The sequence below is a fragment of the Dipodomys spectabilis genome, unplaced genomic scaffold, assembly GCF_019054845.1.
Source record: "Dipodomys spectabilis isolate Male_0828 unplaced genomic scaffold, ASM1905484v1 ptg000019l, whole genome shotgun sequence".
NCBI classification, from domain to species: domain Eukaryota; kingdom Metazoa; phylum Chordata; class Mammalia; order Rodentia; family Heteromyidae; genus Dipodomys; species Dipodomys spectabilis.
In genome coordinates, this window is record NW_024870696.1 from 19,339,811 (window position 1) to 19,409,778 (window position 69,968).

At 48.8% G+C, this 69,968-nt stretch overlaps 4 protein-coding genes across 5 annotated transcripts in view; 1 reads left to right on the forward strand and 3 right to left on the reverse strand.

Annotated features, from left to right (window-relative positions):
• Positions 1-2,268: 2,268 nt before the first annotated feature.
• Positions 2,269-7,714, reverse strand: LOC122103786 (L-amino-acid oxidase-like). Its single transcript, XM_042674441.1, has 6 exons — positions 7,436-7,714; positions 7,064-7,176; positions 6,130-6,331; positions 5,072-5,140; positions 4,758-4,891; positions 2,269-3,311 (listed from the first exon to the last, which is right to left on the reverse strand). The coding sequence occupies exons 1-6, from the start codon at positions 7,661-7,663 to the stop codon at positions 2,465-2,467; spliced, it is 1,593 nt and encodes a 530-aa protein (XP_042530375.1). The 5' UTR covers positions 7,664-7,714; the 3' UTR covers positions 2,269-2,464.
• A 12,318-nt stretch (positions 7,715-20,032) lies between these two features.
• LOC122103787 (L-amino-acid oxidase-like) lies at positions 20,033-25,468 on the reverse strand. Its single transcript, XM_042674442.1, has 6 exons — positions 25,197-25,468; positions 24,825-24,937; positions 23,892-24,093; positions 22,833-22,901; positions 22,519-22,652; positions 20,033-21,075 (listed from the first exon to the last, which is right to left on the reverse strand). Exons 1-6 carry the CDS (start codon positions 25,422-25,424, stop codon positions 20,229-20,231), a joined length of 1,593 nt encoding a protein of 530 aa, XP_042530376.1. The 5' UTR covers positions 25,425-25,468; the 3' UTR covers positions 20,033-20,228.
• Positions 25,469-38,296: 12,828 nt separating this feature from the next.
• LOC122103789 (L-amino-acid oxidase-like) lies at positions 38,297-43,990 on the reverse strand. The gene is made up of 6 exons (XM_042674443.1): positions 43,723-43,990; positions 43,370-43,482; positions 42,416-42,617; positions 41,319-41,387; positions 40,773-40,909; positions 38,297-39,324 (listed from the first exon to the last, which is right to left on the reverse strand). Exons 1-6 carry the CDS (start codon positions 43,948-43,950, stop codon positions 38,493-38,495), a joined length of 1,581 nt encoding a protein of 526 aa, XP_042530377.1. The 5' UTR covers positions 43,951-43,990; the 3' UTR covers positions 38,297-38,492.
• Positions 43,991-65,476: 21,486 nt separating this feature from the next.
• The window catches only part of Pgbd2 (piggyBac transposable element derived 2), a 5,755-nt gene continuing 1,263 nt past the window's right edge, over positions 65,477-69,968 (forward strand). Inside the window, exons 1-3 of one of the 2 annotated variants that reach the window (XM_042674363.1) lie at positions 65,477-65,580; positions 67,543-67,604; positions 69,425-69,968. The exon at positions 69,425-69,968 is cut by the window's right edge and continues 1,263 nt beyond it. In XM_042674363.1, the coding sequence (XP_042530297.1) occupies positions 67,588-67,604; positions 69,425-69,968 (561 nt within the window). In that variant the 5' untranslated portion in view covers positions 65,477-65,580; positions 67,543-67,587. Of the gene's footprint in view, positions 65,581-67,046; positions 67,605-69,424 lie in introns of those variants that run through there. The other variant, XM_042674364.1, reaches the window with a different exon arrangement.

The window sequence follows — 69,968 nt, forward strand, 5'->3', positions numbered from 1 at the left end:
AGGTGTGAGCCACCAGTGCCCGGCATTGGCCTCTTTTTTTTTTTTTTTTACTAGTGATGAAATCATACCTTCACGAGGTCAAAATTAGGGCCAAAATTCAGGCTAGGTCACGGCCAAAGGCTGGGCTTGTCCAGAGCTTATCCATCTCTGTGCCCAGTCATCCTAGGATCTCCCTGCTAGAAAGTATCAACTCCATCTGTCTACCTCTAGCCTTCTCAAGTCTGCCAAGAAAGAAGATGCATGGGGGATAGGAAATGGTATGAAAGGCAGAATACAACCTTATGTTATTCAAATACTTCACATTCATGGATGAGCATCTCCAAAGTGAATCATTAATTGTTCTAAGAACACACAAAAGAGAAGGAGACAGAAAAGCTGATCCTAGAAGAAGCAAGAGTATTTGGAATTATATTTGGGGTTATGTTGAAGTTTGAGCCACTTTGGATTTGTATTTCTGAGCTCAGGAAAGCCCATCACTCTTTTTGGCAGTTTTCCTCATGTGTAATATAGAATAAACTTGGAATATGTCCATCGGGGATTGCTGCAATGACATGGAATAAACACCCCAACATGGAGCGAATTGCTGGCAACATGGTGTGCCCTTCTCAACTTCTCTTAAGATTGAGTCGTTGCTCAACTAAAAATGGATCCAAGACCTCGATGTCAGGTCTGAAACCTTGAAACGATGTTAGGAAGGGGGAGGAGAAGCAACAGAACTTACTGGCATAGGCAGAACCTTTCTGAGTAGAGTTGCAGGGCTCAGGAAGTTGAAGGGATTCAACAATGGATTGCATTGAACTAAAAAGTTTCTGCACAGCAAAGGACGTAGTTACTAAGCTAAAAAGTCAGCCAACAGCTACACATCTAACAGGGGCCTAATATCCAGAATGTGCAAGAAGCACAAGAACTTGTCTCTCAAATAAATAAACCAATTAACAAATGGGTAAAGCAGCTAAACTGGGATTTCTCAGAAGAAGGAAGTATGATCAATAAACACTTGAGAAAATGCGCAATGTCCCTGGCCATAAAGGTAATGCAGATCAAAACAACTCTGAGATTCCACCTCACCCCAGTAAGGTTGGCTAACATCAAGAATTTGAACAACAAGAAGTGTTGACAGGGCTGCTGGGGAAAAGGACCCCTATTGCACAGTTGGTAACCGTGTAAACTTGTGTAACTACTTTAGAAAGTGGTTTGGAGGTTCCTCAAAAAAATGAAACATAGATCACCCTTTGATGCTGCCAAACCACTTTTGGGCATCTACCCAGATCATCACAAGCCAGGATATGGTCAAGACACTTGTGCATCCATGTTCATTGCTGCACTATTCACAATAGCCAAGTTAGTGGATCAAGAAATGTGGTACTTTTTTAGAATGGAATTTTCCTCATCTATTAGAAATAATAATATGATGTGATTTGTGGAAAAAATGGATGGACTAAGAGTGAATCATGTTAAATGAAGTAAGCCATTCTCAGAGAGACAAATGTCACTTGTTTTCCCTCATATGTGGAAGTTAGATCTAAAATACAACTAAATAGGGGCTGGGAAGGTGGCTCAGTGGTAGAGCGCTTGCCTTGCATGCCTGAGGCCCTGGGTTCGATTCCTCAGCACCACATAAGCAAAAAGAAAAAAGCCGGAAGTGGTGCTGTGGCTCAAGTGGTAGAGTGCTAGCCTTGAGCTGAAGCACTGAGGGACAGCGCCCAAGCCCAGAGTTCAGGCCCCACAACCGGACCAAAACAAAAACAACTAAATAGAACTTATACAACGCTCTATACATTTAGACACCAAGGGACTGACTGGAGAATGATATGCTTCTGGGGGGTGGGGAGTCCATGGGTGTAACTTCCCTGGACAACTAATGTACTGTTTGACAAAATGAATATCAGGACGTGGAAACTTGATTTTGGGGGGGATGGTAAAGAGGGGACGCAGGAATGAAGGAAGGGAGGGGGAGCAAATGCAGCCATTATATTCAATGTGCATTCTGTAAAAACTGAACTATGTAACTGAGGGGTAGGGCTGGGAGGGGAAGAGCTGGAAAAATGATGGAAGATGTGGCATTGATCAAGATTGCATTGTGCTCAGAACCTGACCCATGCAATAAAATCCTCTTCTACAGCTACTTAAGAATAACAACAACAACAAAAAAAATCATGGCAGATGAGGAGAGGAGATAGAGAAAGGCATTTCTCTAACCCTCAGTCCTCAACCCTAAATTCATTTGAATGATGCCCAGAACATAGACGGAACATCAGGCGATAGTCATACATTCAACCAATGCTTTATTGTTTCTGTCAAGAACACATCAGATATTTGAGGGATTCCATTTTGGGGCTGTAAGCTCACCAGCTTGTCTGACATTTTTGGACTAAGCTGAAGGTGAATGAGATTATGAGCTGGAATTTTCCCTAGAGGATGGGGGTGATTAAAAGCTTCCCCATCCCTGGGTGCCATAGGCTGGCTACAGCTCGGTTTTAGGGTAGGGCTCTTTCCGGTCCCCATAGTCTTGTGTGGAAGCCAAGTCCACGGCCTCTTGGATGCTCTTTGCTGCCTTGAGCCCTGATTTGATGGCAGTGTCAATCCAGCCATGGGGCAGGGCTGTGTGCTCACCAGCAAAGTAGACCCGCCCTTCAGGACGGCTCAGCTCCTGGGCATGGTCCCCATATTGGTAGGGGGTAAAGGTGGCAAAGCCCCCCAAGGCATAGGGGTCCCGGCTCCATTTCTTCACCACGGAGTAGGGACACAGGGCCCGGAGCTCCTCGCTGGAGCAGTTGTGGATGGAGGGGCAGTGGATGGCGGCCAGGTCATCAAAGACCACATCTACCACCCGGCTATGGTCCATGGCAGCGAAGAACAGGGAGTCATCGTCGAGGGTGTAGGAGGCTAGGAGGACTCCTCCTTGGATGGAGAAGTTCTGGTTGTGGTAGTAGATGAAGCGGGAAGGCCGGTCAGTGGTGGACTTGCCTCGGAAGATGCCCTCCCTCTCCCAGAAGCGCTGTGTGCAGGCCAGGCCCACTTTGGTGGCGCTGCTGTAGTGGACAGAGCGCAGCGCATCCTCCTTGCTGAGGGACAGGGGAGGCCGGAACCGGAGGAGCCGGGCAGCCTTGGCCGTGGTGGCCACAACCAGATAATCCGCAGTCAGCTGCACCGTGGGCTGCAGAGGGTCTCGTGTCCTGTAGGTGACTTGGACGTGGTCTGGGAACATCTCCACTGTCTCTGCCGGTGAGTGAAGCCGCACGGTCCCGGGCCCTAGGGACTGATGCAGGGCCTGGGGCAGCTGGTCAAAGCCCCCGATGATTTCATCAAACCTGAGAGCAAACACACCAAGGAGGGAAAGGGAAGCAGGTTGATGGACAGGCAGGCAGGGGATGGGATGCTCAGATTGGACCAAGAGGCTGACTCAGGTTCTGGTCAGGTGTTAGGGAGATCGACAGTTGGCAGTGCCTGTCATTCCAGGGGACTAGAGAAAAGGTGCTGCTGTGGATGGACCAGTCAGGAAAAGGCATCTTCTCTGCTGATACAGCTCCCTGACTCTCAGAGATATTCCTCCTTCCCCCTCAGGGGTCCCCCTGGTTTAAAGTCCCCCTGGGTTTGAGGTGGACAAACATGCAGGAACCTTATGGACACATTCAGCCGTTTCCATCATACCTTCAGAAGATGCCCAGCACAGAGTAACCCCCAAAGAATGCAGCCTAAACCCCACTGCGATCCTTCACCTGCTCTGCCTCTACACTTCTTCACCTTCCACTCGCCCGCACGACACTGCTAGGCTGAATAAAAAGGAGGAGCTATGGGAGCATGCAAGTTGGGAAAGGAAGAGGACTGAGTGCCCCAATGGATAAATCCACCAGGACTCACAGCCTCCCTCTTGTTAGTGTCTATTTCCTGAATTGAATATGAGACTCTAAGAGTGCATTTCAGTTCATTTTCTCCTTGAAGCTACTCTGGGTGCCCAGAGTCTGGGTTTTGCATCTCTAATACATCTTTCTATGCTGAAGAATAACCAGTAAACAAGCATCTGTTTGAGACATCTGTAACCCTAGCTACTCAGGAGGCTGAGATGTAGGAACACAGTTTAAAGCGAGTACAGGCAGGAAAGTCCATGAGACATTTCATGCCAATGAACTGCCAAAAATCTGACATGGAGCTGTGGCTCAAGTAGCAGAGCAGTAGCCTTGAGAAAAGCTAAGGAACACAGGCCTGAAGTTCAAGTCATGCTGTGGAAACTATATAAATAAATAAATGGAAAAATAAAATTAAACTAGCCAGTGTCCCCTGGCGCAGAGTGAAGGCCACAGGCCAGACACACTGCAGGTGTAAGGAGTCTTTGTTGTTGCGTTGAAAGACTGAGACTTGAACTCAGTACCTGACGCTGCGCTCATTGGCTGGTTGAGCCACGCCTCCAACATCAGTTTAAGGACTCTTGATAGTTGTTAGCCAGAGGATCTCACAGTGAGAGTGCAAGTCAGGCAGCAGGGGCATTGCTGGGAGCCCATTAGAGGCCCACAGCTCAGGTCCCAGGCCGGGTCACTAACTCTGAAGGGCGATGCCAGCCTTCTGTGCTTCATCTATCAAGTGGCCCCCTCCCCCAGTCATTCTGAGCCACCCTGAGGTTGGGAACTCCTGCCTCTTCCTCTCTCCTCCCATTTCTAGGGGATTTTTTCAACATGGCCCACCCAGAGCTCCCTTTTACCATTGTCTTCTTTAAGGAGCTGGTGAACCCAACACCCATTCTCTCCACCCCCATTTCCCACCGAGACTCCTTGAAGATGATGATGTCACGCAGGGTTTCTGTGAAGGCCTCATAGTAGCCAGAGTCTGCGTTGAGCAGAACGCCGATCATCTGCACCGCCCCGCGGCTCAGGTTCCCCACCTGGATCAAGAACTCCTGTGAATGCATGCAGGGAGAGAAGACGCACGGGTCAGGAGGTGCAGGGGCCGATAGGAGGCCCTTGCTCTCCTCTGGGGGTAGCAAGGACAGGGTAGAATGGCAGGTGGCACCGGATGGGCCCCACCACTGGACTGTGGGGCGCTGTGACCCTTGGTGGACAGGAGTCTCAGGACCGACCTTGGTGGAGAAGGAGTCGTACTTCTCTAGCACCTGGCTGCAGCTGCTGGTCTTCAGTTCTTCCACAACCTGTGCAGGGGAGAAGGAGGAAGTGAGGACTCTCAGCCCCAGGTAGCCTCAACCCTGCCCCGCTCAGCTCCCAGGATCCACGCTTCCACATGGTGTTTGCCTGAGGCTCACTTTGTGGGAATCCTGGATTCCAGGACTCTCACACACAGAAGTGTGCTGATGGTGGACTTTCACCTGTACGGTTGGACACACAACTGACGTGTGAAGGTAAGAGCTCCAGAACCCCTACTGGCCTTGGAGTTATGGGGAGTGGAGGTCTTCCTCCTCATTCTGGGTAAGAGGACATTTTTCTGCAGGCCACTAGGGGCAGTGTGGTGGCAGAAGGCCTGGCCCCTCTGAGCTGTGAGCAAGGCTGGATGAGAGTCTGAAAGCTGGACATGTTTATTGGGCCTGCGTCAGCACACCACTCCTGAAAGGAGAGGACACTTGGCAGAGCCTCCCCTGAGGGCTGCCTGTCCCACAGAGCCCAGCTGCCCCGCTGAGGTTGCCCTGAGCAATGGGTCCGAGAAGAGAGAGGCGCGGTCCACACTGAGGACATGTCTGCAGAGGTGGGCAAGCATTCCAGGCCATCATCATTCTCACTTCGGACCGCACAACTATCATGATAATAATTGTCATTTGAGCACTGGCACTGTTCTTATCACATTACACAGGTCTTCTCCCTTCTTCTTCACAAGTTACCTGGGAGAGGGGCTCACAGAAGCTGGAGAAGAGCACAATCTCTTACCCTGGATTGCACGGTGGGTATTCAATAGCAGCGCCTCAGGCATGGGCTTACCAAGATGCTTTCACCGGCAGCTATGTTTGCTTATATTCAACATTTAAGGTCTGACAATGCACAGTGGCTGTTGTGCATGTGGCTCAGGTGAGAGATGAAGGCCAGGCATCAGCCTGAAGTCTCAGGGAGGACTTCCCCTCCACTTAGGGGATCAGAGAAAACTTGGGGAAGTTGGAACCAAATGGCTCTGAAGAAAGTGCCTGTGTCTTACCTTCCTCAGTGATTCATCAAAGAGCTGCTCCGCAGTCTTCCCCACCTCATCTTCCCGCACCTGGTAGCCTAGAAGGCCAGGATCACTTTGCACAGCCCCTGTACGCTCACGTACTCTGTTAACCAGTACCCAGGTCTGATTGTTATTGGGGAAGAACTCTTGGAGTCTCAACCCAAACATGCGGACAAACTCGAGGGAGAGTCTGTAAAGTGAATTACAGATTGTTCAGGAGTGGACATGGGGGCTACCAACCCCTCTCTGCTCCCAGCACTGGCTCTCTGTCTCCCCTGGGTTCTCTGGGGCTACTCCTGTCCTCCTTTCATTGAAGGGAATCTGGGTCCCCTGTCACTATGCCAGGCTAACGCCATGCGGCCGGGAGGGCTGGCTGAGCTGGCCACAGGCTAGGTTACTATGCTGGCCAAGCTTGTTCTCACTTTGTTTGAGACCTGTGGACTTCAGACCTTCAGATGTGGCCACTCTAAGCCCTGGAAAGCCTGTGAAATTTACACAGGGAGTGTGCACTGCGTTCATCTTCTCTGGAGGCCTTGGGCACCATTCCCATGCTCTCAAGGCTCAATGCTCCAATCACCCGTGCTAACACTTCCAGGATGGTCTGCCCCATCCAGGAGCTGCCATGAGATACCATGGTCTCCCAGAACCACGCTCATAATCTCAGCATTGGCTGCATTTGATTTTCCAAGGCATTGGCCCTTTGAATAATCTTTCCTCAGTTAGGGAAGGTGTAGTTCTATTCATTAGTAGATTAAAACATTTAGAATGATTTCTGGGTAACCTTGAAGTTGCATAATTAGGACAGAGTACAAATTCTTAGCTTTCAGGAAAGGACTCAAGACACTGATGGGCCTCTTGTCATTGGCATTCTTGGAGATCACCTCTTGGCCTTTCTCATCTGCCTCTACTCCAGGAATCATACCTGTGGTTCGCAGGGACCCTCATGGCTCCCAGCTCTATGTACCACTGAGCTCCAGGAACTCTGTGGGTCTCGATTCTGCCTCCTACACGTCCCGAAGCTTCCAGGACAGTCACCTAGATGAAAGAAAGCCATTGACTGGACTCAATAAGGTCGAGTTCCCTCTACATAGCACTCTCCTTCCCTCCTGGCAGGCCCAGGTTTACCGCCCCTCCAACTCGGAGCTCTCCCCCTGCTATAGAATCAGAACACTCACTTTCTGCTCCACTGGTCCAAGTCTGCACCTACACCTGTTCTTTGGTCCTAGCTCTGCTGGGATGCTCCCTTCTCCCCCTGTCCTTGCTCCCAGCCTGCACTCCTCAGGCCCTCACATACCTGGTGGCCAGCATCCTGCAGAATCTTGGCAGCGGTGAGCCCAGCTATGCCTGCCCCAATCACCACTATCTGTTTCTTTTCATTGGTCTTCCCCAGTCCACTTTGAGCCAGCTGCAGCAGCTCTTCATACTGGGGATCTTCAAAGCATTTGAAGAGTTGGCTGTTGAAGGCCTGGGTATCCAGGCTCAGCACAGACAGGAGAGCGAGAGCCAGCCAGCCCGGGAACATAGCTGTGGAGATGGCAGGGAGGCAAGTGGCTGGGGAACCCAAGAAGTGCTGTCTTCCCCTTCATCTGGGGAAAACTCTGTCACTGCATGTGACGAAACATCCTGGCACTCTTGTTTCCTTTCTTCTTGACCACAACATGCCTTAGTCATGGGCTTCCACGCCTCCATGGCTCCACCGGACAGCATGTATCTCCTCAGGTATCAGTGCTCCCTGCTCCCAGAGTGGTGCTTGTGTCCCAATCAGCCAGACCAGCAGGCAGAAGCGGGAGGTGGACCCTCCATCGCTCTGGGTTTTTCCCAGCACAGAATGAGGATGGAGAGCCTGAGACACTGTTGAAGAAACCGATGGTCTCTGGAATACCCATGGCAGGCCAAAGCTTCCCTAGCCTGAGGGAGATACTGTGGGATCGCATCTGAGAGATAGGCTCACTTTTGTAAGGGACTTTATCAGTCACAGCATTTGAATTCCACACCTGTCTTTGGAGATGCTTTCTTCCATTCCATCCTGGCTCAGTTCTGGGAGAAATGTGCTCCACATTTCCTCTAGGAGGTGATTAAAAAAAACAAACATAGGTATGCATTTTGTGCTAGGTGACAGTGGGTAATGCCTATATTCCTTGCTACTCAGGTGGTTGAGATCCAGAGGACCATGGCGGCTTAGGAAGATGTTCACCATTCTCCATCTCCTAAACTACTAGGGGAAAAAAGCAAGGCTTGGAGGCATGGCTCAAGTGGTAGAGTGCATAAGGCCCTGATTCAAACCCCATTACTTCCCAGAAGGAAACAAAAGAAAGAAAAAGCAGGCGTGTGTGTTTTGTGATTGTTGTGTTCTGGTTTTTAAGGCTATTGCCTCTGCCTTGGGTTGAATTATGTCAAAGCTTTAATCCCCAGTAAAGTGACTCTGCCTACAGATGGCCCCTTCTGAAAAATGGACTGGGCTCTGGTAGGCCACCAGCGCTGAGCTTCCCCCAAATGAACTGTTTCTTGTAAGAAGAGGACATATGGATACAAAGAGAGACCCCTGGGGATGTACGCACACAGAGGAGTATGCACAGCGGGGAATACCATGTGAGGGTACAGTGAGACGGCGGCTGTCTGTAAGCCAAAGAGAGCAAAAGAGTGAAACAAGGACAAAGGGTAACCAGTGCAACAGACAGCCACAAGACACCAGGATGGAAATGAACTGTGCAGCTTGTGGGAGGAGGTCAACGAGAGGGATAGTGGGAGAAAAACAAGGGAGGGGGTAACAATGTTCGACAAGAACTGGACTCATTACCTTACTTATGTAACTGTAACCCCTGTGTACATCACCTGTACAACAAAACAAAACTTTAACAAAAGTCTAATCTACCACCTGTAAGAAACAAAGGTCTTGCTTGTGCCACCTGGTCTGTGGTGTTTTGTTGGGGTGTCCTGAGCCCACGAAGGCTGTCCGCTTCATTATTCCTGTCCTAATAGAGAAGACAGGGGGTTGTGTCTCATCCAAATCTCTAGCTCTAAACTCATTACCACAGATCTTTGAAATAAAGCTTGTGTAAATCTATGTAGGGGATGTGGCAATCTACCCTGGGCTCCAAGCCCAGCACTTTTGTTTAGTTTAGATTACCTTTCCCACATAGCTTACTGAAGAGGCATTTGAACATCATGACAGACAACAAAATAATAGTCTCCCGCCACTCCATCCCATCCATCACCACGAACCTGCTTCCATGCTCCCATCCACTCCCACAGCAAGTATGTTAGACAATTATTCAATCTCCTTTCGGCCCCATCTTGAATCAGAAATAACCCTTTGTGCACAGAGCTTGACTTCCAGTGAGAAGTCACCAAATTATTTGTCGCACGCAGGGTAGAGGAAGACAGATGGGAAGACTAAACTAGAGGGAAATATGGATGGAGAAATGAATGAGTGGATGAGTAGAGAGAGGAAGGCTGTGGAGGATGAGAGGCAGATGCTTGCCAGCTTCAGGGATGTCCCCTCCAGCGTCTGCATTTATTACCAGCTCTAGGCCTGGAGGCTGGGCCCGGCCTGGACCTGTCTTCTCTGCTCGCTCAGTGCACCCTTCCCTTGTCTCTGGCTGTTTTCTAGAAGGCTTCTCCAGTATCTCTTTGCAAGCGAGCCAACCTCGATGTTTGGTTTGTTTGGCTTATGTAATTATCTAATTGCTCTTTATTACATACACATACACACACACAGAGCTTTTCTCCACTTTGAATTCATCCACCTCTTATTTCTTCAAGAGAAAGAAGTGAGACTTATTCCTTCTCTCCTTTCTTTCTTTCTTTTTTTTTTTTTTGACAAGGTGGAATCATTTTCTGTTCTCGCCTCATGTGACTTTATCTACTTTGTATTTTTATTATTTTATACTAGCATATATTAATTGTATGTATTGATACTATATTCAGTGTGGTATTTTAACGCATGCACACAGTGTGCATTTCTGAATTGCTAGACAATTGAGCTTGAAATTGTCAGCAAGTTCCATCACCCCCAATGCCACAAGATGCAAGGTGGCCTTCTGGGAAACACAGAAGCTCTGAGTTGTTCTCCTGAGTGGAGATTCGTGTGTGTGTGTGTGTGTGTGTGTGTGTGTGTGTGTGTGTAGCTACCAGCACTTTCCTCCCAGTTGCTCTGTCCTGGAGAGCAGCCATTGGGGCCAAGGGCTGCTCCCTCCTGGTAAAGGAAAGTAGAGGAAAGCATCTTTGAGCTTCAGGGTTTGTCACAGAACCCAGAGTACCCTATGGCTCTGCTGCACAAAAGAAGTCAGATCAGGAAGCTCATGGCAGCTTTGTGCTCCTCCACTCACTCTGTATCCCTTGGGCTAACCAACCACTTGTGTCCTAAACAGGGACACTGGCTCATACCTATAATCCTGAGGACTCGGGAGATGGAGATGAGAGGACTTAAATTCCTGGTGGCTGAGATCCACTCCTCCCTCTAAACAAACAAACAAGTAAAAACCTATCGAGATTCCATCTCTACCAAACAGTGTATGCCATGTAGTTATGCAGGAGGTATAGGTGAGATAATTGCGGTCTGAGGCTAGACCTGAGACCAAAGCAAGGTCCCAACTGATAAATAACCTGACTCAAAAAGGTCTCAAGTGGTAGATCCCTTAAGGTCTCAAGTGGTAGATCCCTTGCGTAGTAAGTTCAAGGCCCTGATCTCAAACCTCAGAGAGCTGGCCTGTCCTTTCTCGAAGACAGAGGGACCACTGAGCAGTTCAGATCCTTGCTCTGAGTGTTGGTTTCCCTGAAGACTCTATGTCTGGTATGGTATTGATACATTCTTCACCTGTGGGTGTGGAAAGGGTATAGAAACCACCCACCTTAAATCTCAGACTTCAAAAGAGTCTCACTTATATGTGGAAACTCAAAAAGTTAAACCTAAAAACGTGATCTGAAGCCGGGTGCCCATGACTCACACCTGTAATCTGAGATGCTCAGGAGGCTGAGATCTGAGGACTGTGGTTCAAAGCCAGCCCAGGCAGGAAACTGTGAGACTCTGACCTCCAATAAACCACTAGAAAACCAGAAGTGGTGTTGTGGCTCAAGTGGTAGAGCTCTAGCCTTGAGTTGAAGAGCTGAAGAGTTCAAGCCCCAAGACTGACCAAAAAAAAAAAAAAAAAAAAGTGACCTCAAAAAGGAGTGTAGAGCCAGGCGCCCAGGGGCTCACGCCTGTAGTCCTAGCTACTCACGAGGCTGAGATGGGAGGATTGTGGTTCACAGCCAGCTCTGTCAGGAAAATCTAAGAGACTCTTATTTTCTAAGCTGTGCCTCAAGTGAAAGAGTGCTAGACTTGGGGGAAAAAAAAAACAAACCCGAAGGGAAAGTACTCAGTAAATTCTACCATTCAGTAGAGTAACTAGGGTTAATCTATTAAATACTTTATGAAGACCCACCAGGGAGGAGTTTGAAGGATGAATATACTATATAAAAATAAACATATGTGTGGATAATGAAGATTATACATTGTATATGTATATTTTCACACTGTATCCTACAAATATGTATAATTACATGTTAACCCCGGAGCAAAAAGTAAATTCTGTCCCTTTGTCTCCTCCAAAATGTATTTCTTGTCACATGGGAAGATATACTGATGGGCTTGGGAAGTGGGTGGGGCAGGGTGAGGCAGGGGAGGGCTGGACAGGGCAGGGGGTGGGCTGGGAAGGGTGGGAAGAGGGGCCTGTCCAGAGTCTAGGCCTCTGGGTTTTCACAGAAGCTCAGTGTGGTCTCGTACCCTCAGGGAAGATGTGGCTCAGGCCCCCACGGGACTCCAGGTCTGTCTCTGACAGGAGTACAGTCAGGAAACATCTTTCTCTCTCCTGCCTCTGGGCAGCCCCTATCATTTAAAATATACCCCTGCTGAGTGAGGCCCAGGTGGCTCACACTGTAATCTAGCTACTCAGAGGGAGAAAGGTTCAAAGCAGACAAGAAAGAGAAACTCATCTTCAATTCACCAGCAAAAATCTGGAAGTGGAGGCGTGGCTCAAGTAGTAGATTGCTGGCCCACCATCAAAGCTGAGTGAGAATGCAAAGCTGCAGTTCTAGCCTCAGGGTTCTCCCCTCCCCTAGTACACCTATGCCTGGCAGGAAGGTTCTGGAAAAAGATGCCAGGGTCCTGTTGCCAAGGGCACAATCTGCTGCTCTTCTTTCTCATATCTGCCCACCTTGCCACCTACTACTTGAGTGTGTAGACTCCCTGGCTAGGAAATCTAAAGTTCCACTGAGCAGCCTTCTGCTGTGTCTTTGTCCAGGATCCCTGGCCTCTTTGCTGGTCTCCTCCAGGCGTCTGTATGCTAGCAATCATACAGCATCACGCTTAGACTAATAAGTTTCACTCAATTCATTTAAACACTGTAAATACAATCCACAGCAGTAACGAACTCTTAAGCGAGCCCCACTCCAAGGAGGGCTCACGTGGCATGTCACTTGGAGGGGTGGTCCAAGGGAGTCCGTTGAGGTGTCCTCCAGGCTGCTCCGCGTGGCTGGAGGGAGAAGCAGCCGGCTGCTGGCGGCCTCAGTGGAAGGTCCGTTCCACGTGGCGTCACCCCACTCAGGGAGGCCGGCTCTGCTGTCCCGGGGTTTTAGATGGTTTCCGCTGGGCCTTTCATTTCTGGCTAGGTCTGATTAGCAGGGTTGCCTTGGTGACAGCTTGGCCCGTGGCCGCCTCTGGTTATCAATGAGGGCCGAGTCTTCTTGCTTCTGGCTGAGTCTGGGTATCTGGGGGCTGGTTGTCTTGATGGTGGTTCTGGAGCCTCCCTGGGTGTCACCTTATCTCTATATTCCACAGTTGGAACTCCTGATGTTACAGCTTAATAGTCCATACTATCTCACAGCACACATACACTCAGTGCATTCCTATCAATAGCCTACCATGTCAGCATTCAATCACACACCACGTCAGCATTCAATCACACACCCTGTCAGCATTCAATCACACACCCTGTCAGCATTCAATCACACACCATGTCAGCATTCAATCACACACCACGTCAGCATTCATTCACACACCACGTCAGCATTCAATCACACACCCTGTCAGCATTCAATCACACACCATGTCCGCATTCAATCACACACCATGTCAGCATTCAATCACACAGCACGTCAGCATTCAATCACACACCACGTCAGCATTCAATCACACACCACGTCAGCATTCAATCACACACCACGTCAGCATTCAATCACACACCACGTCAGCATTCAATCACACACCACGTCAGCATTCAATCACACACCACGTCAGCATTCAATCACACACCACGTCAGCATTCAATCACACACCACGTCAGCATTCAATCACACACCCTGTCAGCATTCAATCACACACCCTGTCAGCATTCAATCACACACCACGTCAGCATTCAATCATACACCCTGTCAGCATTCAATCACACACCCTGTCAGCATTCAATCACACACCATGTCAGCATTCAATCACACACCACGTCAGCATTCAATCACACACCACGTCAGCATTCAATCACACACCCTGTCAGCATTCAATCACACACCACGTCAGCATTCAATCACACACCCTGTCAGCATTCAATCACACACCACGTCAGCATTCAATCACACAGCATGTCAGCATTCGATCACACACCACGTCAGCATTCAATCACACACCATGTCAGCATTCGATCACACACCACGTCAGCATTCAATCACACACCACGTCAGCATTCAATCACACACCATGTCAGCATTCAATCACACACCATGTCAGCATTCAATCACACACCACGTCAGCATTCAATCACACACCATGTCAGCATTCAATCACATTCACCACAGCCTCTCACCGCAGTGCTGACCACTGCTTCACTCAGTGTCCTTCCTAAGCCTCTTGGAGCGCTTCCTCCCACCCCTGGTACTGGCAGGAGGTCCCCCTGTTCCTCAGCCCACCTTTTCTTGGCGACTGATAGAGTGAGGGCTCAAATGCAAGTTCCTTCTCTTACTCTGTCTCTCTCTGTGTCTCTCTGTTTCTGTCTCTCTCTGTCTCTCTTTCTCTGTCTCTCTCTTTCTCTCTGTCTCTCCACTCTGACTCAAACTCACTCCTGGAACTGCTTTCTTCCTTGGTGGTCACACAAATGATTTGCCAATTCAGATTTCTGTGCTGTACTGTTCTTCACAAACAGGAACTGCAGACCCGCCTGCTCCACCATCTTGTTTCTCCCTGCTTGGGTTGAGAGTGGGAGGCAAAGTGGGCACTTTTCTTGTCTAGAAAACCTAAAGTAGCTTTGGGCTCTCTATTCCAGCCTGGAATCTATCTATCTATCTATCTATCTATCTATCTATCTATCTATCTATCTATCTGTGTTTGTTATTCCCCTGTGAACATTCAAAAACAAATTCTAAACCGTGAACGTATACTCTTGTGCTAACGCTAAAATTGCTCTTTTACAAGGTCCAATAAAGGAGAAAAATACAACGGTGGAAGAGAGAAAAAAATATAACTTTACAGTATGTCAGATGGTGAAAAGCACTCAAAATATAAAGTGGACACAGGGAATACAGAGGTCTAGATGGGGGTGGGTCAGAGAAAAGCTAGGAGCTTGGGACGGGGAGATAGGTGATAGAGATCTGGGCCGTTGTTTGTCCAAGGCTGTCTTGGACTATGACTTGCCTGCGTTGTGTCTAGCCCTCAGCACTAACACATGGAATTCTACAGGGAATATTGCCAAGGGCCACCCCCCCCCCACCGCCCAACCAAAAAAAAAAAGGCAAAAATCCCCCCAAAAACCACAGCTAACCAGTTATATAATTCCATAAGCCAGGCAACAGTGGCTCAAGCCTATAATTCTAGTTCAGGAGGCTGAGATCTGAGGATTACATTTCAAAGTAGAACAGTCCTCGTGAGACCTTTATTTCCAATTAATTACTAGAAAACTGGAAGTGGCTCTGTGGCTCGAAGTATTAGAGCACTAGTCTTGAGCAAAAAGAGCTCAGGGGACAGAGCCCAGGCCCCAAGTTCAAGCCCCACAACTGTCAATTTACAAAAAAATAATAGCTGGGCACCAGTGGCTCATGCCTGTAATCCTAGCTACTCAGGAGGCTGAGATCTGAGGATCGAGGTTCAAAACCAGCCTGGGCAGAAAAGTCCATGAAACTCTTATCTCCAATAAACCACCAGAAAACTGGAAGTGGCTCTGTAGCTTAAGAGGTACAGTGCTAACCTTGAGCTGAGGAGCTGAGGGACAGTGCCCAGGCCCAGAGTTCAAGCCCCATTACCTACCAAAAAAAAAAAAAAGAGAGAGAGAAGAAAGAAAAAAAGAAGAATATTTCCAATCTCCAATGAATGGGAATCTGAGAATCCAACTGAATTCTGTTTTGAAACTTGAGGGGAGGAGGTGATGGGGATACAGGAGGAGAGGACAGAAAGGGCGGCTGTGACTAAGATGCATTGTACTTACAAACTGAAATGCCTAGTACAACTACTTAAAGATAATTTTTAAAAACTTTAAAAAGTCTATTTTGTTGATATTAAAAATCTAATAAAAGCAACTATGACTTCTAGAGGGAACTCTTATGCTTTTTAAAACATGCCTTTGTGCACACATTCAAGATGTCTACATCAACCCATGAGAGAGCATCAGTGCTTACCCATGCTCATTGAAGCTTTGTGCATAATAACCAGCTCAGAAGCCCGACTCCTGATAAGCGGAGAAAATATAGAGTATTTGCACCATGAGACATTATTCAGTCTTAAAAAGGGCTGAAAGTATGTAATTTTCTGGAAAGTGGGTGGAACTGGAGATCATCATGTTGAGCCAGAAAAGCAAAGCTTGCAGAGTCAAACACTGCATGTTGTCATTTATTTGCAGAGTCTAGATTTTAAAGACACACACACACACACACACACACACACACACACACACACACACACACACAGAGTTTTATCTGTAGAGAAGTTGATCGTAACCATGGGGCTGTGGAAGGGCATGAAGGGGAGGAGAAGGAGGGCCTAACATTTAGGTGTGTGGATGTGGGTTTGGCCTCATTCTGGCTATCCCAGCCCTCATAATTTAATTTATTCTCTACCCACATTCCTGTAGGCAGCTCTCCCTATTACTGCTGCTTCTCCATGAGGAAAGGAAGGTTCACAGGAACCAGGAACTTGCTAAGATGGCCTAAATCACATCACATGTACACATTGACCTGAGGGAGAATAAACTATTCACGGCTTTTGTGCCAAGCCATATTCCCTGAGGGCCAAAAGATCAGAAGAATAGAAGCCTAATATCTGGCTCCACCTCTAGTGCTGAGTTATTAGCACAGGTGTGCTGGTGGACGTGATGTTCAAGCACACACCTAAGGTCCTGCCCTCCAGGGAGGCCTGTCCAGCTGCCTCAGGAACTGCAGGCCTGCAAAGTGGGCATCCTGGAAGAAGGTGAGGCCTGAGCTGCTCCAGGAGATGATTGCTAAGTGAGGGACATGGCCTCTGTAGGCGGGGCCGCAGCCCTCCCGGACATGTGGAGGTGGTGAGTTCTGCTGAGGGCTGGGCCAGTGGGGCCGGCTTCCACCCTACTCAGAGTTGTGGTTGGTGGGGTCCTTCAGTTGCTCTGGATATTGGGAGATTGGTCAAGGTAGGGCCCTGAACGACCAATGGGAGTTGACTGGGAGCCCTTTTGGGAGGGCTTGTCCTGGGGCCTCTCTGGGGACACATCTATCTTTGAGGTCCATCCTGGGAGGCCTGTCCTAGGGCATCTGGGCCATCTGTTCTGGGGCAGCTGTCTTGTGGAGATATTGTCCTAAGGTTGCCCGTCCTGGTGAGTGTGCTGAACTGGGATAGCTTACCCCACTAGTTTTCTTTGGGGTGAAGGCAGACCCCAGGGATGGAGGAGGACCCCATGGGACCTTCACCAGCCTTTGGCTTTTGGTTCCTCCTTGTTCTCTCCTCCACTTCTGCTCTCTAGGGCACAGAGGAGTCAGAAATTCATGCCAAGTGGTATGCTGGCTCCCTCTCTTTGGAATGGCTTTGGTGTCAAATAGAGTCAAGGGGACACCGTCAGCAGCCATGCGGTCCAGCCACCGGTGGGGTCCAGCCACATGGGGCCACCTCTTCCTCTCAGGCTGAGGACTCCAGCTGTCTACTGCAAGTGCAGCACAGCAAGTGGTTCCTATGCTCCCTCCCTCCCCAATCCACCTGCCTCTCTCTCCAACTCCTCCTCCTCTCTCTCCTCCTCTCCTCTCTCTCCTTTCTCTCCAATTCCTCCTCTCTCTCCTCCTCTCACTCAAATCCTTTTTCTCCAGCCCCTCTGGCCCCCCTCACTCAGCTTCTCTTCCAACCCCTTCCACCCTCTCTGGGGTGTTTCCTCCTGGAGGGCACAGAATATTCATGCTTCTGCTTGAGCCTTGGGTAGTAGCTTCTTTTTCTCTGATCCATCAGTGTTGTGCTTTATGCCAACATCTAGGAAACTTCCAAGGCTCATGTGTTAGATTGCTTTTGGGACAAAATCCAAAAGTCAGCTAAAAGGACAGTGCTGGGTAGTGTGTTGTCCCAACTCAGCCTTGAGCTCTATGGAGAACGGGGATATCTCAGCTGGTTCTGATAATTTTGTCCTTGGTGTTGAACTGTCCTCACACATCATAGTCCCCTGACCTCTTTTTACGGGTGATTAACTCATAACTCCACGAGGTCAAAATTAGGGCCAAAATTCAGGCTAGGTCACGGCCAAAGGCTGGGCTTGTCCAGAGCTTATCCATCTCTGTGCCCAGTCATCCTAGGATCTCCCTGCTAGAAAGTATCAACTCCATCTGTCTACCTCTAGCCTTCTCAAGTCTGCCGAGAAAGAAGATGCATGGGGAATAGGAAATGGTATGAAAGGCAGAATACAACCTTATGTTATTCAAATACTTCACATTCATGGATGAGCATCTCCAAAGTGAATCATTAATTGTTCTAAGAACACACAAAAGAGAAGGAGACAGAAGAGTTGATCGTAGAAGAAGCAAGAGTATTTGGAATTATATTTGGGGTTATGTTGAAGTTTGAGCCACTTTGGATTCGTATTTCTGAGCTCAGGAAAGCCCATCACTCTCTTTAGCAGTTTTCCTCATCTGTAATATAGAATAAACTTGGAATATGTCCATCGGGGATTGCTGCAATGACCTTAAAAAAACTCCAACATTGAGTGAATTGCTGGTAACATGGTGTGCCCTTCTCAACTTCTCTTAAGATTGAGTCGTTGCTCAACTAAAAATGGATCCAAGACCTCGATGTCAGGTCTGAAACCTTGAAACGATGTTAGGAAGGGGGAGGAGAAGCAATAGAACTTACTGGTACAGGCAGAACCTTTCTGAGTAGAGTTGCAGGGCTCAGGAAGTTGAAGGGATTCAACAATGGATTGCATTGAACTAAAAAGTTTCTGTACAGCAATGGACATAGATACTAAGCTAAAAAGACAGCCAACGGCTACATGGCTACACATCTAACAGGGGCCTAATATCCAGAATGTGCAAGAAGCTCAAGAACTTGTCTCTCAAATAAATAAACCAATTAACAAATGGGTAAAGCAGCTAAACTGGGATTTCTCAGAAGAAGGAAGTATGATCAATAAACACTTGAGAAAATGTGCAATGTCCCTGGCCATAAAGGAAATGCAGATCAAAAGAACTCTGAGATTCCACCTCACCCCAGTAAGATTGGCTAACATATGTTGAAAAATGAACTTTACACCTTTGGCCAGGGGGAAAGGGGGTGGGGAGTGAGGGGTTGTGGAAGGGGAATGGTGGATTGGGGGGGGTGGGGAGAAGGGCAGGGAAAACAAAGGAGGAGGCAAAAATGCTTGATAAGAAATGTATTCATTACTTTGCCCAGGTAATTATAACCCCTCTGTATGTTATTTTCACAATAAACAACAACAACAACCAACTGAGCAACAAGAAATGTTGACAGTGCTGCTGGGGAAAAGGAACCCTATTGCACAGTTGGTAACCGTGTAAACTTGTGTAACTACTTTAGAAGGTGGTTTGGAGGTTCCTCAAAAAACGAAACATAGACCACTCTTTGATGCAACCAAACCACTTTTGGGCATCTACCCAGATCATCACAAGCCAGGATATGGTCAAGACACTTGTGCATCCATGTTCATTGCTGCACTATTCACAATAGCCAAGTTATGGAAACATCCCAAATGACCTACAGTAGATTAGTGGATCAAGAAATGTGGTACTTATTTAGAGTGGAATTTCCCTCATCCAGTAGAAAGAATAATATGATGTCATTTGTGGAAAAATGGATGGACTAAGAGTGAATCATGTTAAATGAAGTAAGCCATTTTCAGAGAGACAAATGTCACTGGTTTTCCCTCATATGTGGAAGCTAGATCTAAAATACAACTAAATAGAACTTATACAACGCTCTATACATTTAGACACAAAGGGACTGACTGGAGAATGGTATGCTTCTGGGAGGTGGGGAGTCCACGGGTGTAACTTCCCTGAACAACTAATGTACTGTTTGACAAAATGAATATCAGGACGTGGAAACTTGATTTTGGGGGGATGGTAAAGAGGGGACGCAGGAGTGGAGGGAGGGAGGGGGAGCAAATGCAGCCATTATATTCAATGTGCATTCTGTAAAAACTGAACTATGTAACTGAGGGGTAGGGCTGGGAGGGGAAGAGCGGGAAAAATGATGGAAGATGTGGCATTGATCAAGATTGCATTGTGCTCAGAACCTGACCCATGCGATAAAATCCTCTTTTACAGCTACTTAAGAATAACAACAACAACAAAAAAATCATGGCAGATGAGGAGAGGAGATAGAGAAAGGCATTTCTCTAACCCTCAGTCCTCAACCCTAAATTCATTTGAATGATGCCCAGAACATAGACGGAACATCAGGCTATAGTCATACATTCAACAAATGCTTTATTGTTTCTGTCAAGAACACATCAGATATTTGAGGGATTCCATTTTGGGGCTGTAAGCTCACCAGCTTGTCTGACATTTTTGGACTAAGCTGAAGGTGAATGAGATTATGAGCTGGAATTTTCCCTAGAGGATGGGGGTGATTAAAAGCTTCCCCATCCCTGGGTGCCATAGGCTGGCTACAGCTCGGTTTTAGGGTAGGGCTCTTTCCGGTCCCCATAGTCTTGTGTGGAAGCCAAGTCCACGGCCTCTTGGATGCTCTTTGCTGCCTTGAGCCCTGATTTGATGGCAGTGTCAATCCAGCCATGGGGCAGGGCTGTGTGCTCACCAGCAAAGTAGACCCGCCCTTCAGGACGGCTCAGCTCCTGGGCATGGTCCCCATATTGGTAGGGGGTAAAGGTGGCAAAGCCCCCCAAGGCATAGGGGTCCCGGCTCCATTTCTTCACCACGGAGTAGGGACACAGGGCCCGGAGCTCCTCGCTGGAGCAGTTGTGGATGGAGGGGCAGTGGATGGCGGCCAGGTCATCAAAGACCACATCTACCACCCGGCTATGGTCCATGGCAGCGAAGAACAGGGAGTCATCGTCGAGGGTGTAGGAGGCTAGGAGGACTCCTCCTTGGATGGAGAAGTTCTGGTTGTGGTAGTAGATGAAGCGGGAAGGCCGGTCAGTGGTGGACTTGCCTCGGAAGATGCCCTCCCTCTCCCAGAAGCGCTGTGTGCAGGCCAGGCCCACTTTGGTGGCGCTGCTGTAGTGGACAGAGCGCAGCGCATCCTCCTTGCTGAGGGACAGGGGAGGCCGGAACCGGAGGAGCCGGGCAGCCTTGGCCGTGGTGGCAACAACCAGATAATCCGCAGTCAGCTGCACCGTGGGCTGCAGAGGGTCTCGTGTCCTGTAGGTGACTTGGACGTGGTCTGGGAACATCTCCACTGTCTCTGCCGGTGAGTGAAGCCGCACGGTCCCGGGCCCTAGGGACTGATGCAGGGCCTGGGGCAGCTGGTCAAAGCCCCCGATGATTTCATCAAACCTGAGAGCAAACACACCAAGGAGGGAAAGGGAAGCAGGTTGATGGACAGGCAGGCAGGGGATGGGATGCTCAGATTGGACCAAGAGGCTGACTCAGGTTCTGGTCAGGTGTTAGGGAGATCGACAGTTGGCAGTGCCTGTCATTCCAGGGGACTAGAGAAAAGGTGCTGCTGTGGATGGACCAATCAGAAAAAGGCATCTTCTCTGCTGATACAGCTCCCTGACTCTCAGAGATATTCCTCCTTCCCCCTCAGGGGTCCCCCTGGTTTAAAGTACTGGGTTTGAGGTGGACAAACATGCAGGAACCTTATGGACACATTCAGCCGTTTCCATCATACCTTCAGAAGATGCCCAGCACAGAGTAACCCCCAAAGAATGCAGCCTAAACCCCACTGCGATCCTTCACTTGCTCTGCCTCTACACTTCTTCACCTTCCACTCGCCCGCACGACACTGCTAGGCTGAATAAAAAGGAGGAGCTATGGGAGCATGCAAGTTGGGAAAGGAAGAGGACTGAGTGCCCCAATGGATAAATCCACCAGGACTCACAGCCTCCCTCTTGTTAGTGTCTATTTCCTGAATTGAATATGAGACTCTAAGAGTGCATTTCAGTTCATTTTCTCCTTGAAGCTACTCTGGGTGCCCAGAGTCTGGGTTTTGCATCTCTAATACATCTTTCTATGCTGAAGAATAACCAGTAAACAAGCATCTGTTTGAGACATCTGTAACCCTAGCTACTCAGGAGGCTGAGATGTAGGAACACAGTTTAAAGCGAGTACAGGCAGGAAAGTCCATGAGACATTTCATGCCAATGAACTGCCAAAAATCTGACATGGAGCTGTGGCTCAAGTAGCAGAGCAGTAGCCTTGAGAAAAGCTAAGGAACACAGGCCTGAAGTTCAAGTCATGCTGTGGAAACTATATAAATAAATAAATGGAAAAATAAAATTAAACTAGCCAGTGTCCCGTGGCGCAGAGTGAAGGCCACAGGCCAGACACACTGCAGGTGTAAGGAGTCTTTGTTGTTGCGTTGAAAGACTGAGACTTGAACTCAGTACCTGACGCTGCGCTCATTGGCTGGTTGAGCCACGCCTCCAACATCAGTTTAAGGACTCTTGATAGTTGTTAGCCAGAGGATCTCACAGTGAGAGTGCAAGTCAGGCAGCAGGGGCATTGCTGGGAGCCCGTTAGAGGCCCACAGCTCAGGTCCCAGGCCGGGTCACTAACTCTGAAGGGCGATGCCAGCCTTCTGTGCTTCATCTATCAAGTGACCCCCTCCCCCAGTCATTCTGAGTCACCCTGAGGTTAGGAACTCCTGCCTCTTCCTCTCTCCTCCCATTTCTAGGGGATTTTTTCAACATGGTCCACCCAGTGCTCCCTTTTACCATTGTTTTCCTTAAGGAGCTGGTGAACCCAACACCCATTCTCTCCACCCCCATTTCCCACCGAGACTCCTTGAAGATGATGATGTCACGCAGGGTTTCTGTGAAGGCCTCATAGTAGCCAGAGTCTGCGTTGAGCAGAACGCCGATCATCTGCACCGCCCCGCGGCTCAGGTTCCCCACCTGGATCAAGAACTCCTGTGAATGCATGCAGGGAGAGAAGACGCACGGGTCAGGAGGTGCAGGGGCCGATAGGAGGCCCTTGCTCTCCTCTGGGGGTAGCAAGGACAGGGTAGAATGGCAGGTGGCACCGGATGGGCCCCACCACTGGACTGTGGGGCGCTGTGACCATTGGTGGACAGGAGTCTCAGGACCGACCTTGGTGGAGAAGGAGTCGTACTTCTCTAGCACCTGGCTGCAGCTACTGGTCTTCAGTTCTTCCACAACCTGTGCAGGGGAGAAGGAGGAAGTGAGGACTCTCAGCCCCAGGTAGCCTTAACCCTGCCCCGCTCAGCTCCCAGAATCCACGCTTCCACATGGTGTTTGCCTGAGGCACACTTTGTGGGAATCCTGGATTCCAGCACTCTCACACACAGAAGTGTGCTGATGGTGGACTTTCACCTGTACCGTTGGACACACAACTGACGTGTGAAGGTAAGAGCTCCAGACCCCTATTGGCCTTGGAGTTATGGGGAGTGGAGGTCTTCCTCCTCATTCTGGGTAAGAGGACATTTTTCTGCAGGCCACTAGGGGCAGTCTGGTGGCAGAAGGCCTGGCCCCTCTGAGCTGTGAGCAAGGCTGGATGAGAGTCTGAAAGTTGACATGTTTATGGGGGCCTGCGTCAGCACACCACTCCTGAAAGGAGAGGACACTTGGCAGAGCCTCCCCTGAGGGCCGCCTGTCCCACAGAGCCCAGCTGCCCCGCTGAGGTCACCCTGAGCAATGGGTCCGAGAAGAGAGAGGCGCGGTCCACACTGAGGACATGTCTGCAGACAGGTGGGCAAGCATTCCAGGCCATCATCATTCTCACTTAGGACCGCACAGCTATCATGATAATAATTGTCATTTGAACACTGCCACTGTTCTTATCACATTACACAGGTCTTCTCCCTTCTTCTTCACAAGTTACCTGGGAGAGGGGCTCACAGAAGCTGGAGAAGAGCACAATCTCTTACCCTGGATTGCAAGGTGGGTATTCAATAGCAGCGCCTCAGGCATGGGCTTACCAAGATGCTTTCACCGGCAGCTATGTTTGCTTATATTCAACATTTAAGGTCTGACAATGCACAGTGGCTGTTGTGCATGTGGCTCAGGTGAGAGATGAAGGCCAGGCATCAGCCTGAAGTCTCAGGGAGGACTTCCCCTCCACTTAGGGGATCAGAGAAAACTTGGGGAAGTTGGAACCAAATGGCTCTGAAGAAAGTGCCTGTGTCTTACCTTCCTCAGTGATTCATCAAAGAGCTGCTCCGCAGTCTTCCCCACCTCATCTTCCCGCACCTGGTAGCCTAGAAGGCCAGGATCATTTTGCACAGCCCCTGTACGCTCACGTACTCTGTTAACCAGTACCCAGGTCTGATTGTTATTGGGGAAGAACTCTTGGAGTCTCAACCCAAACATGCGGACAAACTCGAGGGAGAGTCTGTAAAGTGAATTACAGATTGTTCAGGAGTGGACATGGGGGCTACCAACCCCTCCCTGCTCCCAGCACTGGCTCTTTGCCTCCCCTGGGTTCTCTGGGGCTACTCCTGTCCTCCTTTCATTGAAGGGAATCTGGGTCCCCTGTCACTATGCCAGGCTAACGCCATGCAGCCGGGAGGGCTGGCTGAGCTGGCCACAGGCTAGGTTACTATGCTGGCCAAGCTTGTTCTCACTTTGTTTGAGACCTGTGGACTTCAGACCTTCAGATGTGGCCACTGCAAGCCCTGGAAAGCCTGTGAAATTTACACAGGGAGTGTGCACTGCGTTCATTTTCTCTGGAGGTCTTGGGCACCATTCCCATGCTCTCAAGGCTCATTGCTCCAATCATCCATGCTAACCCTTCCAGGATGGCCTGCCCCATCCAGGAGCTGCCATGAGACACCATGGTCTCCCAGAACCACGCTCATAATCACAGCATTTGCTGCATTTGATTTTCCAAGGCATTGACCCTTTGAATGATCCTTCCTCAGTTAGGGAAGTGTAGTTCTATTCATTAGTAGATTAAAACATTTAGAATGATTTCTGGGTAACCTTGAAGTTGCATAATTAGGACAGAGTACAATTTCTTAGCTTCCAGGAAAGGACTCCAGGCACTGATGGGCCTCTTGTCATTGGCATTCTTGGAGATCACCTCTTGGCCTTTCTCATCTGCCTCTACTCCAGGAATCATACCTGTGGTTCGCAGGGATCCTCATGGCACCCAGCTCTATGTACCACTGAGCTCCAGGAACTCTGTGGGTCTCGATTCTGCCTCCTACACGTCCCGAAGCTTCCAGGACAGTCACCTAGATGAAAGAAAGCCATTGATTGGACTCAATAAGGTCGAGTTCCTTCTACATAGCACTCTCCTTCCCTCCTGGCAGGCCCAGGTTTACCGCCCCTCCAACTCGGAGCTCTCCCCCTGCTATAGAAGCAGAACACTCACTTTCTGCTCCACTGGTCCAAGTCTGCACCTACACCTGTTCTTTGGTCCTAGCTCTGCTGGGATGCTCCCTTCTCCCCCTGTCCTTGCTCCCAGCCTGCACTCCTCAGGCCCTCACATACCTGGTGGCCAGCATCCTGCAGAATCTTGGCAGCGGTGAGCCCAGCCACGCCTGCCCCAATCACCACTATCTGTTTCTTTTCATTGGTCTTCCCCAGTCCACTTTGAGCCAGCTGCAGCAGCTCTTCATACTGGGGATCTTCAAAGCATTTGAAGAGTTGGCTGTTGAAGGCCTGGGTATCCAGGCTCAGCACTGACAGGAGAGCGAGAGCCAGCCAGCTCGGGAACATAGCTGTGGAGATGGCAGGGAGGCAAGTGGCTGGGAACCCAAGAAGTGCTGTCTTCCCCTTCATCTGGGGAAAACTCTGTCACTGCATGTGACGAAACATCCTGGCACTCTTGTTTCCTTTCTTCTTGACCACAACATGCCTTAGTCATGGGCTTCCACGCCTCCATGGCTCCACCGGACAGCATGTATCTCCTCAGGTATCAGTGCTCCCTGCTCCCAGAGTGGTGCTTGTGTCCCAATCAGCCAGACCAGCAGGCAGAAGCGGGAGGTGGACCCTCCATCGCTCTGGGTTTTTCCCAGCACAGAATGAGGATGGAGAGCCTGAGACACTGTTGAAGAAACCGATGGTCTCTGGAATACCCATGGCAGGCCAAAGCTTCCCTAGCCTGAGGGAGATACTGTGTGATCGCATCTGAGAGATAGGCTCACTTTTGTAAGGGACTTTATCAGTCACAGCATTTGAATTCCACACCTGTCTTTGGAGATGCTTTCTTCCATTCCATCCTGGCTCAGTTCTGGGAGAAATGTGCTCTACATTTCCTCTAGGAGGTGATTTAAAAAAAACAAACATAGGTGTGCATTTTGTGCTAGGTGACAGTGGGTAATGCCTATATTCCTTGCTACTAAGGTGGTTGAGATCCAGAGGACCATGGCAGCTTAGGAAGATGTTCACCATTCTCCATCTCCTAAACTACTAGGGGAAAAAAGCAAGGCTTGGAGGCATGGCTCAAGTGGTAGAGTGCATAAGGCCCTGATTCAAACCCCATTACTTCCCAGAAGGAAACAAAAGAAAGAAAAAGCAGGCGTGTGTGTTTTCTGATTGTTGTGTTCTGGTTTTCAAGGCTATTGCTTCTGCCTTGGGTTGAATTATGTCAAAGCTTTAGTCCCCAGTAAAGTGACTCTGCCTACAGATGGCCCCTTCTGAAAAATGGACTGGGCTCTGGTAGGCCACCAGCGCTGAGCTTCCCCCAAATGAACTGTTTCTTGTAAGAAGAGGACATATGGATACAAAGAGAGACCCCTGGGGATGTACGCACACGGAGGAGTATGCACAGCGGGGAATACCATGTGAGGGTACAGTGAGACGGCGGCTGTCTGTAAGCCAAAGAGAGCAAAAGAGTGAAACAAGGACAGAGGGTAACCAGTGCAACAGACAGCCACAAGACACCAGGATGGAAATGAACTGTGCAGCTTGTGGGAGGAGGTCAAGGAGAGGGATAGTGGGAGAAAAACAAGGGAGGGGGTAACAATGTTCAACAAGAACTGTACTCATTACCTTACTTATGTAACTGTAACCCCTGTGTACATCACCTGTACAACAAAACAAAACTTTAACAAAAGTCTAATCTACCACCTGTAAGAAACAAAGGTCTTGCTTGTGCCACCTGGTCTGTGGTGTTTTGTTGGGGTGTCCTGAGCCCACGAAGGCTGTCCGCTTCATTATTCCTGTCCTAATAGAGAAGACAGGGGGTTGTGTCTCATCCAAATCTCTAGCTCTAAACTCATTACCACAGATCTTTGAAATAAAGCTTGTGTAAATCTATGTAGGGGATGTGGCAATCTACCCTGGGCTCCAAGCCCAGCACTTTTGTTTAGTTTAGATTACCTTTCCCACATAGCTTACTGAAGAGGCATTTGAACATCATGACAGACAACAAAATAATAGTCTCCCGCCACTCCATCCCATCCATCACCACGAACCTGCTTCCATGCTCCCATCCACTCCCACAGCAAGTATGTTAGACAATTATTCAGTCTCCTTTCGGCCCCATCTTGAATCAGAAATAACCCTTTGTGCACAGAGCTTGACTTCCAGTGAGAAGTCACCAAATTATTTGTCGCACGCAGGGTAGAGGAAGACAGATGGGAAGACTAAACTAGAGGGAAATATGGATGGAGAAATGAATGAGTGGATGAGTAGAGAGAGGAAGGCTGTGGAGGATGAGAGGCAGATGCTTGCCAGCTTCAGGGATGTCCCCTCCAGCGTCTGCATTTATTACCAGCTCTAGGCCTGGAGGCTGGGCCCGGCCTGGACCTGTCTTCTCTGCTCGCTCAGTGCACCCTTCCCTTGTCTCTGGCTGTTTTCTAGAAGGCTTCTCCAGTATCTCTTTGCAAGCGAGCCAACCTCGATGTTTGGTTTGTTTGGCTTATGTAATTATCTAATTGCTCTTTATTACATATACATACACACACCCAGAGCTTTTCTCCACTTTGAATTCATCCACCTCTTATTTCTTCAAGAGAAAGAAGTGAGACTTATTCCTTCTCTCCTTTCTTTCTTTCTTTTTTTTGTTTTTGACAAGGTGGAATCATTTTCTGTTCTCGCCTCATGTGACTTTATCTACTTTGTATTTTTATTATTTTATACTAGCATATATTAATTGTATGTATTGATACTATATTCAGTGTGGTATTTTAACGCATGCACACAGTGTGCATTTCTGAATTGCTAGACAATTGAGCTTGAAATTGTCAGCAAGTTCCATCACCCCCAATGCCACAAGATGCAAGGTGGCCTTCTGGGAAACACAGAAGCTCTGAGTTGTTCTCCTGAGTGGAGATTCGTGTGTGTGTGTGTGTGTGTGTGTGTGTGTGTGTGTGTGTGTGTGTGTGTGTGTAGCTACCAGCACTTTCCTCCCAGTTGCTCTGTCCTGGAGAGCAGCCATTGGGGCCAAGGGCTGCTCCCTCCTGGTAAAGGAAAGTAGAGGAAAGCATCTTTGAGCTTCAGGGTTTGTCACAGAACCCAGAGTACCCTATGGCTCTGCTGCACAAAAGAAGTCAGATCAGGAAGCTCATGGCAGCTTTGTGCCCCTCCACTCACTCTGTATCCCTTGGGCTAACCAACCACTTGTGTCCTAAACAGGGACACTGGCTCATACCTATAATCCTGAGGACTCGGGAGATGGAGATGAGAGGACTTAAATTCCTGGTGGCTGAGATCCACTCCTCCCTCTAAACAAACAAACAAGTAAAAACCTATCGAGATTCCATCTCTACCAAACAGTGTATGCCATGTAGTTATGCAGGAGGTATAGGTGAGATAATTGCGGTCTGAGGCTAGACCTGAGACCAAAGCAAGGTCCCAACTGATAAATAACCTGACTCAAAAAGGTCTCAAGTGGTAGATCCCTTGCGTAGTAAGTTCAAGGCCCTGATCTCAAACCTCAGAGAGCTGGCCTGTCCTTTCTCAAAGACAGAGGGACCACTGAGCAGTTCAGATCCTTGCTCTGAGTGTTGGTTTCCCTGAAGACTCTATGTCTGGTATGGTATTGATACATTCTTCACCTGTGGGTGTGGAAAGGGTATAGAAACCACCCACCTTAAATCTCAGACTTCAAAAGAGTCTCACTTATATGTGGAAACTCAAAAAGTTAAACCTAAAAACGTGATCTGAAGCCGGGTGCCCATGACTCACACCTGTAATCTGAGATGCTCAGGAGGCTGAGATCTGAGGACTGTGGTTCAAAGCCAGCCCAGGCAGGAAACTGTGAGACTCTGACCTCCAATAAACCACTAGAAAACCAGAAGTGGTGTTGTGGCTCAAGTGGTAGAGCTCTAGCCTTGAGTTGAAGAGCTGAAGAGTTCAAGCCCCAAGACTGACCAAAAAAAAAAAAAAAAAAAAGTGACCTCAAAAAGGAGTGTAGAGCCAGGCGCCCAGGGGCTCACGCCTGTAGTCCTAGCTACTCACGAGGCTGAGATGGGAGGATTGTGGTTCACAGCCAGCTCTGTCAGGAAAATCTAAGAGACTCTTATTTTCTAAGCTGTGCCTCAAGTGAAAGAGTGCTAGACTTGGGGGAAAAAAAAAACAAACCCGAAGGGAAAGTACTCAGTAAATTCTACCATTCAGTAGAGTAACTAGGGTTAATCTATTAAATACTTTATGAAGACCCACCAGGGAGGAGTTTGAAGGATGAATATTCTATATAAAAATAAACATATGTGTGGATAATGAAGATTATACATTGTATATGTATATTTTCACACTGTATCCTACAAATATGTATAATTACATGTTAACCCCGGAGCAAAAAGTAAATTCTGTCCCTTTGTCTCCTCCAAAATGTATTTCTTGTCACATGGGAAGATATGCTGATGGGCTTGGGAAGTGGGTGCGCAGGGTGAGGCAGGGGAGGGCTGGAAAGGGCAGGGGGTGGGCTGGGAAGGGTGGGAAGAGGGGCCTGTCCAGAGTCTAGGCCTCTGGGTTTTCACAGAAGCTCAGTGTGGTCTCGTACCCTCAGGGAAGATGTGGCTCAGGCCCCCACGGGACTCCAGGTCTGTCTCTGACAGGAGTACAGTCAGGAAACATCTTTCTCTCTCCTGCCTCTGGGCAGCCCCTATCATTTAAAATATACCCCTGCTGAGTGAGGCCCAGGTGGCTCACACTGTAATCTAGCTACTCAGAGGGAGAAAGGTTCAAAGCAGACAAGAAAGAGAAACTCATCTTCAATTCACCAGCAAAAATCTGGAAGTGGAGATGTGGCTCAAGTAGTAGATTGCTGGCCCACGATCAAAGCTGAGTGAGAATGCAAAGCTGCAGTTCTAGCCTCAGGGTTCTCCCCTCCCCTAGTACACCTATGCCTGGCAGGAAAGTTCTGGAAAAAGATGCCAGGGTCCTGTTGCCAAGGGCACAATCTGCTGCTCTTCTTTCTCATATCTGCCCACCTTGCCACCTACTACTTGAGTGTGTAGACTCCCTGGCTAGGAAATCTAAAGTTCCACTGAGCAGCCTTCTGCTGTGTCTTTGTCCAGGATCCCTGGCCTCTTTGCTAGTCTCCTCCAGGCGTCTGTATGCTAGCAAGCGTACAGCATCACACTTAGACTAATAAGTTTCACTCAATTCATTTAAACACTGTAAATACAATCCACAGCAATAACGAACTCTTAAGCGAGCCCCACTCCAAGGAGGGCTCACGTGGCATGTCACTTGGAGGGGTGGTCCAAGGGAGTCCGTTGAGGTGTCCTCCAGGCTGCTCCGCGTGGCTGGAGGGAGAAGCAGCCGGCTGCTGGCGGCCTCAGTGGAAGGTCCGTTCCACGTGGCGTCACCCCACTCAGGGAGGCCGGCTCTGCTGTCCCGGGGTTTTAGATGGTTTCCGCTGGGCCTTTCATTTCTGGCTAGGTCTGATTAGCAGGGTTGCCTTGGTGACAGCTTGGCCCGTGGCCGCCTCTGGTTATCAATGAGGGCCGAGTCTTCTTGCTTCTGGCTGAGTCTGGGTATCTGGGGGCTGGTTGTCTTGATGGTGGTTCTGGAGCCTCCCTGGGTGTCACCTTATCTCTATATTCCACAGTTGGAACTCCTGATGTTACAGCTTAATAGTCCATACTATCTCACAGCACACATACACTCAGTGTATTCCTATCAATAGCCTACCACGTCAGCATTCAATCACACACCACGTCAGCATTCAATCACACACCACGTCAGCATTCAATCACACACCACGTCAGCATTCAATCACACACCACGTCAGCATTCAATCACACACCACGTCAGCATTCAATCACACACCACGTCAGCATTCAATCACACACCACGTCAGCATTCAATCACACACCACGTCAGCATTCAATCACACACCACGTCAGCATTCAATCACACACCACGTCAGCATTCAATCACACACCCTGTCAGCATTCAATCACACACCACGTCAGCATTCAATCACACACCACGTCAGCATTCAATCACACACCCTGTCAGCATTCAATCACACACCACGTCAGCATTCAATCACACAGCATGTCAGCATTCAATCACACACCACATCAGCATTCAATCACACACCACGTCAGCATTCAATCACACACCACGTCAGCATTCAATCACACACCACGTCAGCATTCAATCACACACCACGTCAGCATTCAATCACACAGCATGTCAGCATTCAATCACACACCATGTCAGCATTCAATCACACACCCTGTCAGCATTCAATCACACACCACGTCAGCATTCAACCACACACCACGTCAGCATTCAATCACACACCACGTCAGCATTCAATCACACACCACGTCAGCATTCAATCACACACCACGTCAGCATTCAATCACATACCCTGTCAGCATTCAATCACACACCATGTCAGCATTCAATCACACACCATGTCAGCATTCAATCACACACCATGTCAGCATTCAATCACACACCACGTCAGCATTCAATCACACACCACGTCAGCATTCAATCACACACCACGTCAGCATTCAATCACACACCACGTCAGCATTCAATCACACACCACGTCAGCATTCGATCACACACCACGTCAGCATTCAATCACACACCCTGTCAGCATTCAATCACACACCACGTCAGCATTCGATCACACACCCTGTCAGCATTCAATCACACACCACGTCAGCATTCAATCACACACCACGTCAGCATTCAATCACACACCACGTCAGCATTCGATCACACACCACGTCAGCATTCAATCACACACCACGTCAGCATTCAATCACACACCACGTCAGCATTCAATCACACAGCATGTCAGCATTCGATCACACACCATGTCAGCATTCAATCACACACCATGTCAGCATTCAATCACACACCACGTCAGCATTCAATCACACACCACGTCAGCATTCAATCACACACCACGTCAGCATTCAATCACACAGCACGTCAGCATTCGATCACACACCACGTCAGCATTCGATCACACACCACGTCAGCATTCGATCACACACCACGTCAGCATTCAATCACACACCATGTCAGCATTCAATCACACACCACATCAGCATTCAATCACACAGCATGTCAGCATTCGATCACACACCATGTCAGCATTCAATCACATTCACCACAGCCTCTCACCGCAGTGCTGACCACTGCTTCACTCAGTGTCCTTCCTAAGCCTCTTGGAGCGCTTCCTCCCACCCCCGGTACTGGTAGGAGGTCCCCCTGTTCCTCAGCCCACCTTTTCTTGGCGACTGATAGAGTGAGGGCTCAAATGCAAGTTCCTTCTCTTTCTCTGTCTCTCTCTGTGTCTCTCTTTCTCTGTCTCTCTCTTTCTCTCTGTCTCTCCACTCTGACTCAAACTCACTCCTGGAACTGCTTTCTTCCTTGGTGGTCACACAAATGATTTGCCAATTCAGATTTCTGCGCTGTACTGTTCTTCACAAACAGGAACTGCAGACCCGCCTGCTCCACCATCTTGTTTCTCCCTGCTTGGGTTGAGAGTGGGAGGCAAAGTGGGCACTTTTCTTGTCTAGAAAACCTAAAGTAGCTTTGGGCTCTCTATTCTAGCCTGGAATCTATCTATCTATCTATCTATCTATCTATCTATCTATCTATCTATCTATCTATCTATCTATCTATCTGTGTTTGTTATTCCCCTGTGAACATTCAAAAACAAATTCTAAACCATGAAAGTATACTCTTGTGCTAACGGTAAAATTGCTCTTTTACAAGGTCCAATAAAGGAGAAAAAGACAACGGTGGGAGAGAGAAAAAAATATAACTTTACAGTATGTCAGATGGTGAAAAGCACTCAAAATATAAAGTTGACACAGGGAATACAGAGGTCTAGATGGGGGTGGGTGAGAGAAAAGCTAGGAGCTTGGGACAGGGAGATAGGTGATAGAGATCTGGGTCATTGTCTGTCCAAGGCTGTCTTGGACTATGACTTGCCTGCCTTGTGTCTAGCCCTCAGCACTAACACATGGAATTCTACAGGGAATATTGCCAAGGGCCACCCCCCCCCCCCACCGCCCAGCCAAAAAAAAAGGCAAAAATCCCCCCAAAAACCCCAGCTAACCAGTTATATAATTCCATAAGCCAGGCAACAGTGGCTCAAGCCTATAATTCTAGTTCAGGAGGCTGAGATCTGAGGATTACATTTCAAAGCAAGCCCAGGTAGAACAGTCCTCGTGAGACCTTTATTTCCAATTAATTACTAGAAAACTGGAAGTGGCTCTGTGGCTCGAAGTAGTAGAGCACTAGCCTTGAGCAAAAAGAACTCTGGGAACAGAGCCCAGGCCCCAAGTTCAAGCCCCACAACTGTCAATTTACAAAAAAATAATAGCCGGGGGCCAGTGGCTCATGCCTGTAATCCTAGCTACTCAGGAGGCTAAGATCTGAGGATCGAGGTTCAAAACCAGCCTGGGCAGGAAAGTCCATGAAACTCTTATCTCCAATAAACCACCAGAAAACTGGAAGTGGCTCTGTAGCTTAAGAGGTACAGTGTTAACCTTGAGCTGAAGAGCTGAGGGACAGTGCCCAGGCCCAGAGTTCAAGCCCCATGACCTACCAAAAAAAAAAAAAAGAGAGAGAGAAGAAAGAAAAAAAGAAGAATATTTCCAATCTCCAGTGAATGGGAATCTGAGAATCCAACAGAATTCTGTTTTGAAACTTGAGGGGAGGAGGTGATGGGGATACAGGAGGAGAGGACAGAAAGGGCGGCTGTGACTAAGATGCATTGTACTTACAAACTGAAATGCCTAGTACAACTACTTAAAGATAATTTTTAAAAACTTTAAAAAGTCTATTTTGTTGATATTAAAAATCTAATAAAAGCAACTATGACTTCTAGGGGGAACTCTTATGCTTTTTAAAACATGCCTTTGGGCACACATTCAAGATGTCTACATCAACCCATGAGAGAGCATCAGTGCTTACCCATGCTCATTGAAGCTTTGTGCATAATAACCAGCTCAGAAGCCCGACTCCTGATAAGCAGAGAAAATATAGAGTATTTGCACCATGAGACATTATTCAGTCTTAAAAAGGGCTGAAAGTATGTAATTTTCTGGAAAGTGGGTGGAACTGGAGATCATCATGTTGAGCCAGAAAAGCAAAGCTTGCAGAGTCAAACACTGCATGTTGTCATTTATTTGCAGAGTCTAGATTTTAAAGACACACACACACACACACACACACACACACACACACACACACAGAGTTTTATCTGTAGAGAAGTTGATCGTAACCATGGGGCTGTGGAAGGGCATGAAGGGGAGGAGAAGGAGGGCCTAACATTTAGGTGTGTGGATGTGGGTTTGGCCTCATTCTGGCTATCCCAGCCCTCATAATTTAATTTATTCTCTACCCACATTCCTGTAGGCAGTTCTCCCTATTACTGCTGCTTCTCCATGAGGAAAGGAAGGTTCACAGGAACCAGGAACTTGCTAAGATGGCCTAAATCACATCACATGTACACATTGACCTGAGGGAGAATAAACTATTCACGGCTTTTGTGCCAAGCCATATTCCCTGAGGGCCAAAAGATCAGAAGAATAGAAGCCTAATATCTGGCTCCACCTCTAGTGCTGAGTTATTAGCACAGGTGTGCTGGTGGACGTGATGTTCAAGCACACACCTAAGGTCCTGCCCTCCAGGGAGGCCTGTCCAGCTGCCTCAGGAACTGCAGGCCTGCAAAGTGGGCATCCTGGAAGAAGGTGAGGCCTGAGCTGCTCCAGGAGATGATTGCTAAGTGAGGGACATGGCCTCTGTAGGCGGGGCCGCAGCCCTCCCGGACATGTGGAGGTGGTGAGTTCTGCTGAGGGCTGGGCCAGTGGGGCCGGCTTCCACCCTACTCAGAGTTGTGGTTGGTGGGGTCCTTCAGTTGCTCTGGATATTGGGAGATTGGTCAAGGTAGGGCCCTGAACGACCAATGGGAGTTGACTGGGAGCCCTTTTGGGAGGGCTTGTCCTGGGGCCTCTCTGGGGACACATCTATCTTTGAGGTCCATCCTGGGAGGCCTGTCCTAGGGCATCTGGGCCATCTGTTCTGGGGCAGCTGTCTTGTGGAGATATTGTCCTAGGGTTGCCCGTCCTGGTGAGTGTGCTGAACTGGGATAGCTTACCCCACTAGTTTTCTTTGGGGTGAAGGCAGACCCCAGGGATGGAGGAGGACCCCATGGGACCTTCACCAGCCTTTGGCTTTTGGTTCCTCCTTGTTCTCTCTTCCACTTCTGCTCTCTAGGGCACAGAGGAGTCAGAAATTCATGCCAAGTGGTATGCTGGCTCCCTCTCTTTGGAATGGCTTTGGTGTCAAATAGAGTCAAGGGGACACCGTCAGCAGCCATGCGGTCCAGCCACCGGTGGGGTCCAGCCACATGGGGCCACCTCTTCCTCTCAGGCTGAGGACTCCAGCTGTCTACTGCAAGTGCAGCACAGCAAGTGGTTTCTATGCTCCCTCCCTCCCCAATCCACCTGCCTCTCTCTCCAACTCCTCCTCCTCTCTCTCCTCCTCTCCTCTCTCTCCTTTCTCTCCAATTCCTCCTCTCTCTCCTCCTCTCACTCAAATCCTTTTTCTCCAGCCCCTCTGGCCCCCCTCACTCAGCTTCTCTTCCAACCCCTTCCACCCTCTCTGGGGTGTTTCCTCCTGGAGGGCACAGAATATTCATGCTTCTGCTTGAGCCTTGGGTAGTAGCTTCTTTTTCTCTGATCCATCAGTGTTGTGCTTTATGCCAACATCTAGGAAACTTCCAAGGCTCATGTGTTAGATTGCTTTTGGGACAAAATCCAAAAGTCAGCTAAAAGGACAGTGCTGGGTAGTGTGTTGTCCCAACTCAGCCTTGAGCTCTATGGAGAACGGGGATATCTCAGCTGGTTCTGATAATTTTGTCCTTGGTGTTGAACTGTCCTCACACATCATAGTCCCCTGGCCTCTTTTTACGGGTGATTAACTCATAACTCCACGAGGTCAAAATTAGGGCCAAAATTCAGGCTAGGTCACGGCCAAAGGCTGGGCTTGTCCAGAGCTTATCCATCTCTGTGTCCAGTCATCCTAGGATCTCCCTGCTAGAAAGTATCAACTCCATCTGTCTACCTCTAGCCTTCTCAAGTCTGCCGAGAAAGAAGATGCATGGGGAATAGGAAATGGTATGAAAGGCAGAACACAACCTTATGTTATTCAAATACTTCACATTCATGGATGAGCATCTCCAAAGTGAATCATTAATTGTTCTAAGAACACACAAAAGAGAAGGAGACAGAAGAGTTGATCGTAGAAGAAGCAAGAGTATTTGGAATTATATTTGGGGTTATGTTGAAGTTTGAGCCACTTTGGATTCGTATTTCTGAGCTCAGGAAAGCCCATCACTCTCTTTAGCAGTTTTCCTCATCTGTAATATAGAATAAACTTGGAATATGTCCATCGGGGATTGCTGCAATGACCTTAAAAAAACTCCAACATTGAGTGAATTGCTGGTAACATGGTGTGCCCTTCTCAACTTCTCTTAAGATTGAGTCGTTGCTCAACTAAAAATGGATCCAAGACCTCGATGTCAGGTCTGAAACCTTGAAACGATGTTAGGAAGGGGGAGGAGAAGCAATAGAACTTACTGGTACAGGCAGAACCTTTCTGAGTAGAGTTGCAGGGCTCAGGAAGTTGAAGGGATTCAACAATGGATTGCATTGAACTAAAAAGTTTCTGTACAGCAATGGACATAGATACTAAGCTAAAAAGACAGCCAACGGCTACATGGCTACACATCTAACAGGGGCCTAATATCCAGAATGTGCAAGAAGCTCAAGAACTTGTCTCTCAAATAAATAAACCAATTAACAAATGGGTAAAGCAGCTAAACTGGGATTTCTCAGAAGAAGGAAGTATGATCAATAAACACTTGAGAAAATGTGCAATGTCCCTGGCCATAAAGGTAATGCAGATCAAAACAACTCTGAGATTCCACCTCACCCCAGTAAGATTGGCTAACATATGTTGAAAAATGAACTTTACACCTTTGGCCAGGGGGGAAGGGGGTGGGGGAGTGAGGGGTTGTGGAAGGGGAATGGTGGATTGGGGGGGTGGGGAGAAGGGAAGGGAAAACAAAGGAGGAGGCAAAAATGCTTGATAAGAAATGTATTCATTACTTTGCCCAGGTAATTATAACCCCTCTGTATGTTATTTTCACAATAAACAACAACAACAACCAACTGAGCAACAAGAAATGTTGACAGTGCTGCTGGGGAAAAGGAACCCTATTGCACAGTTGGTAACCGTGTAAACTTGTGTAACTACTTTAGAAGGTGGTTTGGAGGTTCCTCAAAAAACGAAACATAGACCACTCTTTGATGCAACCAAACCACTTTTGGGCATCTACCCAGATCATCACAAGCCAGGATATGGTCAAGACACTTGTGCATCCATGTTCATTGCTGCACTATTCACAATAGCCAAGTTATGGAAACATCCCAAATGACCTACAGTAGATTAGTGGATCAAGAAATGTGGTACTTATTTAGAGTGGAATTTCCCTCATCCAGTAGAAAGAATAATATGATGTCATTTGTGGAAAAATGGATGGACTAAGAGTGAATCATGTTAAATGAAGTAAGCCATTTTCAGAGAGACAAATGTCACTTGTTTTCCCTCATATGTGGAAGCTAGATCTAAAATACAACTAAATAGAACTTATACAACGCTCTATACATTTAGACACAAAGGGACTGACTGGAGAATGGTATGCTTCTGGGAGGTGGGGAGTCCACGGGTGTAACTTCCCTGAACAACAAATGTACTGTTTGACAAAATGAATATCAGGACGTGGAAACTTGATTTTGGGGGGGATGGTAAAGAGGGGACGCAGGAGTGGAGGGAGGGAGGGGGAGCAAATGCAGCCATTATATTCAATGTGCATTCTGTAAAAACTGAACTATGTAACTGAGGGGTAGGGCTGGGAGGGGAAGAGCGGGAAAAATGATGGAAGATGTGGCATTGATCAAGATTGCATTGTGCTCAGAACCTGACCCATGCAATAAAATCCTCTTTTACAGCTACTTAAGAATAACAAAAAAAAAATCATGGCAGATGAGGAGAGGAGATAGAGAAAGGCATTTCTCTAACCCTCAGTCCTCAACCCTAAATTCATTTGAATGAATGAACATAGACGGAGCATCAGGCGATAGTCATACATTCAACCAATGCTTTATTGTTTCTGTCAAGAACACATCAGATATTTGAGGGATTCCATTTTGGGGCTGTAAGCTCACCAGCTTGTCTGACATTTTTGGACTAAGCTGAAGGTGAATGAGATTATGAGCTGGAATTTTCCCTAGAGGATGGGGGTGATTAAAAGCTTCCCCATCCCTGGGTGCCATAGGCTGGCTACAGCTCGGTTTTAGGGTAGGGCTCTTTCTGGTCCCCACAGTCTTGTGTGGAAGCCAAGTCCACGGCCTCTTGGATGCTCTTTGCTGCCTTGAGCCCTGATTTGATGGCGGTGTCAATCCAGCCATGGGGCAGGGCTGTGTGCTCACCAGCAAAGTAGACCTGCCCTTCAGGACGGCTCAGCTCCTGGGCGTAGTCCACATATTGGTAGGGGGTGAAGAAGGCAAAGCCCCCCATGGCGTAGGGGTCCTGGCTCCAGTGCTTCACCATGGAGTAGGGACACAGGGCCCGGAGCTCCTCCCTGGGGCAATCATGGATGGCGGCCAGGTCATCAAGGACCACATCTACCACCCGGCTATGGTCCATGGCAGCGAAGAACAGGGAGTCATCGTCGAGGGTGTAGGAGGCTAGGATGACCCCTGTGTCATTGGGAAAGACCTGGCCGGGGTAGTAGGTGAAGCGGGAAGGCCGGTCGGTGCTGGACTTGCCACTGAAGATGCCGTCCCTCTCCCAGAAGCGCTGTGTGCAGGCCAGGACCACTTTGGTGGCGCTGTTGTAGTGGACAGAGCGCAGCGCATCCTCCTTGCTGAGGGACAGGGGAGGCCGGAACCGGAGGAGCCGGGCAGCCTTGGCTGTGGTGGCCACAACCAGAAAATCAGCGGTCAGGTGTGCCCTGGGCCACAGAGGGTCTGGTGTCCTGTAGGTGACATAGATGTAGTCTCCCGACATCTCCACTGTCTCTGCCGGGGAGTGAAGCCGCACGGTCCCGGGCACTAGGGACTGATACAGGGCCTGGGGCAGCTGGTCAAAGCCCCCGATGATTTCATCAAACCTGAGAGCAAACACACCAAGGAGGGAAAGGGAAGCAGGTTGATGGACAGGCCGGCAGGGGATGGGATGCTCAGATTGGACCAAGAGGCTGACTCAGGTTCTGGTCAGGTGTTAGGGAGATCGACAGTTGGCAGTGTCTGTCATTCCAGGGGACTAGAGAAAAGGTGCTGCTGTGGATGGACCAATCAGAAAAAGGCATCTTCTCTGCTGATACAGCTCCCTGACTCTCAGAGATATTCCTCCTTCCCCCTCAGGGGTCCCCCTGGTTTAAAGTCCCCCTGGGTTTGAGGTGGACAAACATGCAGGAACCTTATGGACACATTCAGCCATTTCCATCATACCTTCAGAAGATGCCCAGCACAGAGTAACCCCCAAAGAATGCAGCCTAAACCCCACTGCGATCCTTCACCTGCTCTGCCTCTACACTTCTTCACCTTCCACTCGCCCGCACGACACTGCTAGGCTTGAATTTAAATGGACTCACCCTGAATAAACAGGATGCGATGTGGCAGAATGCAAATTGGGGAAAGAAAAGGACTGGGTGTCCAAACAGATAAATCCACCAGGACTCATAGGCTGAGCTGTCCCCTTGTTAGTGCCTATTTTCTGTTTGCTGAATTCGATGATGAGACTCAGTACATTTACTCTTTGTAGCTACAGATCACCTGGGTGCCCAGAGTCTGGATTTTGCATCTCTAATACATCTTCTTATGCATTAGTTGGTGACATCTGTAACCCTAGCTACTCAGGAGGCTGAGATGTAGGAGCACAGTTCAAAGCCAGTCCAGGCAGGAAAGTCCATGAGATATTTCATGCCAATGAACTGCCAAAAATCTGACATGGAGCTGTGGCTCAAGTAGCAGAGCAGTAGCCTTGAATAAAAAAGCTAAGGAACACAGGCCTGAAGTTCAAGCACGGTGTGGACACGAAATAAATAAATGGAACAATAAAATGAAACTAGCCAGTGTCCCCTGGCGCAGAGTGGAGGCCACAGACCCACTGCAGTTGTAAGGACTCTTTGCTGTTATGTTGAAAGACTGAGAATTGAACTCAGTACCTGAGGCTGTGCTCATTGGCTGGTTGAGCCATGCCTCCAACATCAGTTTAAGGACTCTTGATAGTTGTTAGCCAGAGGATCTCACAGTGAGAGTGCAAGTCAGGCAGCAGGGGCATTGCTGGGAGCCCGTTAGAGGCCCACAGCTCAGGTCCCAGGCCGGGTCACTAACTCTGAAGGGCGATGCCAGCCTTCTGTGCTTCATCTATCAAGTGGCCCCCTCCCCCAGTCATTCTGAGCCACCCTGAGGTTAGGAACTCCTGCCTCTTCCTCTCTCCCTCCCATTTCTTGGGGGATTTTTTTTCAACATGGTCCACCCAGTGCTCCCTTTTACCATTGTCTTCCTTAAGGAGCTGGTGAACCCCCTACCCACTCTCCCCACCCTCATTTCCCACCGAGGCTCCTGGAAGAAGGAGATGATACCACGCAGGGTTTCTGTGAAGGCCTCGTAGTAGCCAGAGTCTGCGTTGAGCAGATCGCCGATCATCTGCACCGCCCCGCGGCTCAGGTTCCCTACCTTGATCAGGTACTCCTGTGACAGTGCGCAGGGAGAGAAGATGCACGGGTCAGGAGGTGCAGGGAATAACAGGAGAGCCCTTCCTCTCCACCCCCTGGTAGCAAGGACAGGGTAGAATGGCAGGTGGCACTCCGCCACAATGCAAGTGACTGTGGTGAACTCCTTTCCTACAGCAAGCTCAGAGTAAATTCCCTTTGATCACCTTGTCATGGTGGTCTTTACTCGTTTCTCTCCCTTTCTCCCTATTGCCCTCTCTCTGCCTCTCTCCTCCCCTTCCCTCTCCTAGTGGAGCTTGCCTTCTAGAAGGACAGACAGATTTTATAAAGGTGAAGACAAGAACAGCACAAGGTGATACTGGGAGGCAGCCCCACTGATGGACTGTGGGGCACTGTGACCCTTGGTGGACAGGAGTCTCAGGACCGACCTTGGTGGAGAAGGAGTCGTACTTCTCTAGCACCCGGCTGCAGCTGCTGGTCTTCAGTTCTTCCACAACCTGTGCAGGGGAGAAGGAGGAAGTGAGGACTCTCAGCCCCAGGTAGCCTCAACCCTGCCCCGCTCAGCTCCCAGGATGGGAGCTTCCACATGGTGTTTGCCTGAGGCACACTTTGTGGGAATCCTGGATTCCAGCACTCTCACACACAGAAGTGTGCTGATGGTGGACTTTCACCTGTACGGTTGGACACACAACTGACGTGTGAAGGTAAGAGCTCCAGAACCCCTACTGGCCTTGGAGTTATGGGGAGTGGAGGTCTTCCTCCTCATTCTGGGTAAGAGGACATTTTTCTGCAGGCCACTAGGGGCGGTGTGGGTGGCAGAAGGCCTGACCCCTCTGAGCTGTGAGCAAGGCTGGATGAGAGTCTGAAAGCTGGACATGTTTATGGGGCCTGCATCAGCACACCACTCCTGAAAGGACAGGACTCTTGTCAGAGCCTCCCCTGAGGGCCGCCTGTCCCACAGAGCCCAGCTGCCCCGCTGAGGTCACCCTGAGCAATGGGTCTGAGAAGAGAGAGGTGCAGTTCACACTGAGTACATGTCTGCAGACAGGTGGGCAAGCATTCCAGGCCATCATCATTCTCATTTAGGACCACACAGCTATCATGATAATAATTGTCATTTGAGCACTGCCCATGGGTCTGGCACTGTTCTTATCACATTACACAGGTCTTCTCACTTCAGCCTCACAAGTAACCTGGGAGTGAGGATCACAGAAGCTGGAGAAGAGACAAGTCTCTTGCCCTGGATTGCGTGTTGTGTTTTCAAGCTCAGCGCCTCAGGCCTGGGCCACCACGATGCTTTCACCAGCAACTACATTTGCTCAAGTCGGCATTTGTGAAGATATTTAAAGTCTCACAATGCACAGTGGCTGTTGTGCATATGGCTCAGGTGAGAGATGAAGGCCAGACATCAGCTTGGAGTCTCAGGGAGGACTTCCCCTCCACTTAGGGGATCAGAGAAAACCCAGAGGATTTTGAGCCAAATGGCTCTGAAGAAAGTGCCTGTGTGCATCCCATGTGGGCTTACCTTCCTCAGTGATTCATCAAAGAGCTGCTCCGCAGTCTTCCCCACCTCATCTTCCCGCACCTGGTAGCCTAGAAGGCCAGGATTGTTCTGAACAGCCCCTGCACGCTCACGTACTCTGTTCATCAGTACCCAGGTCTGATTGTTGCAGGGGCAGAACTCCTTGAGCGTCAAACCAAACTTGCTGACAAACTCCCTGGAGAGTCTAAAATGTGAATTGCAGATTATTCAGGAGTGGACATGGAAACTACCAACCCCTCCCTGCTCCCAGCCCCTGATTTCTGCCTCCATTGGGTTCTCTGGGGCTACTCCTGTCCTCCTTTCATGGAAGGGATTCTGGGTCCCCTGTCACTATGCCAGGCTAACTCCATGGGGCTGGGAGGGGGCTGGCTGAGCCAGCCAGGGCCCTCATTCTTGTGGTCACATGACCACAACCTGGGTTGCTATGCTAGCCAAGCTTGCTCTCACTTTGAGATCTGTAGACTTCAGACCTTCAGATGTGGCCACTGCAATCCCTGGAAATCCTATGAAGTTTACACAGGGAGTGTGCACTGGGTTCTTTTTCCCTGGAGGACGCCACTGATAAGTTCTCAAGGCTGAATGTTCCAATCGCCCCTTCCAGGATGACCTGCTCCATCCAGGAGCTCCCATGAGATACCATGGTCTCCCAGAACCACGCTCATAATCCAGCATTGGCTGTGCTTGGCTTTCCAAGGCATTGACCCTTTTGAATGATCCTTTGGCACTCAGGGAAGGTTTAGTTCTATTCTTTATGTGGATTAAGACATTGAAGCTGGGAATGGGTTCTGGGTAAGCTTGGAGTTGCAAAATTAGGACAGAGTCTAACCTCTTAGTCTCTAGGAAAAGACTCCAGGCACTGATGGGCCTCTTGTCATTGGCATTCTTGGAGATCCCCTCTTGGCCTTTCTCATCTGCCTCTACTTCAGTGAATCATACCTGTGGTTCGCAGGGATCCTCATGGCACCCAGCTCTATGTACCACTGAGCTCCAGGAACTCTGTGGGTCTCGATTCTGCCTCCTACACGTCCTGAAGCTTCCAGGACAGTCACCTAGATGAAAGAAAGCCATTGACTGGACTCAATAAGGTCGAGTTCCTTCTACACAGTGATCATTTTCCCTCTTAGCAGGCCTAGGTTTACCACCCCTCTTCTATAGAATCAGACCACTCACTTTCTTATTCCACTGGTCCAAGTCTGCACCTATACCTGTTCTTTGGTCCTAGCTCTGCTGGGATGCCCCCTTCTCCCCTGTCCTTGCTCCCAGCCTGCGCTCCTCAGGCCCTCACATACCTGGTGGCCAGCATCCTGCAGAATCTTGGCAGCGGTGAGCCCAGCCATGCCTGCCCCAATCACCACTATCCGTTTCCTTTCGGACGTCTGCCCAAGTCCACTTTGAGCCAGCTGCAGCAGCTCTTCATACTGGGGGTCTTCAAAGCATTTGACAAGTTGGTTGGTGAAGGCCTGGGTATCCAGGCTCAGCACAGACAGGAGGGTGAGAGCCAGCCAGCCCGGGAACATAGCTGTGGAGATGGCAGGGAGGCAAGTGGCTGGGGAACCCAAGAAGTGTCGTCCCCTTCATCTGGGGAAAACTTTATCACTGCATCTGTGATGAAACATCTGGACATTCTTGTCTCCTTCCTTCTTGACCACAGTGAGCCTTAGTCATGAGCTTCCCACGCCTCCATGGCTCCACCGGACAGCATATATCTCCTCAGGTATCAGTGTTCCCTGCTCAGGGAGTGATGCAGATTACATATCTGCTCGAGGAGTCTGCTTGCCCCTAATCAGCCAGACCGTCATGAGGAAAAGGGAAGTGAACTCTTCATCACACTGGATTTTTTTTTCCAGCATAGAATGAGGATGGGGAGCCTGAGACATTGTTGAAGAAACTGACAGTCTCTGGAATACTGATGGCAGGCCAAAGCTTCCCTAGCCTGAGAGAGATACTGTGGCATAGCAGAGGCCCACTAGATAAAGGACTTTGCCAGTCAGGGCATCTGAATTTCAAGCCTGTCTTTGCAAGTGCTTTCTTTCATTCCATCCTGGCTCAGTTCTGGGAGAAATGTGCTCTACGTTTCCTCTAGGAGGCGATAAAAATAACGTACGTGTGCATTTTGTGCTAGGTGATAGTGGCTAATACCAATATTCCTTGCTATTCAGGTGGTTGGGATACAGAGAACCATGGTTCAAAAGCCACCCTAGGCAGAAGCTCACCATACTCCATCTCCTAAACAACTAGGGGATAAAAGCAAGGCTAGAGGCATGGCTCAAATGTTAGAGTGCCAAATGAATGGGTAAGCTGAGCAAACATAAGGCCCTGATTTAAGCCTCATTACTTCCAAAAGGGGAAAAAAGAAAGGCAAAGCAGGCCTGTGTGTTTTGTCATTGTTGTGTTCTAGTTTTCAAGGTTATTGCTTTGGCCTTGGGCTGAATTACGTCAAAGCTTTAATCTCCAGTACCTCGTAACATGACTCTACCTACAGATGGCACCTTTTGAAAAATGGACTGGGCTCTGGTAGGCCACCAGCGCTGAGCTTCCCCCAAATGAACTGTTTCTTGTAAGAAGAGGACATATGGATACAAAGAGAGACCCCTGGGGATGTACGCACACGGAGGAGTATGCACAGCGGGGAATACCATGTGAGGGTACAGTGAGACGGCGGCTGTCTGTAAGCCAAAGAGAGCAAAAGAGTGAAACAAGGACAAAGGTAACCAGTGCAACAGACAGCCACAAGACACCAGGATGGAAATGAACTGTGCAGCTTGTGGGAGGAGGTCAACGAGAGGGATAGTGGGAGAAAAACAAGGGAGGGGGTAACAATGTTCGACAAGAACTGGACTCATTACCTTACTTATGTAACTGTAACCCCTGTGTACATCACCTGTACAACAAAACAAAACTTTAACAAAAGTCTAATCTACCACCTGTAAGAAACAAAGGTCTTGCTTGTGCCACCTGGTCTGTGGTGTTTTGTTGGGGTGTCCTGAGCCCACGAAGGCTGTCCGCTTCATTATTCCTGTCCTAATAGAGAAGACAGGGGGTTGTGTCTCATCCAAATCTCTAGCTCTAAACTCATTACCACAGATCTTTGAAATAAAGCTTGTGTAAATCTACGTAGGGGATGTGGCAATCTACCCTGGGCTCCAAGCCCAGCACTTCTGTTTAGATTACCTTTCCCAGGTGTCTTACTGAAGATGCATTGTAACATTATAGACAACAAAATAATAGCCTTCTGCCTTCTGGGTATAACTGCCTAACCTCCTGCTCCACCCCACCCATCACCATGAACAGTTTACCATGCTCCCATCCACTCCCACAGGAAGTTTGTTAGACAAACCTCAGTCTCCTTTCGGCCCCATCTTGAATCAGAAATAACCCCTTCTGCACAGAGCTTGACTCCCAGTGAGAAGTCACCAAATTTGTAGCATGCAGGTGGAGGAAGACAGATGGGAAGACTAAACTAGAGGGAAATATGGATGGAGTGGATGAGTAGAGAGAAGGGTGGGAAGATGAGAGGCAGATGCCTGCCAGCTCCAGGGATGTCCCCTCCAGCGTCTGCATTTTATTACAAGCTCTAGGCCTGGAGGCTGGACCGGGCCTGGACCCGTCCTCTCTGCTCGCTCAGCGCACCCTTCCTTTGTCTCTGGCTGTTTTCCAGAAGGCTTCTCCAGTATCTCTTTGTAAGTGAGCCAACCTCGATGTTTGGTTTGTTGGGTTTATCTAATTACCTAATTGCTCTCTATTACACACACACATACACACACACACACACATAACTTTTCTCCACTTTGAATTCATCTATCTTATTCCTTTTCTCCTTTTTTTTTTCTTGACAAGGTAGACTCATTCTGTTCTCTTCGGATTATTTATTCACTTAATTTATTTGTTTTTTATTATTTAAACTAGTACGTGTTAATTGTACATATTGATAGGATATTCAGGATGGTATCTGAACACATGCACACAGTGTGTACTTCTGAATTGCCAGACAATTGAGCTTGAAATTGTCAGCAAGTTCCATCACTCCCAACACCACAAGATGCAAGATGGCCTTCTGGGGAACTCAGAAGCTCTGAGCTGTTCTCCTAAGAGTGAAGATGCACATGCGTGTGTGTGTGTGTGTGTGTGTGTGTGTGTGTGTGTGTGTGTGTGTGTGTGTGTGTAGCTACCAACACTTTCCGCCTATTTGCTCTGTCCTGGAGAGCAACCATTGGGGAAGAGGGCCGTTCCCTCACTGTAGAGGAAAGAAAAACAAAGCATCTTTGAGCTTCAGGGCTTGTCACACAACCCAGAGTAGTCTATGGCTCTGCACAAGAGAAGTCAGATCAGGAAGCTCATGGCAGCTTTGTGCCCCCCCACCCACTCTTTGCCCTTCTGAACTAACCAACCACCTGTCTTAAATGGGACATTGGCTCATATCTATAATCCTCAGTACTCAGGAGAAGGAGAGGAGAGGACTGACACTCCGGGCTAGCCCAGACCCCGCTCAACAGCCCCTCCCCCACAAAAAAATCTGTCAAGATTCCATCTCCACCAAACAGGGACGGTGGTATATGCCAGTAATCTTAGCTATGTAGGAGGTCCAGGTGAGATGATTGTGGTCTGAGGCTAGCCCTGAGCCAAAAGCAAGACCCCACCTGATGCATAACCTGACTCAAAAAGGTCTCAAGTGGTAGATCCCTTGCTTAGTAAGTGCAAGGCCTTGATCTCAAACCTCAGAGGGCTGGCGTGTCCTTTCTCTGAGACAGAGGAATGGAGAAGCTCAGATCCCTGCTCTGAGAGTCAGGAACTCGGTTTCTCTGAAGAGACTCTATGCCTGGTATGGTATTGACACATTCCTCATCTGTGGGTGTGGAAAAGGTATAGAAACCACCCACCTGAAATCTCAGACTTCAAGAAAGTCTCACTTATATGTGGAAACTCAAAAAGTTGAAGCTAAAAAAGTGATCTCAAAACAAAGTGTACAGCCAGGTGCCAGTGGCTCACACCTGTAGTCCTAGCTACTCACGAGGCTGAGATTGGAGGATTCAAAGCCAGCTCCATCAGAAAAGTCTATGAGACTCGTATTTCTAATTAAGTAGTAAAAAACTAGAAGTGGAGCTGTGCCTTAAGTGAAGGTGCCCATCTTGGATAAAATAAGAGACAGTGCCCAGGTCCTGAATTCAAGCTCCAGTACCATTACATGGATGTGCATGCGTGCATGCGTGCATGGGTGCGCGTGCGCACATGCACACACACACATGCACACACACACGCGAGCGCACACACACACACAGAGGCATATTGAATAGTACAGGCTAGGAACGGTAGCAAGGATAGAAAACAGAGATGATTGGATAAAAGGTAGTCAAATACAGTTAGATAGAAGGACCAAGTTCTACCATTCAGTAGAGTAACTAGAGTTAATCTATCATATACTTTGAGAAGACGTATCGGAGAGGAGTTTGAGGGATCCAAATACTAACTAAAAACAAACGTATGGGTGGATAATGATTATTATACATTGTGTATGTGTACTGAATTTTTACCCTGTATCCCAAATATGTACAGTTATATGTAACTTCTGTCCCTTTGTCTCCTCCAAAATGTATTTCTTATCACGTGGCAAGGTATGCTGCTGGGCTTGGGAAGTGGGCAGGGCAGGGTGGGGCAGGTGAGGGTTGGGCAGTGGGAAAGGATGGGAAGAGAGGCCTGTCCAGAGTCCTGGCCTCCGGGTTTTCACAGAAGCTCAGCAAGGTCTCTCATCCCCAGGGGAGATTTGGCTCAGGGCCCTGCTGGGCTCCAGGTCGGTCTCTGACAGGAGTCCAGTCAGGAAACATCTTTCTCTCTCCTGCCTCTGGGCAGCCCCTATCATTTAAAATATACCCCTGCTGAGCGAGGCCCAGGTGGCTCACACCTGTAATCTAGCTACTCAGAGGGTGAAAGGTTCAAAGCAGACAAGAAAGAGACACTCTTATCTTCAACTCAGTGGCAAAAATCTGGAAGTGGAGGCGTGGCTCAAGTAGTAGATTGCCGGCCCACGATCAAAGCTGAGTGAGAATGCAAAGCTGCAGTTCTAGCCTCAGGACTGCCCATCATCCCCCCAGGACACTTATGCCTGGCAGGAAGGTTCTGGAAAAGATGCCAGGGTCCTGTTGCCAAGGGCACAATCTGCTGCTCTTCTTTCTCATATCTGCCCACCTTGCCACCTACTACTTGAGTGTGTAGACTCCCTGGCTAGGAAATCTAAAGTTCCACTGAGCAGCCTTCTGCTGTGTCTTTGTCCAGGATCCCTGGCCTCTTTGCTGGTCTCCTCCAGGCCTCTCTGTAGCACTGACTGCTGCTTCATTCAGTGTCCTTCCCTAAACTGCCTGAAGCCCTTCCTCCCATCCCCAAGTACTGGTAGGAAGTCCCCCTTTGTCGTGGTCCCCCTTTATCTTGGCTACTGTTAGAGTGAGGGCTCAAAATGCAAGTTCTTCTCGGCACCCCCCCCCTTTTTATCCCCCCCCCCCCCCCGCGCCCCCTGCCACCACTCCACCCTTCCTGCCCAGGATAGAACCAGGGCCCAGGGCCCATGCTCCAACTCAAACTCACTCCTGAAACTGCTTTCCTCCTTACCAATGCTCTGTTGTCTTTTTATTCCACAGGCTGATGAACTGCACATCAGGGACCGTGTGGTTTGGCGAACTTAGTGAAGGCTGGGCACACAGCGATGTTCCATGCCTGCTGCATCCTCGCACACACAAGTAAGGTCAGGGGGCTGGCTGTGAGTACCAAGGTGACATCACAGGAAGGGGCCATCCTCTCCTCATTCAAGTAGCCTCTTTCCTTCTCCCTGCCCCCCTCTCTTGAACTCAGGGCCTGGGCACTGTCTCTGAGCTTGTTTTGCTCAAGGCTAGCACTCTACCACTTCAGGCACAGCACCACTCTGGCCTTTTCTGTGTATGTGGTACTGAGGAATCGAACCCAGGGCTTCATGCATGCTAGGCAAGCGCTCTACCACTGAGCCACATCCCCAGCACCCCGCCCCCCTCTGTCCTATCACTCAGGGCTAGTCTAGTGCTTTACCACTTTGAGCCACAGCGCCACTTCCATTCTTCCAGTGGTTAATTGGAGAGAAAAGCCTCGTGGACTTTCCTGCCCAGGCTGGCATTGAACTGTGATCCTCAGATCTTAGCCTCCTGAGTAGTTAGGATTACAGGCCTGAGCCACCAGTGCCTGGCTACAAGAAAACTTTTAAGGGGTGATGGGAATCATTTGTAACTTCACTTGAGTGGTTGTCACTCAAATGTTTTGCCAATTCAGGTTTTCGCACTGTACTTTTCTTCACATATTGGAACTTCAGACCCACCTGATCCAACACTTTGGCCTCTCCATACTTGGATTAAGAGTGGGAGGTAAGGTAGACAGTTTCCTTGGGTGAAAACCAAAAGTAGCTTTGGGCTCTCTATTCCAGCCTGGACAGTGTGTGTGTGTGTGTGTGTGTGTGTGTGTGTGTGTGTGTGTGTGTGTGTGTTATTCCCCCGTGAGCATTCAAAAACAAATTCTAAACCATGAAAGTATACTCTTGTGCTAATGTTAAAGGAGAAAGAGATAACAGTGGAAGAGAGAAAAATATATAACTACAGTACGTCAGATGGTGAAAAGCACTCTTGACAAAATAAAGTGGGCATGGAGATTACAGAGGTCTAGGTGGGGGTGGGGTCCAGAGAAAAGCCTAGAGCATGGGGCCTGGAGACAGGTGGTGCAGATCTGGGCCGTTGTCTGTCAAAGGCTGTCTTAGACGATGACTTGCCTGCCTTGTGTCTAGCCCTCAGCATGAACACATTGAACTCTACAGAGAATTTTGCCAAATCCCTTCCCTTTCCCCACCCACCCCCACCAAAAAAAAAAAAAAAAAAAAGCAAAAAAACCCCCTAAAACTTAACTATATAATTCCATAGGCCAGGCACTGGTGGCTCAGGCCTGTAATTCTAGCTCAGGAGGCTGAGATCTGAGGATTGTGGTTCAAAGCCAGCCTGGGAAGAAAAGTCCTGGTGAGACCCTTATGTCCAATTAATCACCAGGAAACTGGAAGTGGCTCTGTGGCTCAAAGTGGTAGAGCGCTAGCGTTGAACAAAAGAGCTCAGGGACAGAGCCCAGGTCTCAAGTTCAAGCCTCATGACTGACAACAGCAACAAAAAGAATCTGAGAATCCAACAGAATTCTGTTTTGTAACTTGAGGGGAGGTGGTGATGGGGATACAGGAGGAGAGGACAGAAAGGGTGGCTGTGACTAAGATGCATTGTACTTACAAACTGAAATGCCTAGTACAACTACTTAAAGATAATTTTTCAAAAACTTAAAAAATTCTATTTTGTTGATATTTAAAAATCTAATAAAAGCAACTATGACTTCTAGGGGGAACTCTTGTGCTTTTTAAAAACATGCCTTTGGGCACACATTCAAGATGTCTACATCAACCCATGAGAGAGCATCAGTGCTTACCCATGCTCATTGAAGCTTTGTGCATAATAACCAGCTCAGAAGCCCGACTCCTGATAAGCGGAGAAAATATAGAGTATTTGCACCATGAGACATTATTCAGTCTTAAAAAGGGCTGAAAGTATGTAATTTGGTGGAAAATGGGTGGAACTGGAGATCATCATGTTGAGCAAGAAAAGCAAAGCTTGCAGAGCCAAACACTGCATGTTGTCACTTATTTGCAGAATCCAGACTTTAAAGAACACACACACACACACACACACACACACACACACACACACACACACACACAGAGTTTTATCTGTAGAGAAGTTGATCGTAACCATGGGGCTGTGGAAGGGCATGAAGGGGAGGAGAAGGAGGGCCTAACATTTAGGTGTGTGGGTGTGGGTTTGGCCTCATTCTGGCTATCCCAGCCCTCATAATTTAATTTATTCTCCACCCACATTCCTGTAGGCAGCTCTCCCTATTACTGCTGCTTCTCCATGAGGAAAGGAAGGTTCACAGGAACCAGGAACTTGCTAAGATGCCCTAAATCACATCACATGTACACATTGACCTGAGGGAGAATAAACTATTCACGGCTTTTGTGCCAAGCCATATTCCCTGAGGGCCATAGGATCAGAAGAATAAAAACCTAATATCTGGCTCCACCTCTAGTGCTGAGTTATTAGCACAGGTGTGCCGGTAGACGTGATGTTCAAGCACACACCTAAGGTCCTGCCCTCCAGGGAGGCCTGTCCAGCTGCCTCAGGAACTGCAGGCCTGCAAAGTGGGCATCCTGGAAGCAGGTGAGGCCTGAGCTGCTCCAGGAGATGATTGCTAAGTGAGGGGCATGGCCTCTGTAGGCGGGGCCGCAGCCCTCCCCAACATGTGGAGGTGGTGAGTTCTGCTGAGGGCTGGGCCAGGGGAGCCGGCTTCCACCCTACTCAGAGTTGTGGTTGGTGGGGTCCTTCAGTTGCTCTGGTTGGGAGATTGGTCAAGGTAGGCCCCTGAATGACCAATGGGAGTTGACTGGGAGCCCCTTTGGGAGGGCTTGTCCTGGGGCCTCTCTGGGGACACATCTATCTTTGAGGTCCATCCTGGGAGGCCTGTCCTAGGGCATCTGGGCCATCTGTTTTCAGGCAGCTGTCTTGTGGGGATGTTGTCCTAGGGTTGCCCGTCCTAGGATAACCTGCCCCACTTGTTTTCTTTGGGGTGAAGGCAGAGCCCAGGGAAGGGCCTGGGCTGGTGATCATTTTTCCCATAGTATTTCTGGAGAGCTGAGTCTGTTGGCTGTGGGCGGAAGTGGGGCGGTGGGGAGCCAATGGAAACAAGATAGGGAGATTCAGGTCACAGCCCTGCCTGGAGATGGAGGAGGGCTCCCATGGGACCCTCATGTGCCTTTGGCTTTTGGTTCCTCCTTGTTCTGTCCTCCACATCTGCTCTCTGGGGTACAGAGGCGTCAGAAATTCGTGCCAAGTGGTATCGTGGTCCCCTCCCTTTGGAATGGCTTTGGTGTAAATTGGGTCAAGGGGACACGGTCAGCAGCCATGTGGGCCAGCCACACGCGGTCACCTCTCCCTCTCGGGCAGAGGACTCCAGCTCTCTACTGCAAGTGCAGCACAGAAAGCCAGAAACTCCTTGAGGTAGGATTGGGGATGGGGTAGTGCAGGTGAAGAAGAGACAGAACAGGGACCCAGAGCCCGACGGCTCAGCAGGGAGGCGTCTAGCTACGAAGCACACACCTTCGCCTTGCATAGTTCCAACACCTACAATGCCCACTCCTCACCCTCTCCCCACACTTCTTCTTGGGTGCGGCTGTAGGACTGTCTCACAAGTATGAAAAGACAAATTGGTAAGAGACAGACAGAAGGGGTCCTCTCCATTGGGGCTGATCATACCCAACCCTGATACCATGCTATTTCATTGGTACTTTGCCTGATTGCTCATGACAAACCAGTCCCAGGGAAGATGTGTTCCGAGACAGGTCCTGCTCCAGCTAGAAAAGGCCCTGGTACTAGGCAGGGGGAGTCAACCATACCTCCAGGGATTGCAAGCCAGGTAGAGGGAGGGTCACCCTTGGGGTATGCCATGCTCAGCCCAGCAAGCTGACCCCTCCCCCGACAGAAGGCAAAAGAGCACTTACCTGGGGGCCTGGCTGGTACCTGTAGGCCATGTCCACTAGGCCAGGCCTGGAGCCGAGCTGTCAGTGTCTGGGAGCGTGGGTGGAGGTCAGAATCCTGGATCGATAGGATCCACGTGCTCCTCTGTCAGCACGCCATGGCCCCTGTCCAGGCAGTTTGGCTTCCTGGACTCTGTCCTGATTTCCAGGTGTATTGACCAGGCCTTGCTGGAGAAGTTTGGGGAGGAGAAGGGAAGAGCGTGAGATTTACACCAGGCGGTTAATTGAAACCAAATGCTAATGTCTCTGTGTGACAGTCATGAAGATGCTCTTCTCCTGATGCAAGTAAGTGATGTGGTACAAGGGCATGTCTCAATCAGTGGCTCAACGAGCCCAGGCCACCCAGAGCTGGGTGGGGGCAGAGCCTCAGTTTCTACTCCTACCATCTCTGTGACCCAGCTCTGGTACCTTAACCTTCCGCAAGGGACCCCGGGGTGGCCTCATGTATGTGGGTTCATCTCTACCTTTAAACCTTTAAACCCTCCTCCTTTGGAGAGCTGCAAGGTGGAGAGAAAGTTCTAGCATGACCAGCTGCCTTTAGTTGTTCCCTAGAAGGACAAGAGCATGCTGTTGGGAGTGGTAGCCCAGGGTTTCTTCTACCCAGGCTGCTCCTACGTGTGTGCAGGGGGATGTCTCTTTGGTCCTTTAACCCCATCTCTACCTCTGAACACAGTGTTAGTGTTGTTCTCCTGTGGTGGATGAGGCGTTGTAGCAGAGACTGGCATACGCAGGCCTCTTGCCCTTGGCTGAGTCCAATGCCTGTCAGAAGTGAAGGGTCCCACACATCCATCCCAGGGGGACCACGCAGAGGCAGGAGGTTTATTAGAGGAGCCCTATTTCCCCCAGGAAGGAGCACATGGCTCCATCACCATCCAGGTAGCCGGAGGATCTGAGGCTGGGAAGTGAGGTGTTTGGGAACCTAGGTGGGTTCTTAAAAAATTACAAGCATTCCACATACCAGTGAGATATTGCAACATTTTCCTTTCTTTGACCAACTTATTTCCTTTCCAGGACCATCATGTTACCGTAAGTGGCAAGACAATATTTCAAAATACATGCATGGATACATGCACATATATACGTATATATTGCTTTATCCATTCATCAAGTTACAGTCCCGTCCACACAAGAGTCCCTTTTCCTTCATGTCTTTGCCAACATTTATCGCATCTTCTTCGTTGTTTCCTTCCATAAGCACAATTACTGCCTGGCTTTTAGTGATGTTTTTCATTTCACTTAGCTTGCTGGGCCCAGCATTCATCCTTATAGAATAGGACAGAATTTGCTTCCTTTCCACAACTCGATCATACTCCATTGTGTGTACGTTCACATTTTGTTTCTCCCTTTGTTGGTGGACCCGGGAATGGTGGCAAGTGTATGGATTTTCAATCTGGGAAGTGACAGGGGAGGGACTCAGGCCTCAGGGATAATTGATGTCCTCAGGAGAGGGGTGACAGGTACTTCTGAAGAAGGTGCGGTCCTGGAAGAGCTTTGCCTTTGTCCCCATTCTTGGGTTACTGACCTTGAGTGTGGCCTGCAAGAAATTCCTCTGTAATTCCTGCCTGAGGCTGCCCTCCTCCTCCTCTGCCTGCTGCCCTGGCTCTTGTGCAGCGTTTTTGGTTGTTTTTTTCTTTCTCCAGGCACACCCTGGGAGTGTCCGCCTTCCTGTTCTTCAGCTCTGAGCCTGTGCAGCTGGGGACTTCACCGCCTGAGGCCCGGGGGAGGCCACAGGTGGGGCGATGGGTAGTTGGAAGCGGAGCGGCCCATCCAGGCAGGTGGGTGGGAGCAATGCTTCCTCAGATCCTTGGAGGTAGCCATGGTGGGCCCGACCCCAGCACCTTCTCCTTTTCTGGAAGTAACAAGGCAGGAGCGAAGGGCCGGGCGTCCCTGCCCAGGCAGATGGGAGAAGCAGAGGCTGGAAAGGGCGAGAGGCTGACTCACCTTGTCAGCCTGGTTGGAAAGAGCCTCCTTGCCATGGGTCTCTGGGATCCGCCCAACCTCCGCTGCCTTCTGCTGGGGCAGCCCAGAAGACCAGGGGAACAGGGAGAGGTTTGAATCTTTGGGTTTGGCCAGCTAGAATCAGGACAGGAGGAGGCTGCGAGGCCCGGGCTCCATCTCCCCAGCATCTCCCACACCCCTCCATGGAGCAGTCCAGCTCCACGTCCTGTCTGCTGCCTTATGTGCCTCAGGAAGTGAGGTTAGACTTGAGGGCAGAATGGAGGGCAGGAGAAGGCAGCATGGTGGCTGCCCACATCCCGGACTGTGTGACTATAGAAAAGACACAGAGCAACGCTTGTTAATGACCGAACAGAATATAGTACAAATCCATGCCCTCATCCAGTCTCCCTTTGAATAAAGTAGATAGGCTCATAGAAGAAGTGAGCCTGTCATCCTAGCTACTCAGGAGGCTGAGATCTGAGGACTGAGGTTCAAAGCCAGCCTGGGCAGGAAAGGCCATGAGACTCCTATCTCCAATAAACCACTCAGAAAACCGGAAGTGGCGCTGTGATAGAGCGCTAGCCTTGAACTGAAGAGCTGAGAGACAGCGCCCAGGCCCAGAGTTCAAGCCCCATGACCGACAAAAAAAGTCAATAAATAAAAAATAAAAAGTGAGCCATACTATTTACATTTATTCATTAGTTAATCCAAAACATGCCAGGAACCTAGTAGGCTCAAGTTATAAGCCAAGTACACAAGAATCACTACTCTGGTGGGTTTACAGTTTAAGTGAAAACAAGATCAAAGAGCAAAATGTACCTAGGATAATGTTCATGCCAAGGTGAAAATAAACATGGGCGTAGGGAGTGTTGGGTTGCTGTAATTAATGGAGAAGTTGGATATCTGGAGTCTGTGTGTGTGTGTGGTGTGTGTGGTGGAGCTGGTAAGATAGATGTCTATATGGCCCAGGTATGTGTGGAGAAGTTGTGTTTGGAGAGAGAGAGAGAGAGAGAGGTGAAGGCGTTGCATGGTGGTGTGGTGTGTGGTGGAGGTGGTATGTGTGGTGGAGGTGGTATATGTGGTGATGTCTGGATGTCTGGAGGAAGGGCATGTGGGGAGGGAGTTGTATATTTGCTGTGATAACATATGTAGTAGTTCTATGCCTGTGACAGAGGTGTGTGTGTAGTGGAGGTGTGTGGGATGGGAGTGTATATGTGTAGAGTTTTGTGCGTGTTGGTGGTGTGTGAAGGTATGTGTAGTGACAGTGGTGTTTGATGAAGGGTTATGGGGTGTGTGTGTGTGTGTGTGTGTGTGTGTGTGTGTGTGTGTGTGTGTGTGTAGTGAGGTTTGAGTGTGTGGGGGAGGCAGGTTGGTGTCACACTGCTGTCTCTGCTTTCCACATTATGGCAGGTGTATCTGTCAGTGAATGTCACTGCCTTTGACTGTGGCCTCTTCTGGAACAACTTTTTCCCAGGTCCAATCCCTGCTGTGCTTTAGCAAGACCTGTTCGATGAGCCAGGCTCAAGCTCAAGTCGTACAACTGCCACAGGATTGTTTTAAAACATGTCAGTCCCAGGTCTCCATCTCCTGGCCTCCTCTCCTACATCCTGTCTTTGTTTATTCAGATGGAGAGAAGTTCATGGCTCTACAAGTGCCCTCCAAACTCCATCCTGGCTCTACTCTATTTGTTCTTTCCTGCTACTTAGAAACCTGAGTTCTAAGGATTGTGGTTCAAAGCCAGCCCAGGCAGGAAAGTTTGTGAGACTCTTATCTCCAATTAACCACCCAAAATAGCAAGTGAAGCGGTGGTCCAAGTGGTAGAGCACTAGCCTTGAGTAAGAATCTGAGGGACCAGCATGCAGGTCTTGAGTTCAAGCTCTAGTTCCAGAGCATGCACACAGAATAATTACAATGTCATTCTTCATAGAAATACAAAAGCCAATCTTAAAATGAATATGGAAACACAAAAGAACCAGAATAGCCAAAACAATCTTGAACAAAAAGAGAAGGGTGAAAATATCATGGTGCCTGCTGAAGGTATCAGATTATACTATCGAGCCTTAGAAACAAAAACAGCAGGGGCTGGGAAGGTAGCTAAGTGGTAGAGCACTTGCCTTGCATGCATGAGGCCCTGGGTTTGATTCCTCAGCACCATATAAGCGGAAAAAGCCTGAAGTGGCGCTGTGACTCAAGTGGTAGAGCACTAACCTTGAGCTGAAGAGCTGAAGGACAGTGCCCAGGCCCAGAGGTCAAACCCTACGACCAACCAACCAACCAACAAACAGCATAGTATTGACATAAAAATAGACATTTATGCCAATGGAATAGAAGATCCACAGTCTCATACATATTGAATCTCTTGATCTTTGACAAATGTGCCAAAAATATATGTTGAGAAAAAACATCCTCTTCAACAAAATGGTGATGGGCATCCATATGTAGAAGATGGAAATTGGTTCCCAATATACTTTTTGAATTCAGATATGGGAGTATTTACTATTCCACTGCACCATCATATCATTTTGTGTTTTTCAGGATCCTTCTGAGAGACCAATTTAGCTTCAGTGATTGGGATCATAACGTAAGATTAGCTGCCTCTCTCCCTTTTCTCTCTCCTTTTCTCATACAGGTTTTTCAGTAATCAAGAATACTTTAGAGTTGCTTTCCCCACATTTGACCAGTCCCTGTTAGACCATGGCTGATGTCTTGTTTTCCAGTGTGGTTCATATCCAAGCCTCAGTCTTGGTTGGGCAGCTTCGCAGCCTTGTGCCTGGCATTATCGCGCTGATGGCAGCCAGCTCTTGTGGTGGCTCATCCTCATTCTTTATTCCTCTGGATTCAGAATCTCTGAGCAGGGTGATTAGTAAGGTCTAATAGAACAAGCATTGTTGTTGTTGTTTTCTATACTCTCATAACACAGGAACGTCAAATGTATCAAGAATTTATTTCTTCAAGGGCACCAGCTAGATGGTCTACCATTTGATTCAGTTCTGACATTTGTCTATCTGGAGTTAGTATTAGATCACAGTAATTAAGGGCTTCGTCCTACAAAATAGTCCCCAAGTCAAATACTAATTGGAAATCTGACTTGCACTTAACACTAACTGGTTATAAAACAGAAGTTTCTCCCCTCCACCCGACCCCTTCAGGTTTAGTAATTTGCTAGAGTGGTCCAATGAACCCAGGGAAACTCTTTACTTGCATGTACTTGTTTACTATAAAGGATTCAAATAAGGAACAACCAGATCAAAGTGATGCATAGGATGAGCTCCCCAAGATGAAAGATTGTCTCTCTTGGGTTGGGTGCTGGTGGTGGCTCCTGCCTATAATCTACTCAGGAGGCTGAGATCAGAGGATTGTGAGTCAAAACCAACCTGGCCAGGAAAGCCCATGAAACTCTTATTTCCAATTAATCACCAAAAAGCTGGAATTGGAGCTGTGGCTCAAGTGGTAGAGTGCTAGCTTGGAGCACAGTGCCCAGGCCCTAAATTCAAGACCCAGGACTGGGACAAAAAAATTTTGTCTCTCTTGAGGAAGGGTGGGAGGGTGGGAAAAATGCAATGATAAAAATCCATGTACATATGTGAAAATGGAACCAGGAATAGAGGAGCCGGGTGTAATAATAATAATACTAATAATAATTCTCTCTCTTTGCTTTATCTGCTTTTTGAAGCAATATAGCGATCAATTACCATTTGTGAAAAAATTAAATCTACAGTTTTACATGCTTTCATGGTCCCTTAAATATATATATATATATATATATATATATTCATAACACATATAGTCCTGCACATATAGGAAATACTTGGAAACAATAGAAAAATAATTCACTGGGGATTTTTAAAAAAATACATTGCAAATTGAAATAATAGGTTACTTTTCAGTCACTTCCAATGATGATGTAAAACTAAATCTGTTAACATAGAAAACTCAATGAATGGAAGACGAAAAATATACGTCATCTTGTACTAAATGAAACAATTTTATTTGAAAGGTAAGTGAAAGGCATGCATTCATACACAGGAAAATTCCGGTCGGAGAGTTGCATAAACGTTGCCACTGGTTGTTTTGGGGTTGGCTTCTGAAGAGCATGTGATTAGAACTAACTCCTCACTGTCTTTTGCCTGGCCTGAAAAAAAAACAACCTCCTATACATGTATATGTTTTTAATAATGAGCAGGTGTTGTTTTACAATATAAAAAAGTTCCATTAAAACTCACAGGGTTATCTTCTGTAATTATGAAGCCTGATTTATCCATGCTCTTGTCTGAGTTCATATTTGTAGCCTACAATCTCTACCACATAATTCAATACCTCATCCTGTATGTGTCCTTGTAACACCTTACTAATGGCTGTGTCACTCAAGCCTCACCTATTTTAAGTGTAAGCTCCCCAAGATTGTCTTTTTGCTTCTTTTGCTTTTGGAAGCAGTATAATGATCAGTTACCATACATGGAAAGGTTAAACAATTTACATGCGCTCATGGTCCCTTACATGTGTGTTCAGGGTCAGTCACCTCCTAGCCTTAGCTGAATGTTTTTTTTTGTTTTTGTTTTCTTTTTTTGGTCAGTTGTGGGGCTTGAACTCTGGGCCTGGGCACTGTCCTCAGCTCTTCAGATCAAGGCAAGCGCTCTACCACTTCGGCCACAGCACCACTTCCGGTTTTCTGGTGGTTTCTTGGTGGTTAAGAGTCTCATGTACCTTTCTGCCCATGTTCGCTTTGATCTGCGATCCTCAGATCTCAGCCTCCTGAGTAGTTAGGTTTACATGCGTGAGCCACTGGCGCCCGGCTTTAGCTAAAAATTTTAAGTAACTCCAGTTACTTATGCTCACTCATTGGTCCCTGTGATGGGACCCGAAGATGTCCAGAACCTGTGTCTGTGTTTCATAATATGATAAATGATAATTAAAGATGTCCAAGGAATTAATGTTGCTTATCAGCAAACCTGATAAGAGGAAGATTATTCTGCATCGGTTGGGTGGGCCCACATAATCACAGGGTCCTCTTGTGTGGGAGACAGAGTCCAGCTCAAGTGATGCAGTGATAATGACTCAGCCTGACAGATAGGCGTTGCTGCTGGAAGGCGGGGAATGCCAGAGCCGGGGATGCTGATGGTTGCAAGACACTGGAAAAGGCGCAGAAAGCTGCTGCTCTTCCCTCTGAAGGCACAGGCCCTTGTCAGCACCTTGATTTCAGCCGCTCCAGTCCATGTTCGACTTCTGATTTACAAACCTGTGAGATGAAAGGAAAATTGTCAGGTTTTGTTTTTGCATTTTTGATTTAATTATATTTTTTAAATTATCTTTAAGCAGTTGTGGAAAGGAGTTACCATTCAACCTATCATTTTAGGAGTACAATTCATGTTGCTCACTAGCCTGCTTCCAGAAAATTGGCTGTTTTTTAAAAAAACTTAAATCTGGGCTGGGAAGGTGGCTCAGTGGTACAGCGCTTGCCTTGCATGCCTGAGGCCCTGGGTTTGATTCCTCAGCACCACATAAACAGAAAAAGCTGAAAGTTGAGTTATGGCTCAAGTGGTAGAGCACTAGCCTTGAGCTGAAGAGCTGAGGGACAACGCCTAGGCCCAGAGTTCAAGCCCCAAGACTGACCAAAAATAAACAAACCAAAACTAAAAGATGAAATATGTGTTAATTTGCTCTATCAACAATAGAGAAAAGGACATGGTACTCAACAGAGTTATGCCCATTCTAATCTCCAAATCCAGTCTCCATCTACAAACCCCCAGCCCAGCCCCTGCTCATGTTATTCCTGGGGTTAATGAAGACACCTTATTTCTTTCTCTTTCCCCTCAGAGAATCAGAGAAGAATCTGCAGGGAATGACAGTACTTAACAAAGTATTACTCAACAACCCTCCCTGATCACCAGTCACCTCCACATGGTTCTGTCCATATTTAATGAAGAACCACAGGCTCGCTCACATGCCATTCCCTTCCCAAATTCAGTGTCCAGATACCTGGCTTTCCCTCAGTGTGGCAGCTCAGTTCAAACCGAAGCAGAGAGTTTCATTTTAATCCTGCCACAAATGTACACAGTAATTGCCTAAATACAGACAGCCTTGAAATTGGTCTTGAGATCAAATCATTGGCTAGAACACAGCATCCTCCTCATACAAAGCAAGTTTGCTATACTGTAAGCCTGCTTCTCAATAGTCCACTTGGAGAAATAGTGTGCAACAATGGTTGCCAAAGCCTTGCGGAGACCACTTGCAGTTTCATGTCCAAACTGGGGAAGTTCTAAGACAGATCTCACAATGTGGCCATGTGTCATGATTCTTCAAGAAGGGTTACACGTTTTGTTCCAGCATAAATACAGAGGATCAAGGAGTCAGTAATCTGCAAGAATGAATGGTTATTATCAACATCACAACCTTGTATTTGAATGTATATCCATCCATAGAACTATGACCTTTCAGTCCTAATGTGGTCACCTAAATGAGCCCTCATCAGGGGACCCATGGCTCCCCCCTACTCCCTGCCCCCGGGTTGAGAAGGGGAGTGATTGTTGGCTTAGTTTTGTACTTTCATGCCTCCTTCAGGGCTCATTTCTGCTCCATCTGCAAGTCTGATCTTTTTGAATTCAAGTTACACAGACCAGTATGGAATGAAAAGGGCAGCCATCATGGGAACAATGCTTCTTAAGCATTGGGATGCATGATAGGGGCTGAGGATGCGGTGTCCACATCGGGAAGGATTTATGGAGTTAAGAACGTCCAGCCTCCACAGTCTCAGCTTGGACCCAGCACTTGCTGCCTCAGTTTGGGGAGACAGAACTTTGTGAACAGAGGCTCTCGTGGTGCAGCACTAGACTGGCTTTATGGGAATGAAGGGTGTGCAGGGGCAAGATTACCTCTTGGCACCTTCCCTGAGGTTTATAGGAATCCTTTTGTTTAAAAAACCCCCACTCATGTTTAAACCTTGTGATAATGAAAGCAGTCAACGAGGAATGATGGATCATACTTTTTGTTATTGTTGTTTTGGTACCAGTCTTGGGGCTTGAGCTCAGTACCTGGGAGCTGTCCCTGAGATTTATGGTGGAGCCACATCTCCACCTCTTTGTCTTCCTGAATTTGTTCTGTCTTCCTTCCTATTGTCCACATAGAAGCTGCAGGGGTTGAAGGTGGTAGAGCATTTGCTCTAGTGGTAGAGCATTTGCCTAGCATGTGCAAGGCTCTGGGTTTGGTTGATGTACCACAAAACTAGAACACAAAAGCTGGAGACAATATTTCCACCGCGTTATTACCTAAAGACAAGGATGCCACACACTATGGGCTGTAGGATGAGAACTACATTTGAAGCTCTTTTCTTTGGTGGTGGTGGTGGGGTCTGGTCGTGGCGCCTGAACTCTGGGTCTGGGCGCTGTCCCTCAGCTCTTCAGCTCAAGGCTAGTACTCTACCACTTGAGCCACAGAGCCACTTCCGGCTTTTTTTTTCCTTCTGCTTATGTGGTGCTGAGGAATCGAACCTAGGGCCTCAGGCATGCAAGGCAAGCGCTCTACCACTGAGCCACCTTCCCAGCCCCATTAGAAGATCTTATACAACTGTTGTCTCATGCAAATGACATTCTTTATTGTCAGGTTGACTATGATTAAGCCATAACCTTAATACAATCAAACAATGGATACCTGAGTTTTAGTTGAATATAATTTACTAGCATCTCAACTATGCTATGTAGTTATTGCTTAAGTAGAACTTTCATATGTAAGATTTCACTCCACACATACAGAAACATACACATATATGCACATGACCAGTGAAGTAAACTAAGTGATTACCTCAATCTCTAATTTTAATTTTCAAAGTCCCTCTTTCTCCTTAAATATTTCTAACTGCATTTTTATAAGCACTTGAAAAATTGTCAATAACTTGCACCAAGACAACATAAACAATCTAAAAGGCTTTCATGAAGTTTGTTCACATACATTTTAAATACATTTTCCAGCTTTTCTTTAAAACAGTCTATTTCAAAATATACATTTTTCAAAGAATTTTGGTGTAGATTTTTTTCCTATTCACATTACATGCAATTTGTTCTCCTTTCACCCACATTTTGAGTTTTTTTTTTTTCTTAAAGAAAAAGACTTGATTTTAAATCCCTGATATAATTTGTTTCAAAGTAATGCACTGAAAATGTCTGCATGTACCTTTCACAAATGCATAAGCAGACAGAACGCTGCCACATCCAGTAACTTCTAATAAAACCCACACATGTAAGAATCCTCTAGATCATGAAGATCCCAATGGAGAACTGTCAATCACCCAGTGGGTGGTGACTAGAAACACTTTTGTTCTATGCAGATTGAGGTCATAAGAGGGTTAGGAGAAGACATTCCTTCTCCTGGCAGTCCTGGATACTTGAGTGTCCAGGTCTATGGAGATACCCAGATTTTTAAGCTCTTGACTCTTCGAGACAGACCCTATTGCTTCAGGATTTAGAAGCCAGAAACTTAAGGCTATAAACTCTCAGCTTAGAGGCTTGATATTCTGGGTTAGCCACCCGTGATCCATTGGTAGGTACTGTAATCCTAGGCTTCAGCAACAGCAAGCAGCAGCAGGCAGCCCTGCTGTCCAACTCTGCAATAAGCCCCAGGGGCTGAGATCCTTAGTCCTACAGGAAAAATTGACAGCTCTTAAGCCTGACCTTCGGCCATGTAGAGCTGCCATTTTCCTGGAACTAGGGACCAAGACTTGCAGCTTCTTTTCTCTGGTTCTTCATAGTATTTTTTTCCTTGGATTTCCATTTTTTTTCTTTCCTCCCCTTCACGTTTCCCCCCCTTCTGCCATCATTTTCCCTCTGGCTGCCTCTGTTCTTCACGGCCGGGCTGTTCTCTGCATGTCTTCAGGGATTGCTGCCTCTGCCCCTGCTGTCTTCACCACCGGCTTTGCTGCCAGTATTCATCTATTGTTGCTTCTGCCATCCACTGTTCCTGATACCAGCTCAGTCTTTCCACGAATGATAAAGCCTAAGAAGAGACCATTGGAGAGAAGCAATTTTTTTTGGCAATTCATGTTGCAAACACCAGGGGGCGCACAGGCAGGTATCTGCCAGCTGCCTTGAAAAGTAATCAGGACAGTCAAGTCTACTTCTGTAGCAAGAGGCAGGTGTGGCAAGGATGTTTACACCGATCGCTGCAAGTCTCTTATGCAGATGAAGCACTCTGTTTATGTGGGCCGCAGGACTTATGCTGGACCACTCGGGGAAGTTCTTCCTCTTTGGGGAGAGGTGGATTCTTCTAATGTGTCTTGGAAGCAGGCATCAAGCACCCCCCCCCCCCCCACCTATGTAGCTCATTACCTTTAATTCACCTGCTCTCCTGACTGAATTCTGTGAATCCTGTTTCCCTGGCTCCAGCCACGCTCCGCCGCAAGCTTTCAAGCCTTACATCTTTTTTTTTTTTAATTTAATTTTATTTTATTTGTGAACATACTGTACAGAGGGGTTACAATTACATGGGCAGGATAATGCGCACACTTCCTACCAAGCATTGCAGCCTCCTCCTTTGGTTTACCCTTCACATCCCTTCCCAGCCTCCCCCCTCCCCACCAATCCCAATCCTTCTCCTCCCCCCCCCCCCCGCCCCCCCGCACCGACGTTGTAAAGCTCGTTTTGGACATGAACATCTTTTGCAAATGTAATTTTCTCTGCTTCAGGTATTTTTCTCTCTTGAATTTTACGTTCTGGCTTTGTTTTGGTCCGTCATGGGGCTTGAACTCTGGGCCTGGTACCAATTGAGCCACGGCGCCACTTCCGGTTTTCTGGTGGTTTATTGGAGATAGGAGTCTCACGGACTTTGCTGCCCGGGCTGGCTTTGAACCGCGATCCTCAGGTCTCAGCCTCCTGAGTAGCTAGGGTGACAGGCGTGAGCCCCGGGCCCGCCTGCTCTTTCTTCATGGTACGGTCCGCAGCGACTTGCTGACGTTACTTTTACTTGTTTACTGTCCGTTTCACTGAAATTTCACATCCTGCCTCCCTCTTGGCTCCCAGCATCCCACCGATGGCCACGCCGTGTGCTTTTCTGACCCGAGCGTTTTGGGCACACCTGACAGTAACCACTAACGACCACACAGGAGCGGCCCTGAACAGCCAGGAGCCCGCCCCGCGAACGCTAGGCTCCCAGGCTCAAAGCCAGAGCTAAGGCCGCGGCCCGGCGGCGCGCGGAGACCCGCCCGGCCACCATGGGAAGGGCGTGCGCCCAGCGGCGCCGGCGGCGGGCACGGAGCCCGGCGGCCCGATCCGCGCGCGGTCAACCCGGAGGCCCGAGACTCCCACTTCCACCGGTTTCGCCCGAGCCACGTTTGACAGGCACCGTCCAAGGACGACCGGAAGTCTCGGCGCGGCCCCTCTAGGCCGTCCGGAGGTCTCTGCGTCTCGATGGTCTCTCGGGTCTCGGGTGAGGCCACGCCCGGGGGGCGTGGCCGGAGCTGGAGGCGGGCCGAGGCTCGGGTGCGCTCGGGTGCCGGACGTTGCGCGGCCGCGACGGCTGTGCCCAGCACCGTCTGGACTCGCAGCAGTGTCCACAGCGCCTGGTGCGGGCCTGCGAGGCTCGGGCCTGGCCAGCCCAGGTAGGCGTCTTCCTGTTTGTGATGCAGGCAAGGTTCTGGCCTTCGTGCCAGCGAGGCGGGCCCGGGCGTTGCATTTTTGCTACGGCGTTGACGTGCGGGAACGGTGGGCGGACTGGTTTCCGATCACCCTAGGCCCAGGAGCATCGAATGCCTGCGGACGCTAGAGGGCGCTGCGGGCCGGGGCGGGTCCTGGGCGGGGGCGTGGCCGGGGCGGGGGCGGGGCCTCCCGGCTCCTGGGCGGGGCCGGGGCGGGGCTCGGGCCGGTCGTGGGCGGGGCCGGGGCGGGCCGCGCTCCGCGGCCCCTCCCCGCCAGCTTTTCCTCTGACACCGAGCTGGGGAGGCGGCCGCCCTCTTCTGCACGCGGCTAGTTTTGAGGCCTTTTACATTTCGAAGATCATTTGCATCGTGAGGTGTTTTCACAATGGACTGCAGAAGCGTCCCCGGTGCGGTTCCCGAGCCCTCCGCCTCCCGGTTTACCCGTGGGCAGGGCCGGCCGCCGCGTCCGCAGGCCCCGCGCGGGGAGAGCCGGGCGGCACGCGCCGTGCTGTATTCCAGTCGTGGATCGCCGTCCATCAGGAGCCTGAGAGCCAGGCCTGGCTGGCAGGAGGGGCTGACGCTTCGCAGAGCCCTGCGCCCCCCTGGCGCTCGCTCACGTTGAGATCAGCCTTCTCCTGGCTCGCTGCTCCGCCCGCCCTCGGGGTGGAGCCGCGGTGGGGAGGGCTTCTCAGCGGGGAGCCAGGGAGATCCTCCGTCTTGGCCAGGAAGGTGGTTGGATGTATGCAGGGAGGGGCTGCTGCTCTCAGAAAACACTGGCCTAGAAAACACTGGTTAGATAAGTTACAGTAAGTGTGTGTGTGTGTGCCAGTCCTGGGGTTTGAACTCAGGACCTGGGCACTCTCCGTGAGCTTGGCTCAGCGTGTCTCAGTTGTAGTCCAGCCGTTATCTGGGTCTGGACCAATTTGAAGGGAAGTATTCCTGTGTTCATCAGCCTGTGGGTTCCCGTGCGGGCTGAAGGCCCCTTCTCCCTCACTCACATTCCCTTCACAGGACCATACCCATGGGTCTTTCTCTAAGGCAACTCAGAACACCATAGCTGGTTTCCCTAAGTGAACAGAAGAGAGAGAGGGGAGACAGACAGACAACAAATTGGAGCCCAGTCTTCTGTCTTAGAAGAGATATCCCATTCCTTTGCCATGTTCTGTTTGCCAAGAGTCACTAGGTCCAGCCTGATGAAGGAAATTACACGGGGCAGGAATAACAAGACAAGTTTGGGAGCCATCTTAAAGGATGACTGCTACAGATGTTTTGGAAATTTGATGAGGTTATCAACTTTATCTTTAAATGCTGTTTTCTTCAAGAAAAATTACCTTTTTGGATATCAATACTTAGAAAGCTTAACTTTTTACTTTTTCACAATTCTTTATTTAGAATTTAATGCTTAATACAGTAGTGACTAAGTTAAACAATATAAAATTGAAAACCAGGCATATTTCAAAAGCTCAGAGGCCATTTGTGGCTTGGGACTGCCACATGATATAGAGAATTCTGACACAGAATATTTCCATCATCACAGAAAATTCTGTGAGCAGCACTACTCTGGAACAGCGTCGTTCAGGGCAACTTTGAACAATTTAAGGGAATGAGAGGATGACTATCCTTGAGTGGGTGGAAGGACAATATTAAGTATCCCATAATGCTCGGGTCTGACCCTGAACCTCCAGCGAAGACTCATCTAGCTGCAGATGGCAATAGTTCTGACAACCGTCCTGATTTAGAATGGATTACGGCATGAGTTGTAAGAGGAAGAGCTGTTCTTTTTCCCTCTAAGTAGCCATTTGCTAGACACCACTTCCTGTGTATGTCCAATACACTTCTTGCTCACCCCCAGCGAGCCTTTAGCAGATGCTGCCTCCTTAAATGGTAGAGAAGGTTCTATTATTAAAGATTGAATTTTTCTTTCAGATTCTTGGATGCTGAGTAAAGACAACTTTATCTTCTCAGCTCATCATGGCGTCAGTCTCAAGGTAAGAGTATTGTTTGATGAAATGCTTTATGGAAATACTCCGCAGCTTCTGGAATGCTGACTCAGTGGCATTTGTAAGTTGCTAACTGCACAGTTAAGTCTTCAGAAAGATAAAAGACGTTGGGAGGGGAGGGAGAAGAGATGCGCAGACGGGAGTGTACAGTACAAAGTGGGCATGTGGGCATGTAGCACCAGCTTGTGCACTTGATGTAAAACATGCCTCAGCTTTCCAGTTTTCAAAATTAAGACACCAGATAGCTGTGTCTGGAGCCACCTGGGTACCTGCTAGCTTTTCCATGCCTACAATGTGTTTCACTGATGAAGACTCTGGTGGTGAAGATGGCCAGCGAGGAGCTCAGCTGCCTGGAAGAGCGCTCATGCTTCCGCTGTGTCTGAGGACTCTGGCCCTGGGTCATGGGGTAAGCAAGAGCTTAGGCAGTAAGAGTGGAGAGGCCGTCTCCTGACAGGCCTGTGAACGGAGTAAAACTATGGCAAGGAGGAGGATGGTGTTTGACTCCCACAGAGATCCGATGTGTGACGTCCTTACCGCTAGAGGTTGGCAGGGGAGTAGTGGAGTGAACTCTAATACAACGTGAACTCAAGAATCCATGGCAGGTCTGTGTGGAAATAGTGGTAAATCCTGCGTCCTTCCTCTGTCCTTGTCATTGAGCCTGGGAAGGTATGTAGGGCAGCAACAGGGTCATCCACACCTTTTTTCCACAAGTCCATTCTAGCAGTGAGTGATATGTTACAGTTTGAATCTGTTCATTGGCCTGAGTTCACACACCCACCTGCCCCCTCCCCCGCACCCTGGGGCTTCCTGTGACTGCTGAACACATCTGAGGCCCTGCCAGGGCTCTGCGCGCCGTGGGGCTGGACTCACATGCCTCTGCTCTACTCTGCGTCCTCGCTGTGCCTTCAGCCTCGCGCCTGTGGTGTTTCCTCTGCCTGGGATGTCCTGTCTCCTGCCACCTGCTGTGCTTATTCCTCATTCCAAGCCTTCTAGTTCATGAGCCTCCCATTACCATTTTATCTTACACAGAACATCTAATATCACTGTTTTATGACATTCTCAGCCTCCGGTCCAGATTAGCACTAGTCACTACCTGTCTAGCTGCTTGTTTGTTGATGTGTTATCTGTATCTTCCAGTTATAATGAAAACGGTGTAGGCTGCGAGGGGATTTTTCTTCTGCCAGTCTCTGGACTTCTCATTGCTGATATGCATTACAAGCGATTTTGTTTTACTGTCCATTTGGTTCCTGTGTCCATAGAGTACAAAGGACAGGAGATTTCCTGTTTCCCAAATGTTCTTCTGAATTGTAGTCAGTATGCCTGAGATACCAGCACGGGAGCCATGTGGAAGAGTCAGCTTTTAAACTTGGGAAATAAGAGCTTACATAAGGGGAATTAGAGAAGCTGGAAGCAAGGGAAACATCTGTTGGTGAGATAGATGGCAGGAGCAGAGCTGGAGGTCCGTTGAGTGGAGGGGGAGAGCGGTGGGCGCCATGGGTGCTAGCCAGGGCTGCTCATGAGCATTTTGTTATCTGAGGCAATACTAGAGCTGCTTGGACTTAGCACTAGAAGTGATTACTTAACACTGTATTCAAGAGGCAAAATACACAATGCCTGGCATCAACAAAATACTTCTACCTCTAAAATCATAAATAGGTATTTATCTGGGAAGTTCACCTGCTTGGTCAAGGCAGATCTGTGCAGAGGTTCAAGCAAGTGCTTTACAATGAGGATTCATTCCTCTTTTCCTGCCGCAGTTTTGGCTCTCCAGAGGTGCCTGGCACTGACTCTGTGTCCTGTTTTGGCAGAGGGGGAGGGGCTGCTGGGAGACGTGCCCACTCGAAGGTGAAGTCCACCAAGCTGCTGGAGGTTCTGAATGCTCTGGAGGATGGAGACTCAGGCCATAGCAGGGAAGAGATTTTTATCGCACCGCCTGACAACGCTTCAGGGGACTTCACCGATGAAGATTCTGGTGATGAAGATGGCCCGCGAGGTGCTCAGCTGCCCGGCAGAGTGCTGCAGGCCTCGGTCGTGGCCGAGGACTCCGACACTGGGGAGGATAATGAGGACCTGGAGCTGCAGCCAGCCAAGAGGAGGCGGAAGGCAGCCGGGGAGCCTCAGCGCTTTTGGGCCAAGAGAGATATTCGACCCGACTTCAGCAATTGGACAGCATCAGATCCTCACATTGAGGATCTCAAAAATCAAGAGCTCAGCCCTGTGGGCCTCTTTGAACTGTTTTTTGATGAAGGCACACTTAATTTCATCGTTAACGAAACCAACCGTTACGCTTGGCAGAAAAATGTCAACCTGGGTCTCAGCGTCCAGGAGTTGAAGTGTGTGCTGGGCATTTTG

Coding starts and splice junctions, on each gene's coding strand:
- LOC122103787 (XM_042674442.1), bottom strand. CDS start 25,424: ATGTTCCCGAGCTGGCTGGCTCTCGCTCTCCTGTCAGTGCTGAGCCTG. Junction 24,094..24,824: donor AGGATCCCTGCGAACCACAG/GTATGATTCCTG, acceptor TTCACTTTACAG/ACTCTCCCTCGAGTTTGTCC. Junction 21,076..22,518: donor ATCATCTTCAAGGAGTCTCG/GTGGGAAATGGG, acceptor GTTTGCTCTCAG/GTTTGATGAAATCATCGGGG.
- LOC122103786 (XM_042674441.1), bottom strand. CDS start 7,663: ATGTTCCCGGGCTGGCTGGCTCTCGCTCTCCTGTCTGTGCTGAGCCTG. Junction 7,177..7,435: donor TGCAGGATGCTGGCCACCAG/GTATGTGAGGGC, acceptor TCTTTCATCTAG/GTGACTGTCCTGGAAGCTTC. Junction 3,312..4,757: donor ATCATCTTCAAGGAGTCTCG/GTGGGAAATGGG, acceptor GTTTGCTCTCAG/GTTTGATGAAATCATCGGGG.
- LOC122103789 (XM_042674443.1), bottom strand. CDS start 43,950: ATGTTCCCGGGCTGGCTGGCTCTCACCCTCCTGTCTGTGCTGAGCCTG. Junction 41,388..42,415: donor TTGATGAATCACTGAGGAAG/GTAAGCCCACAT, acceptor TCCCCTGCACAG/GTTGTGGAAGAACTGAAGAC. Junction 40,910..41,318: donor ACGACTCCTTCTCCACCAAG/GTCGGTCCTGAG, acceptor GCACTGTCACAG/GAGTACCTGATCAAGGTAGG.